This window comes from Polypterus senegalus, chromosome 6, assembly GCF_016835505.1.
Source record: "Polypterus senegalus isolate Bchr_013 chromosome 6, ASM1683550v1, whole genome shotgun sequence".
NCBI lineage: Eukaryota > Metazoa > Chordata > Cladistia > Polypteriformes > Polypteridae > Polypterus > Polypterus senegalus.
The window spans coordinates 177,011,859-177,083,947 of NC_053159.1; the positions used below are offsets into that span (position 1 = coordinate 177,011,859).

Below are 72,089 nucleotides of genomic sequence, written 5' to 3' on the forward strand. Positions count from 1 at the left end.
CATCTCATCTGAAGGACATTTTTACAGCACGGTGTCCTTGTCACTGCACTGGGGCATTGGGATCCGCATTCAGACCACATGGTACCATGGTAAGGCTGCAAGCTTCAAACTTTTCATCCATATATCAGGCTCAAAGCTACTAAATCTGCATATGAAAACAAGAAACAACAATACAAGCATGATTCAGTGCAACTGGAGCTTCATACTCGATGGTGTTGTTATGTAGTCTCAAACACAGCAAAATGGATGTAAGGCATCCTAGAAGAACCAGGAAGGCAGGCCAGATATTTCACCAGCCTGCCCAAGAAAACTCACCCCAAATCCAGCTACTCCTCATTGCTAAATAACTAAAATAGTTCTAACAAAATGAAAAAGATCATCAGGAAAGAGGATGACCGTAAACCAGCGGCTTGTGCACAAACAGGCAAACAAACAATTTTTATGTATAAAGCAAATACAAGCGAAAACTCAAAAGAACCAAAAATAGGCAAAAGGAGCTGCCTAAAAATCAGTCTAAGTGCAAACAAGTCCACATCCACAATCTACATTTAAGCAAAAACCAATGACAGAAAGTAAAATAAGTCCAGAAAACCAGAACAACCAACACAAATAGAAAACTTCACAAGAACTTTCCTATTCCTGAGCATTCTGGGTTCTGGCAGGGAGGGCTCAGGGGTGGTGAAGTCATGTTGGCCCCGCCTTCTGAGGCTCCACCCACACAACACAAGGAAGATAATTAGAAACATAGAAATTGCATCAAATATGAAAACTAATAATTCAAAAATAACAAAAAGCACATGAATTCTAACTCATAAATAACAGTTGGGGGCAGCACTTCTGATGCATACTTAGGTGGCCCCGCCTCCTTTGGCGTTACATTACCGAAAGGGTGCAGACAGCCAAATAAACTACATGAATTAACATAAAAGAGAAACAAAATAATGTTTACTATATACATGCTATCTGTCTATCTATCTATCTATCTATCTATCTATCTATCTATCATATAGTGTGTCCTATCTATCTATCTCTCTATCTACCTATCTCTCTATCTATCTATCATATAGTGTGTCCTATCTATCTATCTCTCTATCTACCTATCTCTCTATCTATCTATCATATAGTGTGTCCTATCTATCTATCTCTCTATCTATCTATCTATCATATAGTGTGTCCTATCTATCTATCTATCTATCTATCTATCTATCTATCTATCATATAGTGTGTCCTATCTATCTATCTATCTATCTATCTATCTATCTATCTATCTATCTATCTATCTATCTATCTATCTATCTATCTCTCTCTCTCAGGGGTTCTCAAACTCGGTCCTGTGACCCCCTGTGGCTGCAGGTTTTTGTTCCAACCAGATTCCTAATCAGTGACAACACCTGATAGCACTCATCTCATTTAATTAGCTGGTTTTATTTATCTTTTATTCTACATTCAGAAAAGCACAGCAGCATGACTTTTACATTTATAAGAAACATTTCTTATAAATATTTCTATTTTTGCTATGGATTTAAATGCTTAACTCTCTTTTTATTATATTTCGCCCTTTCTCTGTGCAGTTTGCTCCCTTCATTGAATCTTAATAATGACAATTAAAAACAAGCAGAGCAGAAACCCAAGCAAACAACACTCAGTCGTCAAAGGCTGCAACTACTTTAGCGTCAGCCCCACAAAGTAGTAAATAACGGATTAATTAAACAATTAGAACACCTGGAAAAGTAGAACGACAATCAAGATTAAAATACTGTTAAAAAGAAAAAAATACATATAACTGCTTAGAACATTTTACTACTTTTTTTTTTTTTTACCAAACTTAGTTTTCTAATTTGTATATTTTTCACAAAACAGGGAATCTGGGAAACAACAGTTCACTTAATTAGCCCAGGAGTTCAATTAAAAACACAGGCTGTTTGGAACAAAAACCTGCAGCCACAGTGGGCCCCCAGGACCGAGTTTGAGAACCCCTGATCTATCTATCTATCTATCTATCTATCTATCTATCTATCTATCTATCTATCTATCTATCTATTATGTAGTGCCTCTCACATCTATCTATCTATCTATCTATCTATCTATCTATCTATCTATCTATCTATCTATTTTAAGTGGTCCATCTCAAATCAAGGCACAGGTATAAAGTGCATTGGAACTGAAATGTATAATTTAATTTAATAATCCTAAGCTAGTTAGAGGGTTTGTTCAAATTCACTGTGTAATGGCCGTGTTACCTGACTCCCTGATGTTCACATCCAGCTCTACAGTCTCATTTTTTACTTTACAATGGTATCTTATGTGCTTGTTTTTCTGTTGTAGCCTTACCTTGCTTCAAAATGTTTTACAAGTTGTTTGGTATCAGATGTGTCCAGCTGGTGGCACCAAGTGGCTGACTTGAGAAAAATAAAAATCACAAAGTAAAGCACGCTTGCTTTTTCATCTAAATGTGGTTATCTTGTAGTTCTGCTACTTTCTTTACCCAGCAGGCTCGTCATTTCCTTAGTCTTTCAGACTTCTTTAGCTTCAGCTGGACTGAGTTATATGAGCACTGTGTCTTTGTGTAATTAATAATAAAATACAATACGCTGACAGAGAATAACATTCTCAAGTGCGCTTGATCCATTTCAGGGACACAGCAATATAATATAATATAATATAATATAATATAATATAATATAATATAATATAAACTACTACTACTACTAATACCACTAACTCACTCATCACGAAATCTCCCGAACCATGAGGACTTGGGACTTGAAATTTGGAATATAGGTTACCCTTGGCCCATAGATGCTCGCTAAGAAACAGTTTTAAAGATTTTGTGATCCAAGCACAAAATTTCTTATATGTTTTTAGACCCGTTTGTATGTTTTTCAGCTTTTCACGAGAGAAATACTTAAGGGATTTAGATCGGGTTTCTTTCTAAAATTTGCTTGAACATTCCATTGATTTTGCGACGTTTTCATCGCCCTCAGTATCATAGTTCACTTGCGGTACCGATTTATTAATGCTCATCCGAGAGACATGCAGTGGGCTACGGGGAGGGGTCGGGGCCTTCCTCGCTCATGTGTCTACCTCGGGGCGTAACCGTAACTCCACTTAGTTAGCAAATGAGAGAACTACTTAACGGATTTAGATTGGGTTTTTTTTGTATAATTTGCTTGAACATTCCAGTTGATTTTGCGACTTCTCTCATCGCGCTAAGAATCATAAATCACTTGCAGGAGTGATATATTCACGCTAATATGAGACAGAGAGGCTGTGGGCCGAGGGGAGGAGAAAACGTGACGTCAGTAGTAGAGAGCTGGGCAGGGCCCTCCTCACTGTCCTGTTTCATTAATACATGGGCGAAGCCTCAGGGGATGAATAGTATAATATAATATAATAAAAGGGAGGCATGGTGTCACAGCAGTAATACTATCTCATTAAGGCCTTACATCCCTTCATGGAGTTTGCATGTTGGAATGGCAGAGACATAAACAACCAGACAGACACACAGACAAACCCATAGACGCTTATCCTTTTATTAGGGTGGGCTAGATATATTATCTGTCTAAGATGGGTTGAAATCAAAGCAATCTCAGTGTTAATGTTTAGAGGGCACCAATTATTGGAATGCACCTTGTTCTGCATGTAGTCATAAAATGCACTGTATTTGTCATTCTAACAGATGGCACATCACAAACATTGAAAAGAGACAAGCAGAGAGCCTAAAGAGTTATGGCACCACTAGGTGAACCCCGTATAATTGGAGGACTTGTCAAGAAAACAAACAATGCAGTAACAGCAGAAAGCCTTCACAGATGGGAGTCTCCTCTCAGACGTTTTTTTCACATCATGCAACACTCAGTACCCCAGAATGAAAATTGACGAACAGGATTTCAGACATTTTTGGCAATTGATTAAAGATAAAACACAAGCATTCAGACCCTTTGCTGTGGTTCAGGGGCATCCCATTCTATCTGATTATCATTGAGATGTTTCTGCACCTTATTTGGAGTCCACATGTGGGCAATTCATTTGATTCACATGATTAGAAAAGGCACACCTCTAGGTAGAGAAAGTCTCATAGTTGAGCGAAATCAAGCTAAACGTTTTAGTTTAGTTTATTTCGTGTATGCATGCATGAGTTTGAGAAGGGGATCCCAGGATAAAGTTGCGAGAAAGCTACTTACTTTTGGAGAGCCCGTTGAGGTGCCCTCTTGCACACGAGGCTGCTTGCCTATTTGATCCATGCCTTGCAGGAGTTGAGCGAGACACCTCTGCAGAACATAACCTCGTCAGTTGCTATCGCGGGATTGAGTAAAGATTTGTTCCCTGAGCATAAGAGGCACTTCTTACCTCTCCGGGTCTTCTTTAGACACAGTGGTGTGGACAGTATTGGCAACCTTAAAGCGGAACTTACAGTATATTACAATGTTAGTCTGCGTGCTGACATAATTCTACCAATTTTGTTATAAATGGTATCAAAATTGGTCCAGTTATAATAAGCCCAATATAACCGGATCTTATATTATTGCTCATTCAACATTTTAAAATATATTATATAATATGTGAAAAGAATGTTTGGTCAAATATTTTTATAAGTGCGTTCGGTGTCTTTATTTTTAGTTCCAATTATTTGTCTAAAGTGGATGGTTTGTTTCTTAAAGCCAGAAGCAGCTTCACTTTTCTCATCAGAGTTTTTAAAACGTGGACTGAGGTTTAGTTTAATAAGGTCGGTTTACACTTGACGTACGCCACGCGACACAGCATAACGCACACACAGCACGACCCTTTTGTTGTACGAATCCATATTCATTCGTCCAAGAGTCTTGAAAAGAGCGAACATCAAGTTTTGGTCTTTTTTTTTGTCATTTTAGGGCCGTATATTACTTAATAATAACAGGAGGTTTGTTTAAATGTCCCATGGCCGGCACTGAACACATGCTTTCCCTTTACATGTGAGTCGCGTGAGCAAAATGTGGGTGGGGGACATGGAGCGTAAACGCATATGCTGTAATTAAAATCTAATATCAAGAGGTTGGTTTTAACGTTCCACAGCCGGCACTGAACACATGCATGCTTTCCCTTGTGGAGGATGGCCGGCTGTTTATCCCAGCCAATACCCCCAAGCCGCCAGGTGGAGCCCTCCTTGCAGCATGGAGGTCCCCAGAAGACCAGCAGGGCATCATGGACAATGGAGTTTTTATGCACTGCCCTGCTGGATGCCATGGGGGCCACGAGAGGGAGCTGCAGGGAGGACCGAAGAGTTCTTCGTGCCCTATGACCCGGAAGTTCGTCATAGGAAGAGCGACGGGCTTCCGGGGTGAGAAAAGGACTATTTACCCTGACCCGGAAGGAATAAGGACTTGTGGACTGTTGGGCAGGAACACCTCCGGGTCAGGGAGTATAAAAGGATCATGGGAACTCCCAGACAATGAGCTGAGCTGGGTGGAAGGGTGGCAACGTGTCTGGGAGCTGGAGGATTGGTTTATTGGTTATTTGTGATTATTATTGGAGAATTGTGGAGAGGAGCGTGCTTTGTGCACATAATTATTATAATAAATAATTATTTGGACTTTTATCTGGTGTCTGACGTGTGGTCCGAGGGTACAAGGGTGCAAGAAAAGCACTTAATCTGTCACACCCTTTACATGTGAGTCGCGTGAGCAAAATGTGGTTGGGGGAACATGGAGCGTAAACGCATATGCTGTAATTAAAATCTAATATCAAGAGGTTGGTTTTAACGTTCCACAGCCTGCACTGAACACATGGTTTCGTTTACATGTAAGTCGCATACACAAAATGTAGGTGAGAGCGCAAATGTGTGTGCTGTCCATCCATCCATCCATCCATCCATTATCCACCGCTTATCCGAGGTCGGGTCGCGGGGGCAGCAACCTAAGCAGGGAAACCCAGAGATCCCTCTCCCCGGCCACCTCCTCCAGCTCCTCTGGATGGACCCCGAGGCGTTCCCAGGCCAGCTGGGAGATATAATCCCTCCAGCGTGTCCTTGGTGTGCCCTGTGGCCTTCTCCCAGTGGGGCATGCCTGGAACACCCCCCCAGGGAGGCATCCAGGGGGCATCCTGACCAGATGCCCAAACCACCTCAACTGACTCCTCTCAATGCGGAGGAGCAGCGACTCTACTCCGAGTCTCTCCCGGATAACTGAACTCCTCACCCTATCACTAAGGGAAAGTTCAGCCACCTTACCCTCATTTCAGCTGCTTGTATCCGTGATCTTGGCTCAGCTCTCTCTTCACCACGACGGACTGTTGCAGAGCCTGCATTACTGCGGATGCCGCACCGATCCGTCTGTCAACCTCCCACTCCATAGGAGGAAAGGGTACCTGGGGCCCTACCCTGGAGCCAGGCCTGGGGTAAGGGGCTCGCTGGTGAGCACCTGGTGGCTGGACCTTTGACCACAGAGCCCAGCCGGGCTCAGCCCGAAGGAGCAACGTGATTCCGTTCTATGCAATATGATATGGGTGGTGGCCGAAGGCGGGAACTCTGGCGTTCCGACCCTTGGTTGCTGAAACTGGCATGTACTGTAATAAAAATATATATTTTTTTACTATACAGTGATCCCTCCTCGATCACGGGGGTTGCGTTCCAGAATAGTGTCCCTTGTATGAAATCAACTGGGCAAACCAACTGAGGAAGCATGTACCATAAATTAAAAGACTCACTGTCCGCAGAAATCCGCGAACCAGCGAAAATTCGGTGATATAAATTTAGATATGCTTACATATAAAATCCGCGATGGAATGAATCTGAGAAAGTCGAAGCTTGATATAGCGAGGGATCACTGTATTTCAATTCAGTGTGCCATTGAAAATCGTTCCTCGTGCCACACTTGCCACACATGCCGTAGGTTGCAGACCCCTGGTATAGCAGTCTCTTTTAGTATACCAAACAGCAGCTTGTGCCTTACTTGTATATATTTGCTTTTATATAATAGTTTAGATATCTCCTAGTTATTGTATTGTTTTGGTGGACGTATTTCTATAGATTTGGGGTTTGTGGTTCACTTTTTCTTTTTCTTGTATATACTTTTGGGATTCTTTAGACATTGTTTTTTGTAGTTTCTTCCTAATTGTTTTCTTTATTTAGGAAGTCTAGAGTTTTGTGTATAAACATTTTCGTCTTTATTTTTCATCTTGGAACTGGCAAAATCCAACGTAAATATTGTAACGACCCGGCAGCAAGCGCTGGCGGAGTGACGCCGTATGGGTAATTTATGTAAATAGTTTGTGGGGAATTTATGGGTAATTTATGTAAAGCTTATTGTTGTGTCGAAATTAACTTAGTAACCTAATTGTCTTTCTTGTTGTAAGTGTTGTATGTGTTTGTGCTCAATCAGTGGGGTGGGTTGGGTTATCGCCGTCCGGGGTTGTTGTTATTGTAAATAGTCACCATCAATGAGAAAGATGGCTCTGTAAATGACCTTGACCATGGCTATACAATGAGTTTTAAGCTTTGTTTGACTGGCTATCTGTTAATAAAAAGATACAACAGGACAGAGCTGTATCATTGCTAGGATTCTATCTAAGCAATTATTGCCGAGACACTCGGAGTCGTGCGGTGTATGGGACACGAGTGCTCGTTATCTAAAGAGCTGGGTGCAGCTGCGTGCATAACGCTGGCAATCCGCTAGCCGACAGCTTGGGAGAGGTGCACGGCAGAGTTCGGCTCTAAAATCTTTAAAGACTCCACCACGGGTCGCTACAATATCATTCACTATTTTTGATTTGTGTGTGCGCCTGTAAATAAAACCCACTTTTGTTTTGGAAAATACCACCTTTTTGTGTTTGAGTCTCCATGCCTGACTTCTCTCAAGTCTGATCCCGGTCAGTCCCAAACTACAAGACACCCACTGGGTAGTCTGGTGCCAGCTTTGCCACTACACGGGGTATCACAGAGAGACAATTAAATTGTTATCCAGATTAGTTGAGAAGAAAAAACTGCACCTGTGGTCTTAAATGAGACCTGGCTTTGGCTGGTAGAAATATTTGTGTGCTCTGATCATGGAATTCTCCCATCACCCCCTGTGCAGTCCTAGTGCTTGATGGGAAGTGTAGTGTTATGACTCGAAGTTCAAAGCACTGAAGAGTGCCAAAATATGTACTCCCAAAAATGCCCACTAGAGGGGAGTATTCTCTGAGGAGCACAAAAGATATATAAGGCACGTTAAAGACAATTCCAAAAGCAAACAAAGTGCCATACAGATTACAAAGAGAAGTCAAAAGAACAGAGGGAATCAAAAAATCCTATACAGACGACCCCTGAAATTCGCGGAGGTTGCGTTCCTAGAGCACCCGCAAATTGTGAAAAACCACAAATTTTGGGTGAGGTCAAAAAATTATAATTTTTTTATAGTTTAAACCCTACATATGTCTCCAAAACACTTTAATTTCATTTAAAACTCAGTTTAATACATTACCCTAAAAAAAGAATATAAAGGTAAACCCGTATACTGTATAGTACTGTACTGCTATGTCTCTCGCAGAGCTAGAATGTCATATAGCGATGTTACCCCTATATGTACTGTAATTCATGCAAGCGCTTTTTCTTGGTATGTGCTGTCATTTTCTTTGGTATAAGAAGGGTAAATATGTAATAATTTAATTTAATAAAAATGCAGTAAAATGTATGGGTACTCACCAATGATGATATGATATTGAAGATGATGATGATGATGAAATAGCTGTGCAGTACGATGAAGGTATGTAATGAAGATAATGACTGAACAGCAAAGTAGAGGATTTACAACTCCTCGGGTGGCTACTGCGGCATAACTTTTTAGTTCCTGGACCAACTCCAGTAGTTCAACCTTATCCTGGAGCGTCTTAAACTTTTTCTGGTGCCTAGGTTCGTTGCCAGAAGCTTTAGAAGGTGCAGGGTGTTTGGGCGGCATCTTGGGGCTTTAAGAAGAACAAAATGAAAAACATGAGAACACTCAGCGAAACACTTGAGAGAGCTACATGCGGTAAACTGTTATAATACGGGAATGCTGGGCTACATCTGCCCGGGATGTGTCACAGGGCAGCAGCCAATCAGCAGCAAGAAGAAATGAATGACACCCTTGGATTGGCTACTTTCACCATCACAAGCTACGTTTTCCTCTACGGTTGTTTTGTGTTCTCTCAGTACAGTATTGCCATGAAAAAAGCCATAACAATTATTAGTTAGGTTCTAAGGAAAAATCTGCGAACGACTGAGGCCGCGAACTCTAAACCTCGACTTCACAGGGGTCTACTGTAATATCAAAAAAGCACCAGCAAAACACCAATAAACTCACCAACTCCAGAGTGCATTCACAAAGAGCCACCAGGAACTGTGGGAGACCCTCGTGATTTATAGGACGGAGGACATTTCTTGGTGGTGATTGGCAGGTGGCCATGTCTCTTGAGGACGACCCAGAAAACGCATGGAACATAAGACAGGTGTAGATACAGATACTTAAAATGTAAAGAATGCAGCAAATCATAAACAAAAGAAATAGCAACTGTGGCTGCACGAGGAATGACGACTCCACAAGTGCTGCGACACCAACCTGGCCGTCTCCGTTTACCTCAATGTCTCGTTAAAGAGCATAAAGGGTGCTTGATGGTGCAAGTAATCAAAAGAAATAACACATTCAACAAAATGAGTGATGAGGCTTATCTCTCTCTTTCTGGATTTGGTTAGGCATCTCCATCTTGCTTGGTCCACTAATGACGCCTTCTTCCAGCCGGCTTGGAATTTATAGACTGGGGATCAGAAGGGGCAGAGTCAGTTGCCCTCACTGGGTATCTTCTCAGTGCTGTGGAGGGAAAAAGAAGAGAGGATATGATTAGCACCAATGTCCCCTGTAGTTCTGTAGGGGTACTACAGTACACGCCTCTGATGACCGCATGCATGACATAACACATACAAATAAATAAAACAATATACAACAAAGATACAAAACAAACATTTGAACCCCAGCCAGGGGAGGAACCCTGGTTGAGATATAATATGCTTCCCCCAATGCCATTACAACCCCATTACCCATCACCACCAAAGGACTGCCATCAATTCACAGTCCCTTGCGGTTCATTGTTCACTCTTGAGCTTATTCTGTGCTTTTTGTGATTTCCGGATTTTTTAACCCTTGCTCTGTTTAGATTTGATTTCATTTGATTCACTGAGATAGGGTAACCTTCGGATTGCCTTTTATATGCCATGCAGCCTTTATTTTAGGTTACATCAATGGCAACACACATGTAAAATTTGGTAAAAATTGTTTTTAACAGTGATTGGCAAACAATCAGACATACAGACAGTTTATAATTTTATTTATAGCAGTAGAGTGTTGTACTGTGTTAGCCATAGATTGATACAGGAGAAAGTAGGGTGAAATGACACCTTTCATTGGATAACTAAATAGATTACAGGTGTCATTTCACCCTACTTTCTCCTGTATCAATTGTATTTATAGAGAGAATATCTGTGGTCATGTGTGTGCACATAGGGAACAGTTTAAAGGCTCTAGTAATGGTAATAACCCTCCGCACCAGGGGTTGGCGCTGTGTACTAATGTCTTTTCTCTCCCTCCATCTGCAAAACCAGAATCCTGAAGGCTTTACCACCACTGATGTCACTTCCTGTCTCCATTCATCTGGACTCCTGTCGGGAGTCCTCAAAGCCAGAAGATCTGCCATCGTAGTCCAGTTCTGTTGTGAAGTCGGGTCTGATAAGACGTCTTTGCAATTTATCGCATGTTTTCTTTTGTTTCTGATTTATCCAGTTATGCGGGGTTGCTAGGGTGGTACCCCAAATCCTTATCTGTTCTCTTAAACGGTTTCATTCTTGCTGTAGTATAATTTATGTTATTGTTTTTTGGGTGCGTACAATTGGCCACATTACATTTGTAACAGGTAAGCCATACGGAGTCAAGGAGGCCAAGTAGCCTTTATGCAGACTTCAAATTCTCAGGATCAATCTTTTTAGACTTTATGGATTAGCCAATCATTTTTTTAACCTCTGCCCACACGCTGACAAATAATTAAAATAAACATACATTATTCCGCTTTATTTTCTTTTTGTTTTGTTTTTTAAATAGTTTTCACGCATACTTTGGGGTTTTACACCGCATATTGGTAGATAAACATTTGTTAAGTACAGGAATACTCAGAGCCACCGCCGTCACAGCAAAATTGAGATGTTCAGCCGCTCGTGTGAGACACATAATTATCATGTTATCTGTCTGTGATCTAGGCTTGGTAATATATAGGCTTACCTTTAAAAAGCAAATAAGAAATGTGCAGCCGGTAGTTAAATTACCTGTGCGAGTCAAATCTGTTTGGGTAAATATTCATTTACCCTGTTTGCATGTTAAGAGACTCGCTGAGCTCCAGGTGCCCTGACAGACCCACGTCATCTAACGTCCTTGGACTGTTCTGAGCCGCTGCCTTTGGGACAGGCGTGCTTTGCAAATTCTCGTAGGGTTCCCAAAGCACCAACACATGTATGTGTTTTTTCATGATGTTGTATAAATTTGCTTCAAGTTTGCATAGTATGGGCTGTGCATTGGTAACCGTCTCAGCCCTGATCAAACAAAAACATGAGGGCTGGTAGGCCCATGAAAGCACACTTTACTAGCCATCTATCCATATTCTGAATCCATTAGCTAACTAGAAGGAGTCCTGGCTTATCCCTGAAGACTGATAGATAGATAGATATGAAAGGCACTATATAATAGATAGATAGATAAATGGATAGATAGACAGACAGACAGAAAGACAGATAATTATACTTTACTAGCCAACCCGCGGCGTACCATACGCCGCATAATCAGGCCGATTTTTTAATAATTTTTAAGCACAGGGAGAAAATTTTACATTTGCAAAATCGGTAATGTAATAAATCAGCAAGAAAAGCAACATTGTAACAATGCACGGAACGAACCAACACACAATCGTCCATGCGACGTAGCGAGGTGGGAGGGGGGATGTGTACAAAGTGCAGGAGCATCTAAGAAGACGCATGTTTGTCGCTGAGGCGAATTGCTGTATGTAGCGCGTAAAACACTTTGCTATGCTGCACGCGGTCGGTCGTTGTAACCGAAAACTCGTTTTTTAAAGACTGCTCACTTCATTGTGTTTTAACCTCAGTTGGAGGAATGTTTTAATGATCCCATGGGATACCCCTCGCAAACTGTTTTACACGCTGCATATGGCGATTCACCTCCGCGAGAAACATGCCTCTATTAACAGTCAACGTGTGGGAGGGGGGTGTGTACAAAGGGTAGGGACGAAAACAGTGGGAGCGTATGAGTCGCACTTAGTGGGAATTCCACGGTTTACAGCCCGAATGGGGTTAAACGGCTTACGCCGGGTAGACACACGCTCAATCTCATGCATAATTATTTATTGAATGGTAAACACTTCTGGAAAGACACGGTTGTCTAAAACAGGTTAGTGTGAGAATACAACAGTAAGTGAATGAAAAGATGGAACTCTGGAGAGAGCAAAATACAACACAATAGTGAACCCGCGGCATAACAAACGCCGCATAATTATTTATTGATGGTTGAACACTTCTGGAAAGACACAGGGACACCCCTTGCAAACTGTTCTACACGCCGCATACAGCGATTCACATCTGCGACAAACACACTGTTTTACACACTGCATACAGCGAATCACATCCGCGACATGATTTTTCCTAGATGGTCCCGTCGCGTCCACCCTCGCACTCGAAGCATACACACTGCCTGCTCAATTGCCCAGTCGCAAGCCGTGTCCAGCCTCGTTCTCGAAGCATACACACTGCCTGCTTATGTGTCCGCTCGCAAGAGAAACTCACAGAGAGCCGCCCACCAGCTGCCTGTGTGTGTGCATCTGTCTGTCTCTGGCGCGGCTTTCTCTTGCACTGCCTCTGTGTGAACCAGTCAGGCACAGAGAAGGTCAGCTGCTGACAGAGCGTCTCGACTGTTGCAGGGCCTGCATTGGTGAAGCAGGTGAGACGGTAATGAAACAGAGGCACAGGGCTTATTGGTTTTTAAAGACTGATTCCTTCATTGTGCTTTAACCTCAGTTTTAAAGGATTGTTTTAAGGATCCCATGGGATACCCCTCGCAAACTGTTTCACACGCTGCATATGGCGATTCACCTCCGCAAGAAGCATGCCTCTATGAACAGTCAACGTAGCTCGGAGTTACATGACATTAACCCGACCTGCACTGCATGTGGCCTCTACGATAGACGAACATAAATGACGCCATTTTTTCTGTTTCGTCACGTCCGAGTTGGTGGGCGTGGCCTTACAAGTTGTCGTCGTATCCAATGGTCTTGGAGTTGGTGGGCGTGACTCCTTCCTGTGTGCGCCATGGGTGTCTCACTTGTCGGGCTTAGTGAATCCATGCCCCTTCCGGCGTGCTTTTCATGGTTGTCTTGCCTTAGTGAATTATATATATAGATTGTTCCCCAAGAGCCAATAAAATGTTTTCAGACGCTTGCAAAAAATAAATAAATAAATCTTATTACAGTATATGATTCGCTACCGTGGCTGTCTGTTTGTCTGTCCAGGATTTTAAATCACCTGTAGCTCACAAACCATTTGAACTATTGACCTGAAATTTGGAACACAAATACTACGTGATGTCTGCTATCCACTTTCAGGGTGATGACCTCCAAGGTTATTCCTCTTTTTATTTTTATTTTATTTTATTGTAGAATCAACTCTCGGCAGCAGGGCGGCTGTGCAGCACATGTGTACGGGCGCCGTTCTCATCCCTACCACCTTCGCCGTCACTTCCCCTACCTCGTCATATCTCAAATCATTCTTGAGGCAGATTGAAGACTTAAGTGCCAGCTTAAGTGAAAAATTCAGGAAGACGTACGAAGTAATTACAACACAAACACCGACTTAATCAGTTTTAAAGTGAAAACATGCTGACAAAAGAAGAGAAGAAGTGGGCCGCAAGGGTGGAGAAAAGAAGAGCTGCTGAGGAAGCAGCAAGCACATCAACCTCTGAGCAAACGAATGATAAACGTACAGAGAAAGAGGATGGAAATGAGGAATGCTCAAGTCAAGTGTGAACATGCAGTGTGCCGTTACTGGTAAATAAATAATGAAATAAATATGATAAAAACAAACAACAGCTGACTATGCTACTATAACACAGCAGAAAAGACAAGATAAACAGGAGGGACACCTTGAGGTTAAACCCAGTATAACTGATGGAAAAATGAAAAACAGTTGATAACAATAAATAGGTGTTTCTCTAATAACAATCAAATCAGAACTGGCATAAAATGGCAGTGACATCCCTTTAGAAGAAGCCATGACCGGAAGGGGTGGAGCCAAGGGTTCATGACCTGGAATAGACATCTTTTTGTAGGGGAGAAAGGAGAAATGTTAGAGAACTGTGCCAGCCCTCAACTTGGGATGGAATTACAAACAGATAAGCCTTTAAGTTATCTCACAAGAGTATGTGTGATAGATAGATAGATTGATAGATATGTATGATAGATAGATAGATAGATGAAAAGGCACTATATCATAGATAGATAGATAGATAGATAGATATGAAAGGCACTATATTATAGATAGATAGATAGATATGAATGGCACTTTATGATAGATAGATAGATACAACCCCAATTCCAATGAAGTTGGGATGTTGTGTAAAATATAAATAAAAACAGAATACAATGATTTGCAAATCCTTTTCAACGTCTATTCAATTGAATACACTACGAAGACAAGATATCGAATGTTCAAACTGATAAACTTTATTGTTGTTTTGCAAATCTTCACTCATTTTGAATTTGATCCCTGCAACACGTTTCCAAAAAAAGCTGGGATGGGGCAGCAAAAGACTGGGAAAGTTGAGGAATGTTCAAAAAACACCTGTTTTGAACATTCCACAGGTGAACAGGTTAATTGGAAACAGGTGTTTGTCATGATTGGGTATAAAAGGAGCATCTCCAAAAGGCTCAGTCGTTCACAAGCAAGGATGGGACGAGGCTCACCACTTTGTGAACAACTGCGTGGGCAAACAGTGCAGCAGTTTAAGAACAACGTTTCTCAACGTACAATTGCAAGGAATCTAGGGATTTAATCATCTTCTGTCCATAATATCATCACAAGATTCAAGGAATCTGGAGAAATCTCTGCATGTGAGCGGCGAGGCTGAATACCAACACTGGATGCCCGTGACCTTTGATCCCTCAGGCGCCACTGCATTAAAAACCGACATCATTCTGTAAAGGATATCACCACGTGGGCTCAGGAATACTTCAGAAAACCATTGTCAGTTAACACAGTTTGTCGCTACATCTACAAGTGCAAGTTAAAACTCTACAATGCAAAGCGAAAGCCATATATCAACACCACCCAGAAACGCCGCTGGCTTCTCTGGGCCCGAGCTCATCTGAGATGGACTGACGCAAAGTGGAAAAGTGTGCTGTGGTCTGACGAGTCCACATTTCAAATTGTTTTTGGAAATCATGGACGTCGTGTCCTCCGGGCCAAAGAGGAAAAGGACCATCCGGTTTGTTATCAGCGCAAAGTTCAAAAGCCAGCATCTGTGATGGTATGGGGGTGTGTTAGTGCCCATGGCACGGGTAACTTGCACATCTCTGAAGGCACCATTAATGCTGAAAGGTACATATAGGTTTTGGAGCAACATATGCTGCCATTCAAGTGACGTCTTTTTCAGGGACATCCCTGCTTATTTCAGCAGGACAATGCAAAGCCACCTTCTACATGTGTTACAACAGCGTGGCTTCGTAGTAAAAGAGTGCGGGTACTAGACTGGCCTGCCTGCAGTCCAGACCTGTCTCCCATGGAAAATGTGTGGCGCATTATGAAGCGCAAAATACGACAACGGAGACCCCGTTGTACATCAAGCAAGAATGGGAAAGATTCCATCTACACAGCATCAACAGTTAGTGTCCTCAGTTCCCAAACGCTTATTGAGTGTTGTTAAAAGGAAAGGAGATATAACACAGTGGTAAACATGTCCCTGTCCCAGCTTTTTTGGAACGTGTTGCAGGCATCAAATTCAAAATGAGTGAAGATTTGCAAAACAACAATAAAGTTTATCAGTTTGAACATCCGATATCTTGTCTTCGTAGTGTATTCAATAATATGGAGGTTGAAAAGGATTTGCAAATCATTGTATTCTGTTTTTAGTTACGTTTTACACAACGTCACAGCTTCATTGGAATTGGGGTTCTAGATGTGAAAGGCACTATATAAATATAGATAGATAGATAGATGTGAAAGGCACTATATAAATATAGATAGATAGATAGATAGATGTGAAAGGCACTATATAAATATAGATAGATAGATAGATAGATAGCACACACACAATATTGCCTGAACATGAACCAGAATGACTAAAACAAAAGGAAACCTTCTGACTTGGCAGTCCTACTCCCAATGACACACTTTACAGGTGTGTTGCTGTTGGTATGAAGGACCCCCATTGCGTTTCTTGATACACTTCTGCATTGTGCAGTATTGTTCATAATGGCACTCAGTTTTGTTTTAATTCTCTCCTCCTTTACTACCTCCAGGTGGTCCAGAATGTGTCTGATAACTGATCTTGCCCTCTTAATTGTCTTGTTAATTTGGTGGGCCTCTCTTGAAGTGATGTTACCAGCCTACTACACCACAGGGTAGACAATCACGCTGGCTGTCACAGAGTTTTAGAAGATGTGAAGGATGCCACTTGCCACATTAAAGGACCGAAGTCTCCTAAGGAAGAAGATCCTGCTCTGCCCTTTCGTCTATAGCTAACTCTGTGTTCTGAGACCTGTCTAACCTGTCATTGATGTGGACCCCCAAGTACTTATAGGAGTGGACCACCTCTACATCCTCTTGTGGAAGATTGGGGGTCGAACAGCCCCCTAACACGGACACAGACAGGCTCATTAAACCACCAGTCTCAAAAGCATATGTTTATTTTCATTTTCTTTAGGACACAGTGCACCAATCACCAATTACTCAATCCCATTCCTCTCTCCTCTTTTATCTCTTCTGCCTCCACTCCTCCTTGCAGCTTTGTCGTCCACCACCCGACTCTAGCTCCCTAATTGGCTCCTTTAATAGCACACCCAGAAGTGCTCCAGGTGTTTCTTGGCCTTCACCTTCAGGGTGTGGTGGAAAAGGTTCCTCTGAGGATCCAGATGCACCTACAGCACCCCCTGGCGACACCCACAGAACCCAACTGGGCTTCTCCAAACTACAAGTCCTGGCAAACCCTGCCGGAATATGTGGTGCTGTAGCAACCCAGTGAGGTTGCCCTCTAGCATCCTGGAGGAGATAATGTCCCAAACACAGTCTCTCCCTTGGTCTTTCAACCCAGCTGGCATCCCGGCCGGGTAATAGTCCTGGCCATCCGCCACACTCTCCTTGAAGAGTGACCAGACATAGAAAGTATTTGGTGCGGTGAAAGTCAATAAGCAGTTCCTCAGTTTGGCTGACGTTAAGTTTCAGACAATTCTTAATGCACTCATGTCCTCTGTCTCTCAAAGGCACTGCAAAAATGAGGATTGATTAAACAAATCAGTTGAAGAACAGTAAGCTCGGCTGTAGTGCTGTCAATACTGGGTGTAAGAGCCAATCTTAAAAAGTTCATGTTAAATGTGTGTAAGTGTTTGCTTAATTTCTATAGAATGTCAGTTTGTCATAGTTACCTAGAAGGTTGTATCGCCTTTTAGCCCCCGCACATTAACACAAAATAGAAAATAACTCAAATTCTTAGTTGTATCTGTAAAACAGAGTGTTAATTAAGTCAGTTAGGAAGCAGTCTCACTGCTGGCATGGACTGTTATATAAGTTTGCAATGAGTGGATTGGCATTCGATTTTCTGACCGTGCTTAACTACTGCATGACCAAACTCAGAGAAATGATAAATACTGTAGGCCTTAAACAGAACTTTTTTTACTAAAACTTTTAAAACAAAGATTTTTGGTTTGTGGAATTATTTCAACACTTGTCACTCTATTGCCAGGATTACCCTATGAAGCAAACTGCAGAATTAAAAGCTGCAAAACTTTGGTGATTTGGGACAAACGCAGCTACACTGGGATGACTTAAAACATTTTTACTTATGTTGAACCAAGGGAGCCAAATTCCATAACTAAACCAGTGGTATGGAAACAAGAGTATGGATGACATCAGCAAAGCTGATTTATGTTTTTTATTTGATTCTAAATTCAGAATGATCTGCAGCTTCTTGGTGACACACACCAGTTCTCCTACCAGCAGAGAGCTCCAGACGTGACAAAGCCAAAGCCTGAACCAGGAGTTCCATAGTCTGTCAGATACGGTCTGATCTTGTGGATATTGTATACAGCGAATCTGCACCACCAAGAAACCACAGCAACATGGTCCCTGAAGAACAGCTGGTCATTGATCACCACCCCAAGGTTACATACCGACTAGGCATGTGTTAGCGATAATGAGCCAAGCTGAGCGAGCTGGGATGACAACAAGATCCATCTTTGCCAGGGTGTGCTGGTGTTCCTTTAACCCAGGATACAATATTTACTGAGACATGCAGAGATTGTAGCTGACACCATGTGGTCCTCTGGAGGGAGCGACAGGTATTATCAGTATAGCACTGATGAGAAACTCTTTGGGACTGGATACTAAGGCCTAGTGAGGAGGTGTATAGAGAGTGTAGTGGATGGCCGGCTTCATATTCCGGCACTCACCCCCAGGCCGCCAGGAGGAGCTCTCCCAAGAGCATGGACGGGCCCCGAATTCCAGCAGGGCCTCATGGACTATGTAGTTTTTATGCACAGCCCTGCTGGATACCTTGGGGACCACTGAGAGTCGCTGTCGGGAGGCCAGTGGACTCATTTGTGCACAGGAAGAGCGACGGGCTTCCGGGGTGAAGAAAAGTACTATTTACCCTGACCCGGAAGGAATAAGGACTTGTGGACTGTTGGGCAGGAAATATAAGGACTGAGGGAGCTCCCAAACGGGGAGCTGAGCTGGATGGTAGGAGGGCAAAGCGTCTGGGAGTAGGAGGATTGTTGATTATTGATTTGTTATTGTAGTTGTTGGTTTATTGAGAATAGTGGAGTGGTGGTGCTTTGTGCACTTGATTATTATAATAAATAATAATTGTTGGACTTTTACCTGGTGTCTGGCGTGGTACCTGAGGGTTCGAGGGAGCACTAGCGCCTGTTCTGCGACAAGAGATAAAGAGAAGTCCTATCACGAATCCTTAGAGTACATCTGTGCTTGCCTGGTGCATTTTGAATAACTCTTCATGCCAGGACACACAATAGAATCTGCCAAAGAGATATGACTCAAAACACCTGATCACAGTCCTAGTGAAGCCAAAGTCAGAGAGGGTGGTAAGGAGAACTGGAGAGAGGTTTATCAGGATGAGCACAGATGACATGTTGGTAGCTCTAGCCTACAGTAACTTGTCAACAGCAGTAAGCAGAGGTGTCTCAGTGGAATGGCCTTCTTAAAACCTGACTGATCAGGATCAAGCAGTCTGTTCTGTAGAAGAAAGTAAGTAAGAGATGTGGTTACAGACGGCATGTTCCTTTGTTTTGGATAGCAAAGAGAGAAGAGACACTGGTCTAACTGCTGTCATCCCAGCATACTGACCTGTCTTGATGTTTCTGAGATCAGGCCTCAATGAAGTGATGTGCTGGTAGGCATTAGTGGCATACCTGGTCTGTCAAGAAATCAGGGATGCAGAAATCCAGCTTCTTTCCTCCAGTTTGCACTCCAAAGTAAGTGCCATAATGTTTAATAACCAGACCAGCCTGTGCTTCATCTGGTAACAAAAAGTGTTAATCAGAGTTGATATCTGATATCTTCCCAGAGGCCCCTGTGCAAACCTTTTGAACCAGAAGATGCAAAATGGACTCAGTCCAGAACAAAGAGCTGTAAATCAATGAATAACATCTATGATGGAGAAAATACTGCACCAATTTTGTAACTGGAAGTGGCTTTGATCCAATCAGGAGAGGTCCCAGCTGCCTTCGTTAACCAATTGCACTGTCTAAGATTCTCTGGACACTCTCACTGAACTTCCTAGAGACTCCCTTGGGGTACTTCAACTCAATTCTCTCTCTGACCTTCTAAAACCCCTCTCTGAAACCAAAAAACTGATGAGCTGCTCTTTTTTAGGGAGCCAGTCTGCTAAGAAGAAGCCATTACTTTAAGGAGGGATTTTAAGCATCAATACTCCATCCATCCATCCATCATCCAACCTGTTAAATCCTAACTACAGGGTCACGGGAGTCTGCTGGAGCCAATCCCAACGAAAACAGGGTGAAAGGCAAGAAACAAACCCCGGGCAGGGCGCCAGCCCACCACAGGCATCTACACTCTTGTGCCAGATAAAGTAACGCATTTCTCTATGAAGTCAGGAAGTGAGCTGAGAAGGCAGCAAATCAAAGACTTTACTTCAAATCAAGACGAGTCCACCATTTGAGCCTGGAGCAGCAGAAAAGCAAAAACTTCACACAACATCAGACTTGGTATCATAAAGCTGGTATAAGATAACTGTTATATGTTTGTCTGTTTAGTCTTTCTGCATTCTGTCTTATTATCTATATATCAATATTTACTTACTGGTCTCTTTTTTAGGTACACCTTGCTAGTACAGGGTTGGACCCTGTTTTGCTTCCAGAGCTGCCGTAATACTTCATGGCATTGATTGAGCAAGGTTCTGGTTTCATTCCTGAGTGATATTGCTCCATATTGACCTGATACCATCACACAGTTGCTGCCGATTTGTCGGCTGCACATCCATGATGCGAATCTCCTGTTCCAGCACATCCCAAAGGTGCTCTACTGGATTGAGATCTGGTGACTGTGGAGGCCGATTGAGTCTAGAGAGCTCATTGTCATGTTCAAACAACCCATTTGAGATGATGTGAGCTTTGTGACATGGCACGTTATCCTGCTGGAAGGAGCCATCAGATGATGGGCATGCTGCAATCACAAAGGGATGGACATGGACAGCAACAATACTCAGGTAGGCTGTGGCATTTAAACGATGCCCAGTTATTACACCACCACCACCAGCCTGAACTGTTAATAGAAGGCAGGATGGATCCATGCTTTTTGCTGTTGATGTCAAATTCTGACCCTACCATCCTAATGTTAAAGCAGATTTCATGACTCATCAGACACAGGCAACAATTTTACCAACTTCTATTGTCCAATTTTGCTGAGCCTGTGTCAATTGTGGCCTCAGTTGGCTGTTCTTAGCTGACAGGTGTGGCGCCCAGGTGTAGTGTAGCCTAGTGTGGTGTAGCCCACATACTTCAAGGTTCAGTGTGTTGTGCGTTCAGAGATGCTCTTCTGCATACCTCGGTTGTAACGAGTGCTTATTTGAGTTAATGTTTCATTATTATGCTTATCGCAATTTCTGTTTGGTATGACTATATTGTCTATTTTTTCAGTGTTGATTCTTGTATCTTGTTAGGGTTTGGCAGCTTAGTTTATCTTTATTGCTTTGGTTTTATTTTTACAGGCCTCTCCCAGTTTAGCTCAGTAAATAAATCTCTTGTTCGGTTCTCAGGAGGACAGTCTGAAGTTCTACAGTGCATTAGTGACGATTGATTTTCTGGTTTCCTTGGTTTTTTTTTATTGAATTGTTTAAGGGGACGAGGGTGCTCTGGATTGTTACTTTTAGAAAAATCATTTTGCCTTTTTTCCAATTTTTTGTTCTTTTCTTGTTGTTTGTTTCTTTCAATGTCAAACAAATTCTTCATTTATAAAGATTCCTTGTTGGGCTGGTCTATCTGTTGTCATGCATACACATCTTTGGACCACTCTCCGGGCTCATCTTAAGTGTGTAATACCACTCCGGATCAATAGGAGGCTCTAGCACTAACATTCTCCTCTCTTGTTCTCAGCACAGCACAGAGAAGACACCCAGTGAAGGCAACTGACTCCGCCCCTTCCGGTCCCTGAGCTATAAATCCCACCGATGCCGGGAGGAGGTGTTCAGTCTTGCGTCGAACCCAACCCAGGATGGAGTTCCTTCCTGACTACCTTGTGGTCACCTACCCTGACAGAAATCTTCTCTTGAAGGTTTTTCTGTTGGCGTGCATAGCAGCCCTGATTTTTATGTGATTTAAAATGAAATACTTTTGTTTGAATTAAATGGGGTGGACTTGGTTGCAGCCCTAACACTTTCCATTGGTGACTAGATGGGGTTTTGTTTTTCGACCACACTAGCCAGAGGTTTACAGTTTTCTTTCTGTAGTTGGGCATTTTTGTGGATCTTTGTGTTTTTTGGGACATTAAAGGATAACTTTAGTATTTTTCAAGTGGGGGTGGCACGGTGGCTCAGTGGTAGCGCTATTGCCTCGCAGTAAGGAGACCTGGCTTCACTTCCCGGGTCCTCCCTGCATGGAGTTTGCATGTTCTCCCCGTGTCTGCGTGGGTTTCCTCCGGGTCCTCCACAGTCCAAAGACATGCAGGTTAGGTGCATTGGTGATCCTAAAGTGTGCTTGGTGTGTGTGTGTGTGCCCTGTGATGGACTAGTGCCCTGCCCAAGGTTTGTTTCCTGCCTTGCACCCTTTGTTGGCTGAGATTGGTTCCAGTAGACCCCGAGACCCTGTAGTTAGGATATAACAGATTGGATAATGGATGGTGTGACAGTAGGGGGCAGTATCGCTCCCTTGAACCCTCAGGCACCATGCCAAACACCAGATAAAAGTGTCACAATAATTATTTTTTATTACAATAATGTGCACTAAGCACCTTCCACTCTACACTATTCATTAATTAACCACAATACAATAATAATCACAATAAACCAATCCTCCACTCCGAGACGCGTTGCCCTCCTACCATCCAGCTCAGCTCAGAGCTCAGGTGTTTCCTTGTCGTTTTTATAGTCCACGACCCGAAAGTGCTCCTTGACTTGCAGTCCATGTGACTTCCTAGCACTTCCGGGTCAAATCAAAACTCTTCTTTCTTTGTCAGCACAGAAGCACTTTATTCCTTCCGTCCTCGCGACCAGCAAGTACTTCCGGGCTGTAGGAACACCAAATATCTCTGTGCCTCCCTGCACTGTCCCCTGGCGGCCTCGACGTTATCCAGCGGGGCTGAGTATTACAACTCCAAAGTCCATGATGCCCTGCTGGAATTCGGGGCATCTCCACATTGAAGGGAGGGCTCCATCTGGCGGCTTGGGGGTCTTGGCCAGGATAAACTGCCGGGCATAGTCCACAATGGATGGATGAATAAGTGAAACTTATTTCTTCACAGTTATGATATACTGTATATTAGTTGGCCAAATTAACTTCCATTCTAAATTAAAGCGTATTTTATAACATTTTAAAAAATAAGCAGTCCACTCTTGTGTTTTATAATGGAGTTAATTGGTATCATTGTCAAGAATAGTGTAAAACTTACTAAATACATCCACTTTGAAGTGGCAAAAGTTTTGATTTAAGAAGATGTGTCTTCCGAGTTTCTGAAGCATGCTTCTGACAATAAGAGTAAACTGGAAATAATGCACTTTATCACAAATTCTTGGTCGAATACTCCCAAGTTAAGGAGTTTTTTGCTCACTTCTCCTCTTGCAATGACTATTATGACAACAAACGTAATGAAATGCACGATGAATAGCAGAGCTATGAGAAGAGCATGAAAAGTAGGACCTTAAGAGTACCAAACTTATCATTTAAAGGTATATAGAGGGGCAGTTAAAAAGTTCCCAGAATTGTGATATAGTGGGAGGGTGAGTGAAGGAGAGTGCAGCATGTCTGTAGACCAGCTACTGTGATGGACGTCCGGCAGCTCAACTGGGCCGAAACCCCCAGGATGCTAGATGGCGACTTCCCTGCAGCTTAACGGTGCCCTGGGCACTGTGGGAGATGGAGTTCGGCTTCACAGCCCTGCTGGTTACCGTGGGTGCCACCAGGGGACGCTGCAGGGAGACACAGGGACTTCTGTTTCCAATATAGCCTGGAAGTACTCCCAAGTCATAGGGACAGAAGGACAGAAGTACTTCCAGGCTGAAGAAAATACAAGTCTCCATCTGACCCGAAAGTGCTGGTGAATCACATGAACGTAAAGACAGAAGCACTTCTGGGTCAAGGACTATATAAAGGACTAGTGGAGACCCAGCAAGAGAGCCGGAGTTGGGAGGGAGTGGGATGGAGCTGCTGGGAGGAGAAGAGGAGACTTCTTGTGTTATTATTATCTTTGTATGGTGGCGAAGGTGTTTCGAGGCACCACTATATTTAAAGAGAAGGAATAAAAGATCCTTTTGGTGCTTTTACCTAGTGTCTTGGGCGTTTGTCTATTGAGTTTGAGGAGTGACAGCACCCTTAAGTGTCACACTACATAGAGTATCTAAAACTGATTTTAGAACATTAGAACACTCTAGACAAGAACAGGCCATTTGGCCCAACAAAGCTCGCCAGTGCTATCCACTTATTTCTTCCAAAAAAACATCAAGTCCTCCTGTCTACCACACTACTTGGTCTCTTATTCAAAGTGTCTATCATTCTTTGTGAAAAGAAAAACTTCCTAATGTCTGGGTGAAATTTACCCATAACAAATTTCCAACTGTGTTCTTAATGAACTCATTTTGAAGTCACCGCCTCGATCCACTGGACTAATTCCCTTCATCATTTAAAACACTTCAATCAGGTCTCCTCTTCATCTTCTTTTTCTTAAACTCTAAAGGCTCAGCTCTTTTAATCTTTCCTCCTAACTCATCCCCTGTAGCCCTGAATCAGCCTCGTCGCTCTTCTCTGCATCTTCTCTTGTGCTGCTTTGTCCTTTTTGTAGCCTGGAGACCAAAACTGCACACAGGACTCCAGATGAGGCCTCACCAGTGTGTTATAAAGCTGGAGCAGAACCTCCTGTGACTTGTACTCCACACATCAAGGCGCTATATAACCTGACATTGTGTCTGCCTTCTTAATGGCAGTTGATAGCTTAGAGTCCACTATGACTCCCAAATCCTTCTCATAAGGTGTACTCTCGGTTTTTCGACCGCCCATTGTGTATTCAAACCTAATATTTTTACTTCCTATGTGTAATTCCTTACATTTATTGACATTAAATTTAATCTGCCACAAATCTGCCCAAGCCTGTATGCTGTCCAAGTCCTTCTGTAATGATATAACGGATTCCAAATTATCTGCTAATCCACCTATCTTGGTATCATCTGCAAATAATTTAACCAGCTTGTCACTTATATTCCTATCTAAATCATTTATATATTTATTAAAAACAGCAGAAGCCCCAGCACTGCCCCCTACTGGTCACCACTCTTAACATAGGTCAGTTCTGATGAAGTTCCTCACACCATCGCCCTCTGCTTCCTGTGTCTGAGCCAATTCTGCACCCATCTACACACCACACCCTGAACTGCCACTTGTTTTAGTTTAATGCCCAACCTCTCATGTGGCGCCTTATCAAATGTTTTCTGACAGTCCTGATAAATAATATCATAAGCTTCACTTTGATCGTATTCTTTTGTTGCCTCCTCATAGAATTCCAACATGTTAGTAAAACACGACCTCCCTCTTCTGACCCCATGCTGACTGTTCAGAATACCTCCTGTCCTTGCCATGTGTTGCTCAATCTTATCCTTAATAATTTCTTCCATTAATTTCCCTGTGATGCACGTTAAGCTTACTGGCCTATAGTTACTTGGATCTGCCCTGTCACCATTTTAATATAAAGGGAAGATATTTGCCAATTTCTAGTCCTTTGGAATCTCTCCAATGTGCAGTGACTTCCTAAAAACATGTGTCAAGTTTGCACATGAACTTAATGTATTATGTTGTTCAAACTGCGACATTGAGTCAAATGACTATGCACGCATCAAACTCAAACGATAATTAAAACAATACCACACGTCAAAACCAATCCAGACCTCTTGTAACTGGTCAATAGACGTGCTGCGCTCCCCTTCACAACAATCTGTGTGTAATCTGATCTCTCACTTTCCTGCTATATCACAATTCCAGGAACGTTTTGTCAACCCCTTGTATTTTGAACTTTTGAAGCCCAAACATTAGACCCATGTAGGCTGAATCCTATCAGTAGTGTTTAGAATCAGGCTGGCTTGGGTGAGGCCTTTATTGGGCAGGTTAGGAAGGATGCTGACCTATTTCTTACAGGTCTTTAATGGCCTCCAACCTTTTGCTATTTTGAGTGCACAGTTTTCAACACCCTGATTACTTTTCTTCAGGGCTTACACAACACCTGTTGCCTCCGAAAAATAAAAAAATATAATTAAAACGTCAGCCATCTTGCACTACCACTATTCCTACTCCTCCCTTCTGGTAAACAGTATGATATGGGACCGTTAGCAGTAGATTCAGGGATAATTTCTACCTTCTGGCTGTAAGGTTGCTGAACAGCAAATCATAAGAACAAATATTGTATACTTGTCACTCTACCTGTCAAAGACAGTGTCACAGTGTGGGCATAAGGGACAGCTGACTAATGTTAATAAGTCACTGCTCCAGAAAATGGCGTTGTGTATTAATGTCTCATTTCTTCCTCCCACTGCAGACCAGAAGATTGATGGTGTTACCGCTAAGGTTATTATAGTTAACGAAAACTAAAATCAAAACTGAAACTATTATTAAAAAAACATTTTTGTAAACTGAAATAAAATAATTAACAAAACCGAAATTGAAATTTAATTTTAGAAGCAAAAACGAAAAAACAAAAATGAAAGGAATTTTCAGATTTAGATTTTTTGATTAAAGAATAAAATGAGGGAAAATAAGGTATTTTTTAATTCTTTGGTTACAAATAGCAGTCATAAACTTAAAATTACACATACTTTTCTGGATTTGTTTGTGATTCAAATAATGAAAGTGTAATAGCTGAAAAACAACAAAACAGACGCATTTTCGTTGTCTGAAACCGGAGGTACTTCTCCTGCGCGATTTTTGACGACACGTCGCAGAACAGTCCTCCTCACAACACATCGATCGACGGCCTTCAAGTTACACTGCATGGCATCAGCAGAGGATGGTCCATTACGTTGTTTTCCAGAACAGTAAAAGAGTGACACTCCAGGACGAGGACATGAGTGCAGAAAAACTGAGTCTAACATTTGGTGATTTCATTTACTAACACTAAGTCTGGAAATTTTTATAGGGCTAGCAATTTGAATACGTTTAAATGTGTGACTGGTTGCACAAGTGTAACACATGTTAAGAAAACTTTCTGTAAATCACGTTGCTCTCCTACTTGTGCACGCTACTCGAAACGTTTACTACCATTCAAATTGCTAGCACTCTAAAAATTGCCAGACTTAGTGTTAGTAAATGAAATCACCAAATGTTAGCTGTTTCACAGTAAGTAACAACAATAACGTTCATAAAAGAACTGCTACATCAATGAAGCAAAGTCTGCAAAGCTTGTATTTTTACCTGAAAGATGCGACTCAGTGTCCTCGTCCTGGAGTGTCACTCTTTTACTGTTCTGGAAAACAACGTAATGGACCATCCTCTGCTGATGCCATGCAGTGTAACTTGAAGGCCGTCGATCGATGTGTTGTGAGGAGGACTGTTCGCACGTGTCGTCAAAAATCGCAAGAGAAGGAGAAGTACCTCCGGTTTCAGACAACGAAAATGCGTCTGTTTTGTTGTTTTTCAGCTATTACACTTTCATTATTTGAATCACAAACAAATCCAGAAAAGTATGTGTAATTTTAAGTTTATGACTGCTATTTGTTACCACAGAATTAAAAAATACCTTATTTTCCCTTATTTTATTCTTTAATCTAAAATCTAAATCTGAAAATTCCTTTCATTTTCGTTTTTTCGTTTTTGCTTCTAAAATGAAATTTCAAATACCAAAAAGTACACGGACCCAAAACTATTAAAGTACAGTTGGAAAGACTAACAGAAATAAAATAACAATTTACTAAAATAATTTTAATTTTCGTTTTTGAATGAATATTCTTGCTGTTAGTTTTTAATCCTTATAACTTTTAACTCTAAAACTGAACGTCATCCACCACCAGCCGCCTGCACATATTAATTTAGTGAAAGGCGGCAGGTGAAGGTCAAGGCCGGGTTTTCACACAGCATTTGTGGTGACAGAGCGAGCTGAAAATGCACGTAAAGGCTGTGGAATAGAAAGCGATTTACGTGCCACCTTTCTTTGCGCTTTTTGCATATCAAGATGTAACTCAAACGGCTAAAATTGGAATGCGGTGGTCAACAAAACCTTTACCATATAGACAGAAAAATCACGAGTGAGTAACGTTTCAGTTTATTTCTCAGGTGCCTGCTTTTTGTTGACAGTAATTCACCTGCCACTTCGCACACAAAGTATACGAAGTATAGAGAAAGTATAGTAATCATGAAAGAATTCAACCTGGAGATTTTAGACCTCCCCGAGTTCGAAAATACAGTTTTTTGGAATCGCGTGTGTGTGTGTGTAAACATGATATCTCAAAAAACTCAACAAGAGAGATGGATGAAATTTGGCATGTGGTTGTTACACCACAATTGTAGATCTGTAATAACTTTTTGGCCAAATCTATCAACCAGAAGTGGTACTTTACCTGAATACATACTGGATTTTTTTTTTATTCATTCAGCTGCAGAGTCCACTTTATTCAATGTTACGTTTATAATAATTGTTCAATGTATTATTAATTTGATTTGATTTGTTGTTGATGGTTCTTTAATTAACATAATATAATCATTGTCTTGCGGTTTGCTCCTCAAATATCCATCCCCATATCTGAGTACACAAGAAAGTCGAGGGGAGACCACTCCCGATTTTTGAAAATAAAATGGCACTGATCGAGAGACTGACAAGGTCATCATACAAGATCAGCATACTGTTACTGATCAAATACTTTTGCTTTAAAAATGTGGTTGTAACAACAAATAGATACAAACCTTGTAAGATTCCTGAGTTGGCAACGTCTCTACTGAACTACAGGTAGGTAGGCGAAGAGTGTCTCCCAAGTGATGAAAAGTAAAACATACTAATGTGTTTTTGTATTTATGCTATATTTATTAATTTATCTTTTTTAGTTAATATTCATACTTCTTAATACCAGATGTGAAAATAATCCAGTAGCAGAATTATGTTTTAAAATATCTGTCCCCATTTTTGCAATGTTTCTCTCTCTCTCAATGTTTCTTAACATCTGACGTATCATACATATTGCATACCAGGGAATTTTTCCTGCCTTGCAAAGCCTACTAGTATTAAAAATGATAAAATTGTGTAAAATTGTTCATATTTAGTACCTGGTTTTGAATGTGCTTGTTTTTATCAGACAAAAACAAAACCAAATAGTAAAGTGTGTCGTGTAGTGTAGTAAGCTTCCACTAACATTAAACTCGTATCCAAACCTGTTAAGTGCACAGTTCTGTTTCATTGTGACACAAAAACTAAACTCCACAGCAGCTCTTTAACCGTACTATAATTACTAAAACTAAAACTGAAACTGGTATATCTGTACTAATAAAAGGCAAAGCCCTCACTCACTCACTCACTCACTCACTCACTCACTCACTCACTCATCACTAATTCTCCAACTTCCCATGTAGGTAGAAAGCTGAAATCTGGCAGGCTTATTCCTTACAGCTTACTGACAAAAGTTAAGCAGGTTTCATTTTGAAATTCTACACGTAACGGTCATAACGATCGATAACGGTCGACAACCTCCGCCATGTTGAACTTTCTTATTTATGCCCCCATCTTCACATAATTTGGTAGGTGGCTTCCCTGCACTAACCAAAACCAATGTACATACTTATTTCGGTGGTATGACGCCACTGTCGGCCGCCATATTGAATTTTCCAATGTCACTAATTCTCCAACTTCCCGTGTAGGTAGAAGGCTGAAATTTCACAGGCTCATTCCTTACAGCTTACTTACGAAGGTTAAGCAGGTTTCATTTTGAAATTCTATGCGTAACGGTCATAATGGTCGACAACGTCCGCCATGTTGAACTTTCTTATTCATGGCCCCATCTTCACGAAATTTGGTAGGCGGCTTCCCTGCGCTAACCGAAACCAATGTACGTACTTATTTCGGTGGTATGATGCCACTGTCAGCCGCCATATTCAACTTTCCAACGTCACTAATTCTCCAACTTCCCGTGTAGGTAGAAGGCTGAATTTTGGCAGGCTCATACCTTACAGCTTACTTACAAAAGTTAAGCAGGTTTCATTTTAAAATTCTACGCGTAACGGTCATAACGGTCAACAACGTCCGCCATGTTGAACTTTCTTATTTATGGCCCCATCGTCACGAAATTTGGTAGGCGGTTTCCCTGCGCTAACCGAAACCAATGTACGTACTTATTTTGGTGGTATGACGCCACTGTCAGCCGCCATATTGAACTTTTAATGGAAATCGATGTCCGTACTTATTTCGGTGGTATGATGCCACTGTCGGCCGCCATATTGAACTTTTCAACAGTCTTTGTTACTTATGGGCCCATCTTCAAGAAATTTGGTATGCGGGTTCCCAGCGCTAACTGAATCCTACTTATGTACATATATATGTTCATAGCCTGCAGCTCGATCACCGTGTGAGGTGGCGTTGGGTCCCCCATCCCAACGCCTCCCACGTTGTTGGCTGCCTGCCTATATAAGGCCGTCCGTCGCTCCAGTTTCTTCATTCCCTTTCTTGCTTTGCCACGGGATTCACGTCTCCCTGCTGATAACTACAGCCTTTTTATTTAATCCACGGCTTCTCCACTGTTTTATTGTTCATTTATTACGATTATAGTTATTGTGTAGGTATTTTAAACTTACTTTACATTGTTCAGGTACCCATTTCCTTTATCATTCCAACCGTACCCCCATTAACATGTCTATCGAGGTGATCACCATCGATCAAAGAACTGTCACTTACCGAGTGGTTTCCATGTCCGGAGATGGCACCTACCTTTTCCATTCTCTTTGTTACATATTGCACGGCCATATCAGGCTCACTCTTGATATCTGGAGGAACATTGTGTCTTATGTATTGAATGACTGGGACAGGTTCAAGGTGTGGACTGATGACGGTACAGGAGATAATTATACTACACAGGAGCACTAGAAGAGTGAAATGCTTAAGCCCTTCAACTATGCATCTGCATGTGAGTTTATGGCTGCCGCTGAATTGTTCGGTTGTTGCTTTCAAGTGTACCGAAATGGCCAAATATTTTACACCTTTCGACAACCGCCAATGCCTCTTAAACATCTTAGATTCACAGGTGACGATTTCAGTAGTGAACACTTTGATGTTTGTGAATTTTTAAACTCTCAAAAGCTGGATGTGAAGTTATCGATGAAACCGGTTGTGTGCTTACAACGCTTGACAGATGCCGAATGTCTCTTCAACACAAGTCCTACAAATACTGTCGTAATTAAAACAAACCATGAAACTCAAACTGATTATGAGAGCAGCAATCCAAGCTGTGAGATTTGAAACAAGATTACTGTTCACATGGCCAACTGTACGTTGCATGCTTAAGAGTAATCTCAGCGCACAGCTTGGTCATATTACAACTGGAGGGCCGAACTCACAATGTGGTATACAAAGAGATCCTTAACAAATAATTATTGGTATATTTTCCCTCAGTTTAAAAAGGTTTAATTTTCTTCTTAATAAAACTTTTAAGGCAGTACTAGCCTGAAGTCTGGTATTTGCTATACATATATATATATATATATATATATATATATATATATATATATATATAGAGAGAGAGAGAGAGAGAGAGAGAGAGAGAGAGAGAGAGAGAGAGAGAGAGAGATAATGTGTGTGTGTATAGATAGATAGATATATAATGTGTGTGTGTGTATGTATGTACAGTATGTATGTGTATTTATATAGAGAGAGATATAGATATAGATATATATATTGATATTAGATATATATAGATATATATATACTTTATATATAATGTGTGTGTATGTATGTATGTGTGTATATATATATATATATATATATATATATATATATGACAGCAACACTCATAACAGTGACAAAACAAATACATTGACAATCATGTTACGTTATTCTCAAAATGTTTCCTTTAATTTTTCATTACTTCTTTAACACACTACTTCTCCGCTGCGAAGCGCGGGTATTTTACTAGTATAAAAATAAAATAGAAATGTCTTTGTAAAATAAAAAACTAAATTAAAACTAAAAATACACGATGAAGGAAAACTAAAACTAAACTGAATTTCCAAGTACAGTCAGAAAAAATATAAGAATAAAAACTAATATAAAAAGGCAAAACTATATTAACCTTGGTTACCACCACTGACGTCATTTCCAGTGTCCGTACCCCGGGACCCACCTCTTCCTGCCCGAAATCCTCAAAAATCCAAATGATCCACCATCTTAGGGCAGTAAAGATTTAGACTTCTGTCTGAAAAGACGTTTTTTTCTGTATGCCATTTGTTTAATGCCTTTATTTTCATTTCAATTATTTTCATTTGCTTTCAGGTGCCCCGAACCTGTATGCTCTGATGAATAATTTAAAAATGTTTTGCTATCTTTTGTCCTACGTGTACCTTCAGCTCCTTTCCTCATCTGACTGGTGCTCCCTCCTTTCAAGTGCGGTCCCATTAAGTCATTTTCTCAGATGCTGTCCTTATTTTGGATGCGCCTTTCTCCCCTTCTGTCCAGTTGTATACTTCCCATCTTTGGAAGGTGGCTCGTGCCATTTCTCTTATTTGTGTGGATCACACCCTCACCTGCTCTTTTGATTTCATCACCAAAGCCAAACTGGCCAATCACACCGAAGGCAAACTGACCAATCAGATTGCTCTGTGGGACTGGACACACACACAGAGACTATAATGCTTTATTATATAGTAGACTAGCCATAAAACAGGACTAACTTTAAAAATCAATAAACAAAAAGGTATAGTTGGCTAAGCAGAGGTAAGCAAGACCCCAAAACGCAGAGGTTGACCGACTCCCCAATCCTGATGTCACGCTTCCCCCTCCCCTTGGCCCACAGCCTCTGTCTCGGATTAGCACGAATATATATCACTCCTGCAAGTGAACTATGATTCTTAACGCAATGAGAGAAGTCCCAATATCAACCGTGATCGTCTAGAAAAAAAACGATCAAAATCCGTTAAGTAGTTCTCTCGTTCGCTAGCTAATCGTGAGTGAGGAGGGTCCTGCCCCCTCCCATCGGCCTGCTGCGTCTCTCTCGGATTCATTTAAATAAATCGGTGCCATAACCAAACTATGATACTTAGCGAGATGAGAGAAGTTGCAAAATCAACAGGAATGTTCAAGCAAATAATTATAGAAAAAAAACGGATCTAAATCCGTTAAGTGGTTCTCTTGTGGGCAGATGTTTATATATAAAGAGATATACTGTATATGTTGCATGCTATGTATACTTATTTATTTATTTATTGCAATGTATGTTTTGTCAACTGTTCAGATGAGTGTCATGCCTGGGTGTCTGAGGATCACCATCCTGGCTCTATTAAGGTGTGCAATGCCACCCCAGGACAAGAAGAGGCAAAGTCACTAACCATGTCATCTCTTTTTGTCTCCGCAGTGCCGAGAAACTCCACCCCCAGCGTCCCAGAGGCCACGCCCATGTGGACTAGGACACTGTAAAACCGAGACACTCCCAGAAAAGGGCATCTCACTTCAGGGAGAAGCCTCCACTTGATGCCACTCATACGAGCCTACTGAGCCAACATTTACAACGTCTGATTCCTGTTGTGCCACCAACTGCTTATTGTGTTCAGTTTTTTGGACAATTGTATTAAACAGTGTGGCCCGATTGGCACTCCAGTCTTCCTTATGTCTATCACTGGAGATATCCATGTAAGAATGTCATTATATGGAGTACACGTGACTTGACTCCAGGGTGTGTACGTTTACATTTTACACTCATTTGCTTAGCAGATGCTTCTATCCAAATCGAGTTACCAAAGAGGTTGACATAAGGCAAGTAAATATCAGTCTGGGAGACTGTTTAGAAACAAGTGTGTCAGAATAAGGTGACAAAATTGATCATCACAAGCAGATCAAAATACAAACAAGTTACACTTCCTAGATAACATAATCCAATAGACAAGGAATCCATGAGGCAGCAGCGCTAAGCACTGCACCACCGTGCTCTACAAATTGATCATTAATTGACTAACATTTACAATGCCTGCCTACTGAAAGATGAAGCATTTCCTGCAATATATTACAATCTGGCAGGCTCCATTTTGTTTTCAGCGTATGTTCGCATTTGATCTTTTACCCCCCCATGCTAAAACATTTTTTTCATTCTCAGTCAATTGTGCGATTTCCTTGAATTCTGTGACAGTGGTATTTTCACACCGTCTGAAATTAAAAAACAAACGGCAGGAGATGATCTCGCTTTTACAGAGTGACACCATGAACACTATATATTTAACTTGTAAAAAGGAATGCTTCGACTTTAAATATACCTTGGGACGTCTTCTCAGAGGCCTTTGGAGATATTGCTTAACAGCAGGGGACCGATCAATGGCCTCAGTTTCAATAGAACACCAGGCAGGGGACTGATTGATTTTGTGTAATTCTGACCGATTTGTTAGTTGTCTTGTGCCAATCACTGTGAGAGGCGTGGGTACAATTACCGACATTGCAAGGCTTGCCACCATAGGCACACTGAACAACAGTCCTGGGGAGGTAAATAGGGAGCGTACTCCGTGTCGCAGGTACTGAAAATGCCTCCAAATTAACCTTCCAGGGATCGCTGGTGAAAAAAGGGAGGCGACCATCAGCAATTAATTTAACAGGTCTCTGCTCCAGTCAATTTTACAGATATGGTATGTGCACCATAGATGTGAAGAAGACCAGAATGAGGACTGGGAATCGTAGGAATTCTACAAAACAAAGCTCTTATACACTCGCCGGCCACTTTATTAGGTACACCTGATCAACGGCTTTTTAACGCAAATGTCTAATCAGCCAATTAGATGGCAGCAACTCAATGTAGACATTATCAAGACCACCTGCTGAAGTTCGAACTGAGCATCAGAATGGGGAAGAAAGGTGTTTTGAATGTGGCATGGTTGTTGGTGCCAGACGGGCTGATCTGAGTGTTTCAGAAACTGCTGGGATTTTCTATCTCTAGGGTTTACAAAGAAAGGTCCAAAAAGAAGTGGCAGTTCTCTGGGTGAAAATGCCTTGCTGATGCCAGAGGTCAGAGGAGATTGGTTCGAACTGACAGAAAGGCAACAGGAACTCAACTAACCACTCGTTACAACCAAGGTATGCAGAAGATCAGCTCTGAATGAACAACACATCGAACTCTGAAGCAGGTGGGCTACAGCAGCAGGAGACCACACTGGGGGCCACTCCTGTCAGTTGAGAACAGGCAACTGAGGCTACAATCCACACAGGCTCACCAAACTTGGACAATAGAGGATTAGAAAAATGTGGCCTGGTCTGATGAGTCTCAATTTCTGCTGGGATTTTCAGATGGTAGGGTCAGAATTTGATGTCAAAAACATGAAAGCATGGATCCATCCTGCATTGTATCGATGGTTAAGGGATATTTTCTTGGTACACTTTGGTCCCTTTAGTACTAACTGAGCATTGTTTAAATGCCACAGCATACCTGAGTATTGTTCCTGACCATGTCCATCCCTGTATGACCACAGCGTGCCCATCTTCTGATGGCTCCTTCCAGCCAGGATAACGTGCCATGTCACAAGGTTCAAATCATCTCAAACTGGTTTCTTGGGCATGACAAGGAGTTCACTGGACTCAAATGGCCTCCACAGTCACCGGATCTCAATCCAATAGAGCACCTTTGGGATGTGGTGGAACAAGAGATTCGCATCAGGGATGTGCAGCCAACAAACCTGCAGCAACTGCGTGATATCAGGTCAATATGGACCAAAATCCCTGAGGAATGTTTCCAGCACATTGTTGAATCAATGCCATGAAGAATTATGGCAGTTCTGAAGGCAAAAGGGGGTCCAATCAGGTACAAGCAAGGTGTAGCTAGTAAAGTGGCCGGTGAGTGTAGAACATTTGTAAAACAATACAATACAATTTATTTTTGTGTAGCCCAAAATCACACAAGAAGTGCCGCAATGGGCTTTAACAGGCCCTGCCTCTCGACAGCCCCCCAGCCTTGACTCTCTAAGAACACAAGGAAAAACTCCCAAAAAACCTTGTAGGGAAAAAATGGAAGAAACCTTGGGAAAGGCAGTTCAAAGAGAGACCCCTTTCCAGGTAGGTTGGGCATGCAGTGGGTGTCAAAAAGAAATGGGGGTCAATACAACACAATACACAGAACAGAACACAAGTAATACTCAATACAATATAATAGTGCAATAGAAATATAACAAGTACAGAGCGGAATTCAACAGTAGATGATATCCCATAATACGATTTGGATTTGTTCAGAGTCCTGGAGACCTCAGCCATCAAGCTGCCTCAACCTATTGGCAATTTCACAGCTGAGTCAGCCAATCCGATGAAGGAACCCTCTACCCGATGATTCCTGTAATCCTCCATCAGAGATGACTTTACCTTAGGCAGGCAAAACAACTTGGCAGGTGGGCCGTGGCACTAAGTGCCACATTTGAGTACCAAGATGAGAAACAGAATAGGTGAGGGTTAGTATTCAATTCTAACTCTCATGTTACTTATGTTTTAGTGCTAATGAGTAACCACAGAGATGCAGTCTGTACCGTTAATCAGCAGCTCTAGTCAGGGTGTGCTAAACTGAAGTTGTGAGTCTTCAGCCGGGATTTGAAAGCTGAGACTGAAGGGGCATCTCTTAGAGTAGCAGGCAGACCACTCCACAGTTTAGGGGGCCCTGTAACTAAAAGCTCGACCTCCCACTGTTATTTTATTAATCCTTGGAATCATAAGCAGACCGGCATCTTGAGATCTTAATGTGTGCTCAGGTTTGTAAGTCATGATAAGTTCAGACAAGTAAGCCGGACCTCGGCCATTTAATGCTTTATATGTTAAAAGGAGGATTTTGAAATCTGCCCTAAACTTAACCGGGAGCCAGTGTAAAGATTTAAGAACTGGAGTGATGTGTTCACATTTTCTTGTTCTTGTAATAATTCTTGCAGCCGCATTTTGGATTAACTGGAGGCTGAATAAAGAACAGTTTGAACATCCAGTGAACACCACATTGCTGTAGTCAATCCTACTGGAAATAAATGCATTAATTAATTTCTCAGAATCCCGCTTATTTAGAAAAGGCTTAATTTCCCAACATTTTTAAGATGGAAGAAACGTGATTTGGACAACTTTGTAATGTGCACTTTAAATGACCTGCTAGAGTCAAAGATAACTCCGAGATTGCGTGCTGTTTCAGTAAAATTTATGGTGATTCCAACTGTAATATAATAAGTGGAATTCATTCAAGTCATTTAATCATAATAGGTGCCATTGTCTGCCATATCCAGCATGCACAGTTCAAATCCTACACCTGTTGTGACAAATGTTGCAAGGACTCAAAAAAGCAACCACAAAGCATGTTGGGATCGACGGCAGTCTACCCAGAGAAGGAGACACTGCAAGTCGGCCTACACCAGGCTAAGCTGGGCTTCAAAAGGTCACAAATATTAGCTATGAGCAATGACCCAAAATAATCAAAATTCCCCAAAAGGCAGGGATAACTGTCAACCCCTGGCTTGTACAATTAACAAGGAAAGGATTCTTTATAAAAGAGGGATTTATTAACAAAAAAGCTGTGAAAATAACTAAACATTCAAAAAATCAAAAGGCGATTCACAGATTCCACGTCCTCAGGATATGCAACCCCCAAAAAGTTAGGACACTGTGTTAAACCAGGACTTCAGACTCCAGTCTTGAAGGGCCGCAGTGGCTGAAGGTTTTCATTCTAACCCTTTTCTTAATTAGTGACCCGGTGTAAAATGTAAAATGATTTCAACTCATTTAAACCCATATTTAATTATACAGTATATAGAACAAAGACAACATTGAAACTGAGAAATTTGTATTATTTTCTTAAAAATAAACATCACGGGCCCCTATGCTCCTGGAGACCCCGCCCAGTGCCCATTGTGCCCATTTGTTAAGATGGCCCTGATACGCTGTGTGTGTTCAGACTACCCCTAAGCCATCGCGAATGTGTTGCACCTGTTGTGATTTTTTGCATAATTTTTCAGATTGCTTGTACTTTTTGCTTTGCCCTCATCTGTACCAATAGTCCACTTGAAATGTATGCAGGAATATGAACTTATATAACTCAATTAATAAACTCTCAGTTTACAAGCAAAACGTTTTATCTGTAACACTATTTCACAGGGCAAAATAGCAAAAATCATAATGTCTTATGTTTACTGGAGGCATTTACAGCTTCACCTAGGGCAGCTAAAATTCTAGGGGCAGCTCTGGTTACCTCCACATCCCCAATGACAGATTTGGTTCATTGGTAATTCCAAACTGGCTTGGTGTGAATGAGGGTGTGCACGATGGACTGGCGCCCAGTGCTGGGTGGGTTCAAGCTCTGCATTTAAAGAACACGCCCAGGACCGCCATAACCCAGACTTGTTAGACATGAGCATGAGACCATTATGTTAGAATAGCTTCTTTACAATAACTGTATAAAATGTAAAAAATAAGTCAAATTGAATTCCATGCTGGGTAACCACAAGGGGGCACCACTTAACTCCAAAATCAAGACACAATGATACCCAACACGTTACTGTAATAAAATAAAAGACAAAAGCACTTTTCTACAATCACCCTCCCAAAGATTACCGTATATACTCGTGTTTAAGTTCTCCCGCGGATAATTCAGGGCTTGATTTTACTGTATAATTTCCGGTATTTTGTAATGTCGGTCGTATAAATTGAATGCGGAAAACTCACGCTATTGGTCCAAGAGATTACGATATGCTAACGCCCACCCGAGAGAGTAACCATGGAGCACACGGCCTTTTTTTTCTATGTATTGTGCCTACGCGACCACACCGTAAGACCCAAACTATTCCAAAGCGACATTTGCACTGATTTGTGTTTTTTGTATCTCACACCCTCATACACCTTTATCGTAAGAGCATCCCTTGTCTACGATGGAGCGTTCGATCAGAAGAAAATGTAGAAAGAAATTGGTAACTGCGCTGCTGCAACAAAATTTGATGTGTCTGAGAAACTGCTGCGACTTGTATGCAAGTATATATGGTGATTGCTGTGATTTTAAAGGCAAAAGAGAGAACGAACAAAAGAAGGCTGAAAATGATTTTGGTTTGGACATGTTGTTCCTTTCAGGTCCATTGGTCATTGATCTATATCAGGGATGCCCAATGCGTTGATCGCAATCGACCGGTAGATCGCAAAGGTAGTGCAGGTAGATCGCATTGCATTCAAAACGTTAGTCTATCATATGTCCTCCCTATGGCATTAGCCTCTTGATTGACATACAAGGCGGCCAGGCTGAGATCTCTTCTCTTCTAACACACTGGTCATCCCGCACGCACGATCAAACGCACGAGCTACTGCAAAACTCCGGTGGTGATCTAGTTAGCCTTCCAATTTATATCGACTAAAGAAGGGATTTCAAAAAAATTGTTTGGGGAGGGTATGGGCTGGATCTGGAATTGGAAGAGGATATTTTTTCTCACAATGTCACAATCGAAGTGTGTTTGTCTGATCTGTCAATCTATCATTGCTATACCAAAGAAGGAAAATATGGAAAGGCACTTTTGAACTGTTCATAAAAACTACGAAACTGACGTCCTTCCGAAAAGCGATCTGAGAAAGAGAAAGGAGAGGGAACTAAAATCGCCGTTAATGGGACAACCATCATTTTTCAGCGCCTTGATTAGGGGACCGTCCAAAACTTCGCGTCAGAGCTGGAGACGCAATGGAAGGTGTGTGCACAACTTGACAGCATACGCTACACAGAACAGATTGAAAATTGTCTGTCAGACTTTGACAGACGGTTTCAAGACTCAGCTTTACTTGAGCCAATCGCTACATTTAAGTGCTATCCATTTAGGGAAGATGTTGAGGGTGATTCACCCGCATCAGAAATTGCAACACTCTTTCACCTAAAACTCGTCTACAGTGGAGGATGAGATTTTGACACTACAGGATAACATTCAGCTGAAGTCTGGGGATCATGGACAGTTTTGGAACTTACAGAGGAAAAGTACCCAAACATGAGGAAATGTGCTACCTCCTTGACTGCATTATTCGGCTCTAATTATTTATGCGAGTCAACCTTTTCCCACATGACGATTATTAAATCCAAATACTGTAGTGACCATAAATGTATTGAATTGTTATTGTGCCATAAGGGTTATTCAGTTATGCAAGGTACGAGAACATATATTTTATGTATAAAGTATACTCACTGATCTCCTACAGACTGACACTCGTCTCGCTCACTCAGATTCTCATCCGCAGCTCGACTTTCTGTACCACACATCAAACTCTGTGCTATGGGAGCTCGAGCGTCTGTCATAGTGCTCCCCAACTCAGGAATTCTCTTCTCCCTCGTATACGTCAGCTCGATTCAATAACAAATCTTAAAACTGCCCTCAAAATGCATCTTTTCAAACTGGCAGACCAATTGTGAAATTTGCTCTGTTACTGACAGTTATCTTTGTTTGTTTGCTAATTATTGCTGTTTGATCGAGAGCGCTGGTGGACGAGTAGGATTAGAGTTGGCGGGCGGGGCTCTGTTGTGCATATCCCATGGTCTTAGAGTTGGTGGGCAGGGCTCTGTGAGTTGGTGGGCGTGGCTCTCTGTGTTGCTTGCGCTCACTGTCTTGCGTGCCCTTAGTGAATTATATATATATATATTGTGGCATCCGGCCGGGGCGGGAGCCCGGCTGGGACGCCCAGGAGGACCGGAGGAGGGCTTGTGCCTCCTCCACACCGGCGAGGGGGCGTCCGCCCTGGTTATGTTGGGGGCCTCGGGTAAAGGGCTTGGAAGCCCAGCCCTGTAGGGACCCGTGGCCACCGCCAGGCTTTGCCCCGGTGCCTGAATATCCCTGGAGCCCAGCACTTCCGCCACACCAGGAAGTGCTGTGGGGAAGACGACAGGGGACACCCGGACGGCTTCCGGGTGCGCAGCCGGCACTTCTGCCACACTGGGGCATGGCTACTGAGGAGTGCTGGGAAGCAGCAGGAGCCCATCCGGGTTCCTATTTAAGGGGCCGCCTCCCTTCAGTCGATGGTGGAAGCGGACGGAGCTGGAGAGAGGACAGGAGGCGGCCAAGAGAGAGGCACAAAGACTGTAAGGCCTGGACATTTGGGGGAACGGTGCTGGAGGCACTTGGAAGCGCACTAACAACATTATTGTAAATATAGTTGGAAATAAACGTGTGTTGGGTGAAAACAAGATGTCCACCTGTCTGTGTCCGGGTTCAAGTCCACAATATATATATATATATATATATATATATATATATATATATATATATATATATATATATATATATATATATATATATATGTAATCATTTTTAATGTAGGTAGTTCATTTCGATCTGGTCATTTTAAAAGTAGCTCGCAAGCCGAGAAGTGTGGGCACCCCTGATCTATATAAATTGGCCAGAAGGGTCAGAGCCTAGTTCAACCTTGTTGTAATATCTAACATCTTTTTCTTGTGCGAGTATATATACGGTACCCACAATCACACGACACAAAACTATTTCTTCCTCCTCTCGTCCTCCTGTTGAGTGTGGCCTCCCGACAGTGGCATAGCTTGAGTTCGTGCCTTTCGGGGTGGATGGGGTGGTGCTTCAATTTGCTGCCCTCCAACATATCTGAATATGTTAAACTATTTAAATAGAAGATTAAAATGACGTATAGAGAAAATTTAAGATACATTTTGCCTAGATTTATAAAGATACAGCAATAATTTTTATATACATTTATAAGCATCAACTAGACAAGAATATAGTATGGACTCACTGATAAGCCGTGTTCTTATTGTTAGTTTAATTTAATGACGCTACGAAAAGCAGAACCAAAGTAGGGTACAAGTGATAGGCGGGGATGTTTTGTGCGTAGAGCAAGAACACATTCGGATTAATAATGAAACAAAATTATAAATTGTAAATTAGTTGTTTATCTTCCTAGAAATTATTATCGGTGTAATGTTTATGTTTATTTGCCTCATGAATTTCAACTGTTGTGTCTGATGCAGAAGGACAGTCTGAACATTATTTTTCAAGCATTTGTGGTTAAAAATCAGAGAATTTGGCTTTTTTTCATACATGAGTGATATTTTTCCAAACCCTGCTGCTTACACACAAATTGTACTGAGCCTTTTGGCCAATAATGCCGCTCTCAAAACTGTGCCGCCCGGGGCGGACCGCCCCCTCCGCCCGCCCCTAGCTACGCCACTGCCTCCCGACTCCTTTTTTTTAGCTCCTTTTTAAGCCAAACCCGGGAATGCTTACGGTGCAACTCTGTGTCTCCCTGGAATCACTTCCAGGCCATATAAAAAAAGCAGGGTGGTCCACCCCGACAGCGCCCTCTATTGGCATCTAGGGAACCCAACACAGTTGCATTTCTGGACCATGCCTGTGTCCCAACTGGACCACTGCCACCTGCCTGTATGGAGGATGGAACTGCTCCCGACTTCAAGCCTCCACTGGTCCATCCATTATTTTACACCAGGTGGGCACAAAGTTATCTTTTCATCCAGTGGCCAATCCATTTGTCGCTCTGCTCTGGCCTCCCATCCGGGTAATAAACCATCCTCCTTCTCAACCGGGATGCATGTCCTCCACCTATAATGGAAAACAGAGCAGAGATTGGACACAAAATGGCGTTTTGGCTTTAAACATCGGAGATCTTTATGCTTTCACATGTCAGAATATCTCAATATACTGCTAATGAAAATTACTCTTAGGAAACCTCTCTGCCCACTTCTGTTTCTTTTTCTCCACGTGTGCCTCACTGAGCTCCTTTGGTGCTGTTGCTCAAGTCCAGACTGGCTCCCTATTTCTTCTCCATTTTATTTATTTATTTTAAGGTCACAGAACTTGGTTTTATCTTGAGCCTTCTCATGCACATACCGTCTAATTCTGCTACTGTGCACGCCACGTGGCCTTCCTTGACACCGTTCGGTAATGTAAATGGCCTTTTCAAGCTCTTTGTGATCGCTCGCTATGAAAGACTCTAATGGTTAGTTTACGTGTTTTGAAATATCGGTTGCTTTTCAAAGCTCATCGTTACAGACCTACTTTGAAAGGCCTGAAATACAATGAAGACCAGACAATTGTGGATTATTGCTCTCAATTACTTGTAAGTTCATTTGAAATAGCACTCCCTAGGAATGGAGCTACAGGATGAGGCGTTAATTTGAAAAAAAAACAAAATTTGGAATAAAGTTTACTGAGGTCGGTGGAATGGTGGCTCTGACGCTAAGGATCTGCACTGGTAGTCAGAAGGTTGCTGGTTCAAATCCCATTAACACCAAAGGTGACTCTGCTTCGTTGGGCCCTTAACCTGCCATTGCTCCGTCCTGGGTATGACGTTAATCTGCATCCAGCCCTCCATGTAGGCCCTGCAGGGAAAAACTTGGGGGTTTGTGGCAGAATTGGCACTCCAGCCACCACAAAAAAGTTCACACTCTTCCACTCCATCTGAACTAGTGTGGTGCTGAGGTGTCACCCATTGCATGGCTGCACTCGGGTCCTAATCTGGGATCCTGAGGTGGTGGATGCGACGATGTGCTGTATCAGCGCCTGCTCCCAACCTCTTGCTGTTATGAGCGACATGGTGGTGTTGTAGGTAGTGCTGCCACTACTGCATGGATCCAGCATCCTTCTTCTTCTTCTTCTTCTTTTGTTTAATGGCGGTCGGCATACCAGCTTAAGGTGCATTACTGCCACCAACTGTACTGGAGTGTGATGTGGAAAGGGGAAAAAAAACTACTATGACTCGAAATGCTGATATTTTCCAATTAAATGCTTTCAAATTCCTGGTTTGAATTCTGCACCCGGTCATTGCTCTTGTGCAGTTTGTATGTGCTCTGACTATATTCCACAAACCTAAAGACATACAGTGCCGGTCAAAAGGTTTAAAACACCTCAGTTTTTCCAGTTTTTCTTCAAATGTAATCAATTGAAATGCAATGAATGACCTCAAATGGTGAAAAGATAAGCAGTAAACTGCCAGAGGTGTAAATTTAAAGTTTAGGTTAGCAAAAACTGGAAAAAAAGGAAATTTCAGAATATTACAAATGGGCCTTCTCCAGTTAAAGACCCCGTCTCGATCCACTGGACTAATTCAATTCATCATTTTAAACACTTCAGTCAGGTCTCCTCTTCATCCTCTTTTTCTTAAGCTCTAAAGGCTCAGCTCTTTGAATCTTTCCTCCTAACTCATCCCCTGTAGCCCCGAATCAGCCTAATCGCTCTTCTCTACAACAACAACAACAACATTTATTTCTATAGCACATTTTCATACAAATAATGTAGCTCAAAGTGCTTTACATGATGAAGAAAAGAGAAAAAAAGACAAAGTAAGAATTAAAATAAGACGACACTAGTTAACATAGAATAAGAGTAAGGTCTGATGGCCAGGGAGGACAGAAAAAACTAAAAAAAACTCCAGACAGCTGGAGAAATAATAAAATCTGCAGGGGTTCTGAGGCCACAAGACCACCCAGCCCCCTCTAGACCTTCTCTTGTGCTGCTTTGTCCTTTTTGTAGCCTGGAGACCCAAACTGCACTCAGGACTCCAGATGAGGCCTCACCAGTGTGTTATAAAGCTTGAGCAGAACCTCCTGTGACTTGTACTCCACACATCAGGTCTCCTCTTCATCTCCTTTTGCTTAATCAGAGAAGGTTCAGCTCTTTTAATCTTTCCTCATAATTCATCTGACTACCTATTGTGTATTCAAACCTCACATTTTGACTTCCTACATTTAATACTTTACATTTACTGACATTAAATTTCATCCCCTGTAGCCCTGGAGTCAGCCTAGTCGCTCTTCTCTGGACCTTCTCTTGTGCTGTTGTGTCCTTTTTGTAGTCTGAAGACCCAAACTGCACTCAGGACTCCAGATGAGGCCTCACCAGTGTGTTATAAAGCTTGAGCAGAACCTCCTGTGACTTGTACTCCACACATCAGGTCTCCTCTTCATCTCCTTTTGCTTAATCAGAGAAGGTTCAGCTCTTTTAATCTTTCCTCATAATTCATCTGACTACCTATTGTGTATTCAAACCTCACATTTTGACTTCCTACATTTAATACTTTACATTTACTGACATTAAATTTCATCCCCTGTAGCCCTGGAGTCAGCCTAGTCGCTCTTCTCTGGACCTTCTCTTGTGCTGTTGTGTCCTTTTTGTAGTCTGAAGACCCAAACTGCACGCAGGACTCCAGATGAGGCCTCACCAGTGTGTTATAAAGCTTGAGCAGAACCTCCTGTGACTTGTACTCCCCACATCAAGGCGCTATATAACCTGACACTCCGTTAGCCTTCTTAATGGCTTCTGAACACTGTCTGACAGTTGATAGCTTAGAGTCCACTACGACTCCTAAATCCTTTAATTTTCAGACCTCCCATTGTGTATGCTAACCTCACATTTTTACTTTCTGTGTGTAATTCTTTACATTTACTGACTGTAAACTTCACCTGCCACAAATTCACCTAAGCCTTTCTGCTGTCCAAGTCCTCAGATCAGCCTAGTCGCTCTTCTCTGGACCTTTTCTTGTGCTGTTATGTTCTTTTTGTAGCCTGAAGACCCAAACTGCACACAGGACTCCAGATGAGGCCTCACCAGTGTGTTATAAAGCTTGAGCAGAACCTCCTGTGACTTGTACTCCACACATCAAGGCGCTATATAACCTGACATCCTGTTAGCCTTCTTAATGGCTTCTGAACACTGTCTGGAAGTTGATAGTGTAGAGTCCATTACGACTCCTAAATCCTTTTCATAAGGTGGACTTTTAATTTTCAGACCTCCAATTGTGTTTTCAAACATTACAGTCTCTCGTTGTCCAATTCCCTCTGTGACGATTCAACGGATTCCAATTTATCTGTTAATCCACCTATCTTGGTATCATCTACAAACTTAACCAACTTATTTATATTCCTATCCAAATCATGTTCTGTTCTGTATACGAGGGAGGACCCAAAAATAACCGGAAATATTTTTAAAACGTGTTTAATTTACTTTTCTGTACAAACTACAATTAGTCTCCTTCAAAGTACTCTCCATTGGTGGAAATACACTTATCTAACCGTTTGTTCCATTGTTCGAAACATTTTTAAATTTTTCAATAACAATAGTTTCTGCAACACTTTTTTCAAGAAGAAAACAAAATTTCACCGCCGCTCGTTGCTCACGATAATCGTCCATCGTAAAAAAATGACGCTTGCACAAAACTACCTTTACAAAATTCACTGAACACAAGCACAACCTTTCAGACTGATGGCACTTGGCAGAGTGACTTGTGAGGAGTGTAACTAGATCGCCCTAGCGGCCCAACCACATACTACAAGTACCAACCTAACAACAACAAAATTACAGTTATTTTTGGGTCCCCTCTCGTATATTTATTAAAAATAGCAGTGACCCAGCACTGCCCCCTGCTGGTCACCACTCTTAACATCGGCCTGTTCTGATGAGGTTCCTCTAACCATCACCCTCTGCTTCCTGTGCCTGAGTCAATTCTGCATCCTTCTACACACATCACCCTGAACTGCCACTTGTTTTAGTTTGGTGCCCATCCTCTCATGTGGCACCTCATCAAATGCTTTCTGAAAGTCAAGATAAATAACATCATAAGCTCCACTTTGATCAATTCCTTGTGTTTCCCTCCTCATAGAATTCCAGCATGTTACTAAAACACGACCTCCCTTTTCTGAGCCCATGCTGACTGTTCACAAAAACTTGCTCTTGCCATGTGCTGCTCACTCTTTAATCCTTAATAATCCATCCATAATCCGGGAGGGGCTCAGAGTAGAGCCGCTGCTCATCACATCGAGAGGAGTCAGATGAGGTGGCTCAGGCATCTGATCAGGATGCCTCCTGGACGCCTCCCTGGTGAGGTGTTCCGGGCACGTCCAACCGGGAGGAGGCCCCGGGAAGACCAGGACACGCTGGAGGGACTATGTCTCCCGGCTGGCCTGGGAATGCCTTGGGATTCTCCCGGAAGAGCTGGAAGAAGTGGCCGGGGAGAGGGAAGTCTGGGCCTCTCTGCTTAAGCTGCTGCCCCCGCGACCCGACCTCGGATAAGCGGAAGAGAATGGATTATCCAACCCGCGATATCCTAACACAGGGTCACGGGAGTCTGCTGGAGCCAATCCCAGCCAGCACAGGGCACAAAGCAGGATCAAACCCCGGGCAGGGTGCCAGCCCACCGCAGGGCTATCCTTAATAATTCTTTCCATTATTTTTCCTGTGATGCACATTAAGCTTACTGGCCTACAGTTGCTTGAATCTACCCGGTCACCACAAGATAATATTTGCTATTTTCCAACCCTTTGGCTTATCCTCAGTACATGGTGACTTCCTAAAAATATTTTTCGAGCATTTATATCTGTACTTGCTAACCTTCTTAAGAACTTGAAGATAAATATTATCTGGTGTTGGTCTGCTCATCTTGGCGGTGTTCTTATAAAAAACAGAAAATCACCAGTCTGCTGTGGCAGAACGAGAGCAGCAACAAGTCCTGATATTCAATAACAGCTTTAATTAACAACAAGAATCGGCTTCTCATTAACAAACTGGTTGGAATGAAATTGGCTGGAGTTTGACGTTCCAGTTTTAGTTTGGCTCGTTTCCCATTCTCATTTCTGTTTGGCTGCCGTTTAATGAAGGAACGAATCAATTTAGAGGACGGAATCCTTATAAAACTGGGCTATTAAAATGAAGGGTAAAGGAGTTAATTAGCAGTGAAAACTGCTCACTGATTAGGAAAAGGGTGAGAATGAAAACCTGCAGCCACTGCGGCCCTCCAGCACCGGAGGTTTAAGGGGTGTGCACACCAGGGTTTGTCTTTTCTTCACTAAACATTTTCTGATTTGTTTTCACCTTCTTTGTATAGATTGCAATTTTGCAGTAAAGGTGGAATAAGCTCTGACCGGATTTCTCTTGGTTTCGTTTTTTTATCACACAAAATCCATGATTTTAGCAGGGGTGTGCAGACTTTTAATATCCACTGTAGATGACGATCAAACGTATACATAAGTGCAGTTAACTGTTCAGCTGAGGCGACACCTGAAGCACAGCCAGGTGAAATGATTCACTCAGGGTCACGTCCCGAGTCACTGGCGAGCGCGTCAGCTTTGTATGGCAGCGTCTTTAGCACACGGCAGCACTGCACTGGCAAGCCGTAAACAGAGAGCCCATCAATCTGCTTCTCGCACACAACAAGAGGAGGCTGTCACATGCAGGTGAACGCATTCGGCAAGCAGAAATGTCTCCGAGCACAGAGCAGTAAACAGAGGGTGGGGCACATGTCACACTCCAACAGTCTGTAATTAAAAGGACTGCCATTTAGATGACTTCAAGAGTTGAACTCGTATAATTCATCTGTCAATGTACACTTGGCCAGGTTCTCATATTTTTATTTTTTTATGGAATCCGTGGCAATATTAATTCTGTTGCTGTGACAAATGTTTGAAATAAATTGCACACTCCTCATATCCCAGACTACAAAACTGCTATTGTTCAACTTAGACGTCTGCAGTGACAATTTGATCAGCACAGGGGAGCCAGCTGATAGTCTTCGGTAGAATACAATATCAGAATAAGCCATTGTTAACCATCATTTCAAGAACTGAGGTCTCAAACTCTGAAAAAGACAGACAGTCTACCAAAAAAATAATAATAATTTTTACAAAGAAAAATTAAACGATGGACAGTGAATACTAATTTTTTTATTATCTGAGGCCTCTTCTATAAGGTGTGGCCAGAAACACAGCATAACACCAGACGCTATATGCATAAAATAAAGGTATTTATTGACACCAAGCACCTTTCCAATAATCAGTTCTCTAAAATAAGCCATAATTACCCAAAAGAAATGATTTCTTTCTTCTCTCGACCTCCTGTTGAGTGTTGCCTGCTGCCTCACAACTCCCCCTGACACGAGGCAGTTGACTCCTTTTAATTCAGACTCAGGAATGCTTCTGGTGCCACTCGATGTCTTCTGGGAAGCATAGAAAGTAGGAAGGTCCTCCTCACCCACTGACACTGCCCTCTACGCCAACAGGGTTGCACATTCCAGACTCCAATTCCCAAGCACCATCTAGGTTGCCATATACAATACAGTTTATTTTTGTATAGCCCAAAATCACACAGGAAGTGCCACAATGGGCTTTAACAGGCCCTGCCTCTTGACAGCCCCCCAGCCTTGACTCTCTTAAGACGACAAGAAAAAACAAATCCTCAATACAGCATAAAAATAAAAATTTTAGATGTACGGAGCAGAATTTAACAATAGATGATATCACATAATAAGATTTGGATATTTTTAGAGTCTTGGAGACCTCATTCATCAAGCTGCCTCCCCCATTTGGCCATTTCACGGCTGAAACAGTGCTGGGTCAGCCAATCCGATGAAAGGACCCCCATATGAGGACCACTGCCACCTAGTGTAAGGGGGATGGAACGGCGCCAGAATTGTTCAACCAATTTTGAATGCAACTAATCTTGTCCTATTGCATAGCCCATCACTCAGACATAAATATACACAATAACATTACGATACATCTCTCCTTCTACAGTAATTTGGCGTTAACGGTGTTAACGGGTGTAGATATTTTACAGGATATTGTAAGTTAATGTTTTCATCTTCCGCACCATCACCTCCAACTGTCTCAGCAGTCTATTAATACGCATTTAACCAATTTGCTGTGTGACCAATTGACAATTTTTCGTTTTACTTCATTGTTTGTCGATGCTAGTATTGCCCGTGTACTTGTTTCTTCTATTGATAACCTTTCTGGTTGAAATTCTTCAATAAGATTTTAACATAATACGTCTTCTTTTATTGGGAACTTAAAGTGAGGAAAACGCAAAAATTTATAAGAGCTGAGAGAGCAGGAACTGTGTCTGATAAAAACATTCACACGAATGAGAGGTGAGAGGACCGTGTGCATGGGCCGTTAACAGGAAATGGTTTTAGAGGAGGGCGGGACTTGAAAAAATCTCTTGGCCCAAGTCTCATCTCAAGATTGTCTTTATGATAGACAGATGTGTACTACCTCTTTCATGTGTTTTGTGGGTGGAGCCTCGGGAGGCTGGGCCATCATGACATCAGTGCTACTGGGCCGCCCCTCTGCCTTTATTAGGAGAAGGCCGACGAGTACTCACCAGTGGATCATTTTGATTTTGTCATTTAGAGTGGCCAGTGTAAGCCCACTTTAATTTGATTTTGTGTGGCAAAGTTCATCTTAGATTATCAGGGAGAATACAAGAGACAACCAATATGGGGTGATAGTCCATTCAAGTGCATTCTCACACTCACGCCATTCACATTGGCACCAATGTATAACTGGTAGTTAACCAAAAATGCAACTTGAACACCCAGAGAAAACACCTTGAAGATTCATGGGGAAAGCATAAAGATTCCAATGATAATTTTTTTTGTAAACACTAAAATCACACAAAGAATGCCTCAATGGCTGTTAACTTTTTTGCGACGGATGTCGACATTTGTCAAAAGTAAGGGCTGATGGTAGTAATCAACTCTAAATGGTGACAAAACCCACCATTATGTTTTAGTTTTTAGTTGGACTCTCTTTGCTGGAAGGAAAGTCAGCTTCATTGGTCTGACAAAGATTCCCTGCGCTCGTGTGAGTAGCGAGGAGCAAACGATGACAATAATGGCATCGATATCAGGTGACTGGTAGAAGCGAATGCATAAAGTGTCACAGACGTTACTGTATGGACTGGGGTGCAAGCCTGGTCAAAACACTAGATAGATAGATAGATAGATAGATAGATAGATAGATAGATAGATAGATAGATAGATAGATAGATAGATAGATAGATAGATAGATAGATAGATGTAATTATATCCGGCCCGCAAGATCATTTTATATACTGTATTATTGTTATTAATGGCCCGGGTATATGAAGTGCTGGTAACACAATAAACTACAGATCCCATAATGCAGCGCTTCAGCTGCCTTGCCGAACACTTACCGCGTTAATCAAGTCTAGCTTATGATGCTGCAAGTTATTGCGAAGCTAGCTCACATGATGCCGAAGAGAAAAGGTGATTCTGAACATAGAGCCTTTAAAAACCGATGGGAGTCTGAGTATATGTTTACTGAACCCGTGTGTCTCATTTGTGGAGCTAATGTGGCTGTAATTACAGAATTTAATCTAAGACGGCACTATGAGACAAAACATCAAGATAACCTGAAAGACCTGAATGCAATGCACAAGATACAGAAAGCAGAAGAAGTTGTTAAATAAGAATCTGACACTTCAGCAGACTTTTTTACCCGTGCAAAATCACAAAGTGATTTCAAGTGAAGCTGCTTTTATGGGAGACACAAATGCACCAGTGCACCTTGCCCCACTTTCCCTGTTGCCAAGTAATGTTGAACCAAGTCGGCACAACGGTGTTCCCAAATACGCACTTTGCTGATAAACTGAGCGCACTGAGTTTGCACAGCACTTTGGTGACTTTGAAGAATAAAAAAAGAATTTTGAGTTGTTTCGCAACCCATTTGCCGTCGATGTGGAAACTGGACCTGTGCAGATTCAGATGGAGGTGATTGAGCTGCAGTGTAATGGCACACTGAAGGCAAAGTACGATACTGCAGGGCCCGCACAGTTTATTCACTCCATTCCCGCAGAAATGCTCCAGCTCCGTCTACATGCGGCTCGAACCTTGTGCATGTTTGGTAGCACATATCTGTGTGAGAAGCTCTTCTCAGTGATGAAGACTAACAAAACAGCACACAGGAGTCGTCTCACTGATGAGCACCTGCAGTCCATCCTGAGAATCTCCACAACACAGAACCTCACAGAAAACATAAACGAACTTGTTGGCAAAAAAAGATGCCAGGCGTCAAGCTCTGATAAAATGACATAAGAGCAAAGACAACTGAATGATTTGATATTACTGAAAAGAACAAATTTTATTTATATTTCCAGGTTTTGTTATGCAGCATGTTCATAATTGAATTTCTATAATTTTGACAGGATATATTTTTTATGGAGAGCAAAATCTTTTGGGATATTTAAAATTTAAGTTTATTTTTTATATAAAATTACATAAGAGTAAAGAAATTTGAATATTTGTTCTTTTAATGTTTACTTTATTTCTAACTTGTATAATTTAGACAGGATATATTTTTATGGACAGCAAAATATTATAAGTTATTTAAGGTTTGAGTTGATTTATTCCGGAATAATATTCTGTCGACTAAATAAAAATTCCTTCTATTTAAAATTTAAATAGAACTTGAACAGAAACGATAGTTCATAATATCCACGCAGACTTGCACGTAAGAGCGGGAGTCATCCGTTTTAACAAGCAGCGTATTGCACTGATACGAAATAGCCTTCCCATTTAATTATTTAGGAATGGATAGATAAATTAGGATTTTGTACAAATAATGTTTTTCATTTTACTTCCTTCATGGATTCTGGCACCCCCAGTAACAGTTGCTCGCACCCCAAAGACTGTATATATATATATATATATATATATATATATATATATATATCTATACTAATAAAGGCAAAGCCCTCACTCACTCACTGACTCACCTCACTGACTCACTGACTCATCACTAATTCTCCAACTTCCCGTGTAGGTAGAAGGCTGAAATTTGGCAGGCTTATTCCTTACAGCTTACTTACAAAAGTTGGGCAGGTTTCATTTCGAAATTCTACGCATAAGGGTCATAACTGGAAGCTATTTTTCCCCATATAATGTAATGGAGTCTTGAGTTGGAGATGGCGTGGAGGGGCGGAGTTTCGTGTGACATCATCACGCCTCCTACGTATGTACGTAGAGAACAAGGAAGATTCCAAACAGCGATGAGCACAAAACGCCATTTCACAATTGAGAAGGCAGAAAAACATGAAGCAAATGATGCATACAAGCATATTCATAAGTACAGCTACTGCGGAAACAAAGCAGCGTGAACCGTAAGTTTATATTAAATTAAGTTCATAGACAGGCTGCCACTAGCGTTTGTAATTTAGTGCCTGCCCATATAAGGCCGTCCATCAGCGGCAATCCAATACAAACACTGCCGGTAAATATTCATGTGTGAAGGACTGTGCTTATGCAGAGGAAGATGAGATGGTCAGGGTGGTGTTTGGCACAAACTCATTGAAACTGCGAGAGAAACTTTTAAGTGCCGGGTCTTAGCTGACATTACACGAGATGGCACCAGCACAGCTGGGAACCTTCGATGCAAGAACACCAAGCGGCTCACGTGAACTGACGCAATGCGCAGACAAAAAGCAACAGTTCCAAAGAGTGCTGAACAAAAACCGAATTACACAATTGAGAAGGCAGCAAAAAAATATGAAGCGTCTTATACATACAATCATATTCATAAGTGCAGCTACTGCGGAAACAAAGCACACGGTGGAAAAAGTGAATGTCCTGCTAAAGGAAGACAGCGTAAAAACAAAAACGTGCATGCAGTTTGTCACGTCTCAGATAAAGAGGAAGACGAGCTGTTTATTGATGCAGTAAGGAACTAATCGATGAATGAAACCTCTTATCTTTACAACGATTGACAAACACGGAATGTAACTTGAACACATCCTACAAATACGAGCCTGATTGAAAGAAATAATGATAATCAAATCCTTGATGACAGCAACATTCAATAACACTCACAAAACAATTACTGTATATTGACAATCATGTTACGTTATTTTTAAAATGTTCCCTTTTCTTTTTCATAACTTCTACTTCTCCACTGCGGTACACGGGTATATATATATAAATGTATATATATAGCCCGATCTACAATACATACTTTAGCATAGACGAGCCACACGTTGTGGTGCAATTGTAGAGTCTTCGCCTCTAACGCCGACATTCGAGGTTCGATTCCCGAGAGGGGGTGTACTGACTGTACGCGCGCTACCTGATTCATTTTACCTTCGCATCTCCTTGGTTTGGGACGTATGAAAAAATATTAGGTTAACGCAGAGTCATGTTACGTTATTTTTAAAATTTTCCCTTTCTTAGCACAAGCACAGCTGAGAAGCTTCGATGCATGTACTCCATAACACGTTAAAAAATAACGCATTTAATCACACTTTCAATTCCAAGCAAACGGGAACTTTTGTCAATGCATGATTTCCTGGTATATCCATTACACTGATGCACACATCACAGCTACAAAATGTTAGAGTCGGAATAAAAGCGCGTTCTACGACTGATCATTTCGACTACCCGAGCGAAGTCTTGATAAAAGCATGGTTTATCTATACTAATAAAAGGCAAAGCCCTCACTCACTCACTCACTGACTCACTCACTCACTGACACATCACTAATTCTCCAACTTCCCGTGTGGGTGGAAGGCTGAAATTTGGCAGGTTCATTCCTTACAGCTTCCTTACAAAAGTTGGGCAGGTTTTATATCGAAATTCTACGCGTAATGGTCATAACTGGAAGCAGTTTTTCCCCATTTACTGTAATGGAGATGAGCTTCAACGCCGTGGGGGCGGAGTTTCGTGTGACATCATCACGCCTCCCACGTAATCACGCAGTACATAGAAAACCAGGAAGACCTCAAAAAGCGCTGAAGAAAACATGCATTATATAATTGAGAAGGCAGCGAAACAATAAGAAGCGAGCAAGTGACATATACAACCATATTCATGAGTTCTGCTACTTCGGAAACAAAGTACGATGTAAACCTACACTTTAAATTAAGTTCATAGACAGGCTGCGCTGGCGTTTGTAATTTAGTGCCTGCCCATATAAGGCCGTCCGTCAGCGGCAATCCAATAGCAAACTCCACTAAATATTCACGGGTGAAGGACTGTGCTTATGGAGAGGAAGATGAGATGGTCAGGGTGGTGTTTGACACAAACTCAGCAAACTGCGAGAGAAAGTTTTAAGTGCCAGGACTAAGGTAACATTAAATACAGCCATGGACATAGCACGAGATGGCACCAGCACAGCTGGGAACCTTCGATGCATGTACACCGAGTGGCTCACGTGAACTGACGAGTGCACAGATAAAAGCAACAGTTCCAAAGAGCTGAACAAAACCGAATTACACAATTGAAAAGGCAGCAAAAATATGAAGCGTCTGATACATACAAGCATATTCATAAATCCAACTACTGCGGAAACAAAGCACACGTTGGAAAAAGTCAATGTCCCGCTAAAGGAAGACAGTGTAAAAAACCCGTGCATGCAGTGTGTCAGGTCTCAGATAAAGAAGAAGGCGAGCTGTTTATTGATGCAGTAAGAAACGAATCGATGAATGAAACCTGTCATCTTTACAACGATTGACAAACACGGAATGTAACTTGAACACAACACATCCTACAAATACGAACCTGATTGAAAGAAATAATGATAATCAAATCCTTGATGACAGCAACACTCAGTAACACTCACAAAACAAATACTGTATATTGACAGTCATGTTACGTTATTTTTAAAATGTTCCCTTTTCTTTTCTAGCTTTTTAACACACTACTTCTCCGCTGCGATACGCGGGTATATATATATGTATATATATATAACCCGATCTACATACTCGAATAATGGATACTTTATTCGCCATCAATGATTGTTTTGGTAAAGCCATACTCAGTGTATTCATTAGATGAACGGTAAAAAAGTAAGAGCGAGGGAGGATGACTTATTGAGGCATGCAGGCTGTGTAGTGCGCGTCAACTCTATCTGAATTGCGCGATCACATTTGAAAAAATATATCTTTTCAAGTTCTATTTAGTCCATATGTGTCAAACTCAAGGGCCGGGCCACATCCGCCCGGCGTGTAATTATATCCGCCCGCGATCATTTTATATACTGTATTATTGTTATTAAAGCCGGGTATATGAAGCGCTGGTAACACAATAAACTACAGATCCCATAATGCAGCGCTTCAGCTGCCTTGCCGAACACTTACCTCGTTAATCAAGTCTAGCTTATGATGCTGCAAGTTATTGCGAAGCTAGCTCACACGATGCTGAAGAGAAAAGTTGATTCTGAAAATAGAGCCTTTAAAACCGATGGGAGGCTGAGTATATGTTTACTGAACCCGTGTGTCTCATTTGTGGAGCTAATGTGGCTGTAATTACAGAATTTAATCTAAGACGGCACTATGAGACAAAACATCAGGGTAACCTGAATGCAATGCAGAAGATACAGAAAGCAGCATAATTAAATAAGAATCTGACACTTCAGCGGACGTTTTACCCGTGCACAATCACAAAGTGATTTCAAGTGAAGCTGCTTTTATGGGAGACACAAATGCACCAGTTCACCTTGCCCCACTTTCCCTGTTGCCAAGTAATGTTAAACCAAGTCGTCACTACGGTGTTCCCAAATACGCACTTTGCTGATAAACTGAGCGCACTGAGTTTGCACGGCGCTTTGGTGACTTTGAAGAACAAAAAAAGTCCGTCTACATGCGGCTCGAACCTTGTGCATGTTTGGTAGCACATATCTGTGTGAGAAGCTCTTCTCAGTGATAAAGACTAACAAAACAGCACACAGGAGTTGCCTCACTGATGAGCACCTGCAATCCATCCTGAGAATCTCCACAACACAGAACCTCACAGCAAACAGAAACGAACTTGTGGCCAAAAAAAGATGCCAGGCGTCCAGCTCTAAAATGACATATGAGCAAAGACAACTGAATGATTTGATTTGTTATTGCTGAAAGGAACACATTTTATTTATATTTCTAGGTTTTGTTATGCAGCATGTTCATATTTGAATTTGTATCATTTTGACAGGATATATTTTTATGGAGAGCAAAATCTTTTGGGATATTTAAAATCTAAGTTTATTTTTATATAAAATTACATAAGAGTAAAGAAATTTGAATGTTTGTTCTTTTAACGTTTACTTTATTTCTAACTTGTATAATTTAGACAGGATAAATTTTTATGGAGAGCAAAATATTATAAGTTGTTTAAGGTTTGAGTTGATTTATTCACGAATAATATTCCTGTCTGTTTTACCATTCCTACCAAAGATATTTCTGTCGACTAAATAAAAATTCCTTCTATTTAAAATTTAAATAGAACTTGAACAAATCTGATAGTTCATAATATCCACGCAGACTTGCACGTAAGAGCGGGAGTTATCCGTTTTAACAAGCAGCGTATTGCACTGATACGAAATAGCTGTGTGTGTATATATGTAGATATGTATGTATATGTATATATATGTTTATATATGTGTGTGTGTATGTATGTATGTATATATATATATGTATTTGTGTGTGTATTTATGTGTGTGTGTATATGTATGTGTATATATGTAGATATATATGTATGTATATATGTGTATATGTATAGATATGTATATATATATGTTTATGTGTGTGTGTGTAAATATATATATATATATATGACAACAACACTCATCACTCACAACAGTGACAAAACAATTACATTGACAATCATGTTACGTTATTTTCAAAAGGTTTCCTTTTCTTTTCATTGCTTCTTTAACACACTACTTCTCGCTGCAAAGCTGGTATTTTGCTAGTATATATACAGTATATATATATATATATATATATATATATATATATATATATATATATATATATATTTTGTCACAAGAACGAGACATGGACAGATAGAGTTGGGGCAGCCACCCGTATAATGTGGTATCCTGGCTGCAAAAGGCGTTTTATCAAAACAATCAGCACTCAACTGAGTCCAGAACAAGACTGAGAAACAAAGGAAAGGGGCAGGTTTTAAAGGGGGAGACAGGAAGTGAGGTCATATGGATCTGGCACGTGGTCTTCCACCATTGGCTCATAGCCGGAGGTGACATCAGAGGGACTGGAGCTGGTGTGGCCGACTTCCATTGGCTCAGTCCTGGAAGTGATGTCAGGAGATCCAGGTGAAATCCCCGGGATGGTCTACAGGCAAGGGAGAAAAGAGTCAGTGCACTCTGCCACACCCGGCATGCCTCGAACTGCCTTCACTCAAGCCCTTTAGCTGCCTCCCATGCGCGTGTGTGACAAGGCCCCCTTAGCCCAGACCCGGGTCGGGCGACCTAACCGAGAGGTCGTGAACCCGAGAAAGAGCATCAGCGTTGGCGTGGAGCGCGACGGCGATGAACGAGCGAAAACTTATGCGGCTGCAGGTCAAGAAACCACCGGGTGACCCGCGGATTCGACTCCTTGTGGAGGGCCATCCACTGTAGAGGTGCATGGTCCGTGACAAGGGTGAATTCCCGGCCCAACAGGTAGTACCTCAGCTGAGTAATCGCCCATTTAATCGCCAGAGCCTCCCTCTCCACCGCAGCATACCTGGTCTCCCGGTCCAACAGTTTCCGGCTCAGGAACATGATGGGGTGCTCCACACCATCGACGCTTTGGCTCAGCACGGCCCAGGCCTGTGTCCGGCGTCCGTCTGGAGGATGAAAGGCAAAGAAAAGTTAGGTGCCATCAAAACAGGTGTGGACGTAAGGGCCTGCTTTAAGTCACCAAATGCAGCGCCTGTTTTTTCAGTCCATGCCACAATGTTCGGGGCCCTCTTCTTTGTTAAATCAGTCAAGGGCCGCTCTCTCCGAAACCCGGGTACAAACCGGCGGTAGTACCCGGCTAACCCGAGAAAGGCTTGGACCTGCCGCTTGGTTCGCGGACGGGGCCATTTCAGAATGGCATCAATTTTGGAGCACTGTGGCCTTACGGTACCCGACCCACCAGGTAGCCTAAATATTTGGCCTCGCTTAATCCAAGAAGCATTTCTTGGGATTAATCCGAGCCCGCCTCACCAAGTGTCCGTAATACCGCTTGGACATGCTGTAGGTGTTCCTTCCATGTGCTGGAATAGATGACCACGTCATCCAGGTAGGCAGCACTGTATGAGTTATGAGGCCGAAGCACTTTGTCCACCAGACGCTGAAAGGTTGCTGGAGCCCGTGTAACCCAAATGGAAGGACACGATACTGCCAGTGTCCGCTAGGGGTACTAAACGCGTTTTTCCTTCGGAGTCCGTTAAAGGAACCTGCCAGTACCCTTTCGTCATGTCAAGTGTGGTCAGGTATTGAGCCTGTCCAAGCCTCTCGAGGAGGTCGTCCACGCGTGGCATTGGATAAGCATCAAATTGGGAGACTTGATTAAGCCGACGGAAGTCATTGCAGAACCTCCAACTTCCGTCAGGCTTACCGACGAGCACAATGGGGCTGGACCAGGGACTATAACTTTCCTCAATCACACCTAGCTCCAGCATGCGCTTGATCTCAAGCTCCACTTCAGCCTTTTTTGCCTCGGGAAGACGATACGGGCGTTCTCGGACAACAACCCGGGCTCTGTCACGATGTTGTGCTCAATCAGTGAGGTCCTTCCGGGTTCTCACTGACTACCTCCCGAGCGGTCCGGATAACTGTTTCCAGCTCCTGCCGCTGTCTGGGACTTAAGTCCGTGCGAAGTTAAGGTCGTGTGTGTGGCGAAGAGTGGCGGGCTGGCGGAGGAGGGATCGGGGTCCCTGTCCTTCCACGGTTTCAGCAGGTTCACATGATAAACCGCTCCTTTGGCCGGCGATTGGGTTGACTCACCAAATAGTCGACCAGTCCCTTCCTCTCCTTAACCGTAGGGGCCCTGCCAGTGGGCAAGCAATTTAGAGTGGGAGGTAGGCACTAGGACCATGACCCGATCTCCGGGCGGAACTCCGAAGAGGCGTGCGCGGTTGTAGTACGGGCCTGTGCTGCTTGAGCCTCCTCCATGTGACTTTTAAGGACAGGCGAATCTTTCCAAATCTATCGCGTAACTCGCGATATACTCCAGTATGTTTGTGGAGGGAAGAGCCTCTTCTTCCCAGCCTTCTTTCAAAATATCTAATATGCCCGAGGTTGTCGCCCGTACAGTAGTTCAAAGGGGAGAACCCGTGGAGGCTTGTGGGACTTCCGATAGGCAAAAGGACGAGGGGGAGGAGCTGATCCCAGTTCCTTCCATCCTCGCTGACCACCTTACGCAGCATTTGCTTGAGAGTTTGATTAAACCTCTCTACTAATCCGTCGGTTTGAGGATGATACACGAGGTCTTTAAATGCTTTATTTTCAGTAACCTGGCAGTCTCCTTGAACGTCTCCGAGGTGAAGGGGGTCCCCTGGTCTGTCAAGACTTCTTTGGGGATCCCCACGCGAATACCCTAGTAATTCCCGTGCGATGGCTTTAGAGGTAGCTGAGCGCAACGGAACAGCTTCGGGGGATCGTGTAGCATAATCCACGAGGACTAAAATGTAATTGTGTCCTCGGGCTGAGGGCTCCAGGGGTCCCACCAGGTCGACCCCGATTCTGTGGAAGGGAACGTCAATCAGTGGAATAGGAACAAGAGGAGCACGGTCCCTCCTAGGAATTTGTCGCAGTTGACACTCCGGGCAGGAAGCAAAAGCGACGAACCTCCTCATTAATTCCTGGCCAGTAGAAACGGGCTTGATCCGCTCCAGAGTTTTTGGTGCCCAGGTGGCCACCTAGGAGGTGGGCGTGTGCTAGCTCGCAGACCTGCCGCGGAAGGTACGCGGCACTAGCAGCAGCCTCGTCTCCTGCCCGTCATGCATTGCTACACGGTAAAGGAGGTCATTATCTAGCACAAAGTAGGGGCCCTGTGGCATCGACTGATTAGTGCGCTGGCCATTGACAAGGACCACTGCATTTTTTACAAACTTCAGGGAGTCATCATTCCATTGCTCCCTTCTAAAAGAAGCCGGCGTTTTTAAATTGGAACCGCAACACGGAGAGAGGGTCAGCGTCGACCTCAATGGGCGTGGTTTCCCCGCTCCGCCCGGCGTTGGTGGATGGCGTGTTAGCCCGCGACGGCCCGGAGTTGCCACGTCAGTCAGGGCGACGCTTGCTCTCTCTGCCGGCTGATTACACGGCGTGGAGGCAGCTTGAGACGGGTTATCTCCGTCCATAACGAGGCCCAAATTAACCCCGGGAGTGGTATGTGTCTCACCGCTTTTATTTTAGACCAGTCCCCCTAGTATCACCGGGTGTGGAGGATCAGGTAGGACGCTACGGTGAGTTCTGAACTGACCCTCCGTAACTGATGACACAGCGGCGGACCTGTACCAGCGGATGTCTCCGTGGACACAGGTTATACCGGTCTTAAATTTTAGCCACTGTTGCGGTTGCACAAAGCGGGGGCAACAATGGAAATGTTGCTGCCGGAGTCGAACAAACCTGTGGTCTTGTGTCCGTTGACGATCACCACGCCAGTATGTGGGACCGCCAACGGATTAGCCAGAGCACACCAACCCCTCCTCGCCCTCCACCTGCATTCCTCCTTGCCCCCAAGCGGTTTGCGCGCCCGCGGCACCGCGGACGCCCGTACGAGCTCCGGATTGTACAGGGAGGGGCTAGGTCTTGGAACGTACCCCGGCTGAGTTTGACATGAGGACGGTTCTGCTCCCCCAGAGTGTGAGGCCGCCCTCTGCGTCTCCATAAGCTCTATGAGCTCAGACATGTTCTTAAACTGCTTGCCCCAAACCGGCTGGGTGAAGCCATGGGGAAGTGCTTCCAGGAGCAGATAGCAAGCTACCTGCTCTATTATTTGGTAGGGGTGTTTTCAAATGGCGTAGCCAATGCCCTACCATTGCCCATAAGGACCAGGCTTGTTTGTTGGTCGGCCGCTCAGGGTCCAACCTCCATTTTTATTTTATTCACCTGCCAGTCTGGGGCACCCCTAGGTGGTAAATGGGGCTTTGGTTTCACAGGGAGGCAGGCACTCTCCCCCAAGAGAGCATACTGAGTCCCTTTTGCCTCCCCCTCCAGGGCAGCCCAATTCTGTGAGCCCCACCCGCACACTCCCTGGCCTCTCCAGATGGCCTAGTTATGAGTGCCGGGAGCGGAGCCCGCACCGGGTCACGCCGAACCACGGGGCACCCTCCCTGCCTGAATACTCGGCCCCGCACGCCCCACCTGGGTATATTGCAGGTCCTGTCCCCTTCTCTTCCGGGACTTCTCCATCCTGCCGTCTACGCCACTGTCACAAGAACGAGACATGGACAGATAAAGAGTTGGGGCAGCCACCCGTATATTGTGGTATCCTGGCTGCAAAAGTCTTTTTCAAAACAATCAGCACTGAAGTGCATTCAACGAGTCCAAAACAAGACTGAGAAACAAAGGAAAAGGGGCAGGTTTTAAAGGGGGAGACAGGAAGTGAGGTCATATGGATCTGGCACGTGGTCTTCCACCATTGACTCATAGCCGGACGTGACATCAGAGGGACTGGAGCTGGTGTGGCCGACTTCCATTGGCTCAGTCCCGAAGTGATGTCAGGAGATCCAGGTGAAATCCCGGGGATGGTCTACAGGCAAGGGAGAAAAGAGTCAGTGCACTCTGCCACACCCCGGCATGCCTCCGAACTGCCTTCACTCAAGCCCTTTAGCTGCCTCCCATGCGCACGTGTGTGACAAGATATATATATATATATATGTGTGTGTGTGTGTGTATATGTATATATGTAGATATGTATGTATATATATGTTTATATATGTGTGTGTATGTATATATATGTATTTGTGTGTATATATGTGTGTGTATGTAGATATGTATATAAACTGCTCAAAAAAATTAAAGGAACACTTTGAAAACACATCAGATCTCAATGGGAAAAAGAAATTCTCCTGGATATCTATACTGATATAGACTGGGTAATGTGTTAGGAACGAAAGGATGCCACATCATTTGATGGAAATGAAAATGATCAGCCTACAGAGCCCTGAATTCAAAGACCCAAAAATCAGAGTGAAAAAATGATGTGGCAGGCTAGTCCATTTTGCCAAAATTTAATTGCAGCAACTCAAAATTGTACGCAGCACTTTGTATGGCCCCTGTGTTCTTGTATACATGCCTGACAACATTGGTGCATGCTTCTAATGAGATGACAGATGGTGTTGTAGGGGATCTCCTCCCAGATTGAGCTCTTGGACAGTCTGAGGTGCAACCTGGTGGCATTGGATGGACCAAAACATAATGTCCCAGAGGTGTTCTATTGGATTTAGGTCAGGAAAGTGTGGTGGCCAGTCAATGGTATCAATTCCTTCATCCTCCAGGAACTGCCTGCATACTCTCACCACATGAGGCCAGGAATTGTCGTGCACCAGGAGCCACTGTACCAGCATAGGGTCTGACAATGGGTCCAAGGATTTCATCCTGATACCTAATGGCAGCCAAGGTGCCTTTGTCAAGCCTGTAGCGGTCTGTGTGACCCTCCATGGATATGCCTCCCCAGACAATCATTAACCCACCACCAAACTGCTCATGCTGAATGATGTTACAGGCAGCATTAATGTTCTCCATGGCTTCTCCAGACCCTTTCACTTCTGTCACGTGCTCAGGGTGAACCTGCTCTCATCTGTAAAAAGCACAGGGCACCAGTGGTGCATCTGCCAATTCTGGTATTCTATGGCGAATGCCAATGGAGCTGCATGCTGCTGGGCAGTGAGCTCAGGGCCCATTAGAGAACATGGGGCCCTTGGGTCACCCTCATGAAGTCTTTCTGGTTGTTTGGTCAGAGACATTCACACCAGTGGCCTGCTGGAGGTCATTTTGTAGGGCTCATCCTGTTCCTCCTTGCCCAAAGGAGCAGATACTGGTCCTGCTGATGGGTTATGGACCTTCTATGGCCATCTCCAGCTCTCCTAGAGTAACTGCTTGTCTCCTAGAATCTCCTCCATGCCCTTGAGACTGTGCTGGGAGACACAGCAAACCTTCTGGCAATGACATGTATTGATGTGCCATCCTGGAGAAGTTGGACTACCTGTGCAAGCTCTGTAGGGTCCAGGTATCGCCTCACGCTACCAGTAGTGACACTGACTGTAGCCAAATGCAAAACTAGTGAAGAAACAGTCAGAAAAGATGAGGAGGGAAAAATGTCAGTGGCCTCCACCTGTTAAACCATTCCTGTTTTGGGGGTCATCTCATTGTTGCCCCTCTAGTACATCTGTTGTTAATTTCATTAACACCACAGCAGCAGAAACTGATTAACAACCCCCTCTGCTACTTAACTGACCAGATTAATATCCCATAAGTTTCATTGACTTTATGCTATACTCGGATTAAAAAGTGTTCCTTTAATTCTTTTGAGCAGTATATACTGTATATATATATATATCACAGCAACACTCATCACTCACAACAGTGACAAAACAATTACATTGTCAATCATGTTACGTTATTTTCAAAATGTTTCCTTTTCTTTTTCATTACTTCTTTAACACACTACTTCTCCGCTGCGAAGCGCGGGTATTTTGCTAGTACAAGATATAAAGTAAAAATACGTAAAACAAATTAACCTGCACTTTACCTTTGAAAGTATCATGGCTGGTGTGTGGGAGACGAGAGAGAGGAGGGTTATTGTGTAGGACGACTTTCACTCTAACTAATGGAATCCCTGCTATCTGTTGGCTCACTGAAATCTTCTTTTTTTTGCAGCTTGCCTCTCCAATGACAGTTGCTTTTGCCTGAAGAGTCGCTACACTTGGACACAAACTTAAAAAAATGCTTTACACACTGTAAGGTTTCTAAACTCTTGTGGGAATCCACCCAACGGGACGACACACGGAAGAGCGTCCTGAAGCAACCGCAGGCTCCCAGCACTGCAGCAGTTCGCTGTAAAAGTGAATCAGAAAAGATTGCAGTCATGCTGTAAGTGCCTGCCATTGATGGGTGATACAAGGAACATTATAAATGCAAGGGCACAGGATTACTTGGCCATTAACCTGGCCGCGACTTAGCCTGACTACTGTGTCTGTGTATAGTTAGTGGCAGATCCCGCTACAATAAATAACTGTGCTGTTCCTGTTTCACGCTGAATAAAGAGGGTTTTGATAAAGTACTGAGACTCAGCCTAGTGTTTTGGGGTACATAACAGGTACTCGCACGTTACAACACACATCATGCTATAGTAAACAATATACACTCGTATGGATGTTGACTGTATGAGTGAGGCACGCTGACTGAGACCAAGAATGGGAGACGATTACCCACAATCCCCACGTGATGCTCGGCGGACATAACATATACGTACTATGCGTATTGCAAGACCTTGCTCGTTTATAATGTCATTATCAGTGTAGCTCAAAATGCTTTACAAGATGAAATAAAAAGGAAGTTAGTATAAAACATAAACAAGCAAGATTGGGGATTAATATTATACAGCATTTAACAAAGAAAAGATAAGGTTGGATGTCCAAGAGTACAGAAAAAAAAAACCCAACTTGAGGAAAAAAAAAAATCTGCAGGGTTTCTAAGGCCAAAAGACCACCCGGTCCCTACTGAGCCTAACATAGATGGTTTAAATCATTCCTCATGGTTTACATGCTTCACTTGGAAGAAACTGATGAGGATGGTCAAGTGGACAACTGGGACACCCACCATTCAATCAGAGGGGCAGCATGGTGCCTTGATCAGGTGGTGGTGGCACAGATCACCAGCACAGAAGAACCGGAAAAGACAGGAGAGAATAGTAGGGATTAGTAGGGAATTACAGAACCCAGAAGAAAATGATTCAATACCCATAAAGACTAATAGGGATACAACTAAAATGTAGTCATGAAAAAGCCATTTTAAAATAATGGGTTCTTAGCAGATTTTTAAATTGTAGCCTGATGAATTTCTGTTGGTAAAGTATTCCAAATTTTAGGTGCATGACAGCAAAAGGCCACCTCACCACTGCTTTTCAGGTTGGCTTTTGGAAATATAGCAGACCTTCATTTGAAGATCTGAGGTTACAACTTGGAGTGTTGGGGGACAAGATATTCCGAAATATAAAACAGGGTGAGATTATTTAAGGCTTTGTAAACCAATAGCAGTGTTTTAAAGTTAATTCTAAATGACACGGGTAACCAATGTAACAATGCTAAGACTGGTGTGATGTGCTTAGATTTTTATTTTCTATTTAAGATTCTTGTTGCTGCATTCTGCACTAACTGTAACTGATTGATTTCTTTCTTAGTTAGTCCTGTAAGGAGCTCATTACAGTCATCTACTCAAATGAAAACAAAGGTATCTTGTTAAGTTATAAGAGATCTAACTTTAGCTATATTCCTTAAGTGGAAAAATGCACTCCTAATAATCGTTTTAGTATATTACTTGAAATTTAGGTCTGAGCTAATAGTTACCCCTGTATTGTTTACCTCCAAGTTGAGATTTAAGCCTTAGGGATCAAGTTTATTCCTAATACCATCATTGCCAATCACAGAGATTTCTGTTTTCTCCTTATTTAGTTTAAAAAAGTTATTGATTATCCATTCAGAAATACAATACAGACACAGGATCAAAGAGCCAAGAATATCAGGGTCATTGGCAGTCAGTGGTGGGCCGTCAGGGCCTGCAAGGCCTTCTCTGTTGGCCTAAAAAAATATCTGAATCACAAACTGATGTTAATTATATTTTGTCCACAAATACTTATTATATAATTCCAAATAGTCTGTCCGCTTCCTTTCATAGTTTTTCCAATGGTTGTGCTGCTTCCAGATATATTTTTGTATTAAAGCATTTTAACCAATCACATTTCAGCCATCATTTGTTGCCAGGCAGAGTCAAAGTCAGTCTCCCTGGAGGCCTTCACAATCCGTTCTGCAGGCCCTCCAACACAAAATAAATGTCGATTAAACTGCTGCTTCAACCAATCAGATTTTGAGTTGGTGTCAGTAGGGCCCTCTAGCAGGCGTACGGCAACGTCACCGTATTCAGACCCATTGATTGGATAGGATGGTGTAAAAGCTATTTTGTTACAAGCAATGGTGCTTTCCAAAACTTTTGGGGAAACCAGAGTGGATCTACAGCTGAACGAGCAAGTGGGCAGGGAAACGGAGCTCCACAACGAAAAGGTGACGGTAAACAGAAATCTTAAAAAGACTGATAGACTGTGTCATTTTTTTGGGCAAACAGGAACTTTCATTTTGGGGGCGCGATGAAAGTGCGGGATCCAATAACAGAGGGAACTATGTGGAGCTTCTTTCTCTCATTGCTGAGAGCAACACGGATTTACATTACCACCTGTCCACCAATAAAGTGTTTAGTGGGACGTCGGGTAAAATACAAAACGACCTGATCACTGCTATTGCTGAAGTGATGGGAGAAGAGATAAGAAGTGACGTTAAAAAAGCACTGTTCATCTCTATTATGGTGGATGAGACGACAGACGCGAGTAACGTAGCACAGCTAACACTGGTCCTGCGTTACGTAACGGGCACAGGTGTCAAGGAGCGATTTGTCACATTTGAAGATGGGAAGCGAGCCGATGACATTGTAGGTCTTATCATCAGATTTTTGTTGGAAAATGAATGTCTGAGTAAAGTTGTGGCACAGTGTTTTGATGGCGCAGCGGTCATCTCTTCTGGATTAAATGGGGTGCAGGCTAAAGTTAAAGAGAGAGCACCTTTGGCTTTATTCATACACTGCTATGCACATCGGCTCAATTTAGTACTGACTCAAGGGGCCTCAAAGCTTAAAGAATGCAAGATCTTTTTCGGCCACCTCAATGGCCTTGCTGCATTTTTTTCTAGATCGCCTCGGCGCACACAACTACTGGACGAAATCTGCCAGCGGCATCTCCCTCGTGTGGCACCAACACGGTGGCAGTACACATCCAGAGTGGTCAATACAGTCTTTGAGTAGAGAGATGCTCTAAAGGAACTGTTTCATCATATTCTGCAGCATCATGACGAGTATGATGAGGACACAGTGCGCTGTGCTGATGGATTTAAAGCACGTCTGGATGATTTTGAGTTTTGTTTTTTGCTTCACACATTCAATGGCATTTTTGAGTATTCAGACGTGCTCTTTTCAAAACTACAGGACAAAAAACTGGATGTACAGTTTTGTCTGGCTAGGGTAAAGGAGTTCTGTGACACCGTTGAGCGAGAAAGAAGCCGATATGAGGAACTCTACGAGGCCACTGAACGCACCGCAGGCACTCTGAGCGCACGAAGAGGTCAAGCGCAAGATCCTCGCGTGCACTACTGCCAACTCCATGGTAGGATTCTGGACAATATTATTTGCCAGACACAGACCAGATTTCAAGACCACGAAAAACTGATGTTTGTCATGCTCCTCGACTCCCAGAAGTTTCGGGAAAACAAAAAAATTTCCCGCATGCAGCCGTCTCCAGTTTAACACAAGAGCCACGGAGCACTTTTTGATCTGTCTCGGCTAAAAACAGAACTGACTGTAATGTATGCCATGGATGATTTTGCAGGAAAATCTCCCACTGATCTCCTTGACTTCCTTCATCAGAAAAATCTGAATGAGAGCATGGCGCAGCTGTTCACCTTGGTATATTTGGCGGTGAGCATTCCCGTGTACACTGCTTCTGTCGAGCGGACATTATCAGCCCTAAAGCGAATTAAAACTTATGCCAGAAATACGACAGGGCAGGTTTGACTTTCAGCATTAGCTTCGATGGCGATAGAAAGGGACTGAAGCGCATGGATAATCTGTACGACAGAGTAATTGAACTGTTTTTGAGGAAAGATGGAGGATGGATTTTGTTTACAAATAATCCGAATTTTTGGTGAGTAAAATGTTGCGACTTTCCTAAATAATATTGCAAGTTATTATTGATGTTTTTTATGTGTGTCGCGGCTGTGGCTGCAGTAGAAAGGAACTTGTTCACCTCTGGTTTGTCTATTCAATAAAGGCATTTATTGTGGGTACAAGGGTTATCTATCTGCGATGCAACGGCTCTTTATACTGTATTTCTGCATATTAAGATGGTTTTTATAGCCTTAAATTAGTTTTTGAGGGGCAGGTTGATTTAGACGGAGCACTACTGAAGGCCTAGGTGTGAAATACACGGTACGGCACTGTTGGCAGTATAGATAAGTAAAACTGTGTGTTATCTGCATAGCTGTGGGTAGCTCACCTTGTGCTTTGAGATAATCTGAATACATTGAAGCATGGAGATCGAAAAGAGTAGTGGACTCAGAATAGGTCCTTGTGGTTCACCATATAAAGTATCATGGGTCTCCAAAGTACAATCACCAACTCTTCTTCTTCTTTCGGCTACTCCCATTATGGATTGCTACAGCGGATCATCTTTTTTCATATCTTCCTGTTCTCTGAATTTTGCTCCGTTGCACCCATCACCTGCATGTCCTCTCTCACCACATCCAAAAATCTTTGCTTAGGCCTTCCTCTTTTCCTCTTATCTGGCAGTTCTATCCTTCACATCCTTCTCCCAATATACTCAGCATCTCTCCTCTGCACATGTCCAAACCAATGCAATCTCTCCTTTGTCTCCCAATCATCCAACTTGAGCTGACCCTCTAATGTCCTCATTTCTAATCTTGTCCATCCTCATCATACCAAATGTAAATCTTAACATCTTTAACTCTGCCACCTCCAGCTCTGTCTCCTGCTTTCTGGTCAGTGCCACCATCTCCAACCCATATAACATAGCTGGTCTCACTACTGTCCTGTAGACCTTCCCTTTCACTCTTGCTGATACCCGTCTGTCACCAATCACTCCTGACATTCTTCTCCACCCATTCCACCCTGCCAGCGCTCTCTTCTTCACCTCCCTAACACAATCCCCATTACTCTGTATTGTTGATCCCAAGTATTTAAACTCATCCACCTTCGCCAACTCTACTCCCTGCATCCTCACCATTCCACTGACCTCCCTCTCCTTTACACACATGTATTCTGTCCTGTTCCTGCTGACCTTCATTCCTCTCCTCTCTAGAGCATATCTCCACCTCTCCAGGGTCTCCTCAACCTGCTCCCTACTCTCACTACAGATCACACTGTCATCAGCAAACATCACAGTCCATGGGGACTCCTGTCTAATCTCAACTGTCAACTTGTCCATCACCATTGCAAATAAGAAAGGGCTCAGAGCTGATCCCTGATGTAATCCCACCTCCACGTTGAATGCATCCGTCACTCCTACTGCAGACCTCACCACGGTCACACTTCCCTCGTGCATATCCTGTACAACTCTTACGTACTTCTCTGCCACTCCCGACTTCCTCATACAATACCACAACTCCTCTCTCCTCACCCTGTCATATGCTTTCTCCAGGTCCACAAAGATGCAATGCAACTCCTTCTGGCCTTCTCTATACTTCTCCATCAACACCCTCAGACCAAACATCACATCTGTGGTGCTCTTTCCTGGCATGAAACCATACTGCCGCTCACTGATCATCACCTCACTTCTTAACGTAGCTTCCACTACTCTTTCCCATAACTTCATGCTGTGGCTCAATCACCACCACTAACAAAGAATTGTTAACCTGTTATGTAAGACTGAACCCAATTTAAGACTTTGCTGGAGAGGCCCACCCATTAACTAAGGCGATTTATAAGAATACTATGGTCTATGGTGTCAGATGCTGCACTCAAGTCTAAGAGAACAAGAACAGATATGTGGCTTTTGTCCGCATAAACCCACAAATCATTTACTACTATAACCAGTGCAGTTCCTGTACTGTGATTTGTTCTAAAGCCTGACTGAAACTGAAATGAATAAATTAATAATAAATCTATGAAGCTTATTCCTACAAGTCAAGTTGGGGATCATGCACTGGTAAAGTGCGTTGCCGCACCCACTACACGTCAAATCAGCTCAGGATCCTGGTTGGAAACCCCCCAGGCAGACACGCGGTCCAGTCCTACCCTCTGGAAATGACCCTCTATCTGCCGCAGCTAGGTATTACGTTGGCCTGGTCCAGCTACTTGGGTCCTCAACAATGAATCCTGCCACATCACAACGTGACCTCACAATGCAGGTAGTGTGCTTCATTCGGGACTCTGTGAGCAACTGCTCGTTTGCCACAAAGTGAAATGTGCGATACCCAAGGATTTTCAGAAGAGTTACAGTACAAAAGGAGAAATAGACTGACGAAAAACCAAGAAACTTCTTCAGTGTAAATACGCTGCATTGGCCCTCTTTAAAGGGAACTAAAATACAACATGAGCATCCTATTCAACACTTTTAAAGTGTAATAAGTTTGTCACTTTCACGCACATGAGTCTTCATTTAGTTGATTTGGCTGCATTTCCAAATTTGATCCAAGGTGTTGTCATTCCCTAATTTCTCCAAAATGTTTAGTTCGGATAGTTAGTTTTAGGTCAGGTTGGGAAGCATGCACTGGTACAGTGCATTGCCACACCCACCACATGACAAAACAGCTCTGGATCCCAGTTGGCAATCCCCTAGGCAGACACACAGTCCAGTCCCACCCTCCAGAAATGACCCTCTTTTTGCCATAGCCAGGTGTTATGTGGGTGTCTCTTTGACCTGGTCCAGCCTCTTGGGTCCTCAACAATGATGATCACCCTCGGGGAAATGCATCACCATGGCCGTAGTGCTGTAAGTGACAATGCAGGTCATGTGCATCATTCGGGACTCCGTGAGCAACACAAAGTCAGACCAGTGGTACCCAAGGATTTTCCGGAGAGACACAGTACTGAAGGAGTCTAGTCTTTGTCTCAGGTCATTGGATAGTGTCCAACCATATAGCAGGATAGGAAGCACCAGGACTCTAAAGACTTGGACCTTCATCCTTTAGCAGAGATATCAGGAGCACCACACACCCCTTTCCAATGACCTCATGACCCCCCATGCTCTCCCAGTCCGTCTACTGAGTTCATAGGAAGAGTCACCAGAGACATGAATGTCACTGCTGGGGTAAGTAAACCTCTCAATGACAGGGTCGGCACTCTCTCCACAGACAGACACACTGCTGATGGCCGTGCCCAAGAGGTCATTAAAGGCCTAATCTTTGTTTTTTATCAGGACACTCATAAGCCCAGACACTCAAACTCATCACTCAGTCTCTCGAGAGCCCTGATCAGAGCCTCCATTGACTCTGTGAAGATCACAGCATCATCAGCAACAGATGCCCCACTGCCGCTGGACTTAAATGTGTACTTTACCTGCAATGGACTTTAGCCCCTGTTAATGGTTGAGTCCAGCCTAGTGCTCAGTGCTGACAGGGTCGACTCTCCCCCCATTTCAAGAATTAGACAGAGTGGGTTTCAGTAAATGGAATGACTGAAATTCCGATTTAAAATTTA

The 72,089-nt window shown here is 42.8% G+C and overlaps 1 long non-coding RNA gene across 1 annotated transcript; it reads left to right on the forward strand.

The window, feature by feature from the left end:
- Window positions 1-20,866: 20,866 nt before the first annotated feature.
- Window positions 20,867-33,741, forward strand: LOC120530600. The gene is made up of 2 exons (XR_005634003.1): window positions 20,867-20,987; window positions 33,510-33,741. It is a non-coding gene; the product is annotated as an uncharacterized LOC120530600 (long non-coding RNA).
- Window positions 33,742-72,089: the final 38,348 nt, after the last annotated feature.